The 60,948-nt window shown below is 51.3% G+C and overlaps 2 protein-coding genes across 18 annotated transcripts; one reads left to right on the top strand and one right to left on the bottom strand.

Moving 5' to 3' along the window:
* Positions 1-2,475: 2,475 nt before the first annotated feature.
* On the top strand, positions 2,476-13,585 carry LOC117979266 (fumarylacetoacetate hydrolase domain-containing protein 2A). 3 transcript variants are annotated; one of them, XR_008624316.2, is made up of 7 exons: positions 2,476-4,145; positions 5,279-5,495; positions 9,410-9,469; positions 9,747-9,909; positions 11,330-11,572; positions 12,872-12,951; positions 13,096-13,585. XR_008624316.2 is itself a non-coding variant. In XM_055107682.2 (7 exons), exons 1-7 carry the CDS (start codon positions 3,793-3,795, stop codon positions 11,832-11,834), a joined length of 1,032 nt encoding a protein of 343 aa, XP_054963657.1. In that variant the 5' UTR covers positions 2,481-3,792; the 3' UTR covers positions 11,835-12,032. The 3 variants fall into 3 exon arrangements, 2 of the variants coding, with proteins under 2 accessions (XP_054963657.1, XP_054963658.1); XM_055107682.2 differs by lacking the exons at positions 12,872-12,951; positions 13,096-13,585 and adding exons at positions 11,573-11,665; positions 11,798-12,032 and having other exon boundaries at positions 2,481-4,145; positions 11,330-11,438; XM_055107683.2 differs by lacking the exons at positions 12,872-12,951; positions 13,096-13,585 and adding exons at positions 11,573-11,665; positions 11,798-12,032 and having other exon boundaries at positions 2,482-4,145; positions 9,837-9,909; positions 11,330-11,438.
* Positions 12,143-25,766, bottom strand: GPAT2 (glycerol-3-phosphate acyltransferase 2, mitochondrial). Of its 15 annotated transcripts, none has more exons than XM_055107668.2 (22): positions 25,014-25,140; positions 22,467-22,589; positions 22,203-22,316; positions 21,468-21,541; positions 20,951-21,055; positions 20,613-20,741; positions 18,199-18,298; positions 17,627-17,760; positions 17,215-17,314; positions 16,905-17,117; positions 16,391-16,513; positions 16,138-16,220; positions 15,693-15,811; positions 14,977-15,047; positions 14,631-14,889; positions 14,393-14,541; positions 14,127-14,204; positions 13,511-13,642; positions 13,308-13,428; positions 13,160-13,225; positions 12,866-12,921; positions 12,143-12,473 (listed from the first exon to the last, which is right to left on the bottom strand). In XM_055107668.2, the coding sequence occupies exons 2-22, from the start codon at positions 22,527-22,529 to the stop codon at positions 12,357-12,359; spliced, it is 2,406 nt and encodes an 801-aa protein (XP_054963643.1). In that variant the 5' UTR covers positions 22,530-22,589; positions 25,014-25,140; the 3' UTR covers positions 12,143-12,356. The 15 variants fall into 15 exon arrangements, with proteins under 15 accessions (XP_054963643.1, XP_034809660.2, XP_054963642.1 ...); XM_034953769.3 differs by having other exon boundaries at positions 24,978-25,100; XM_055107667.1 differs by having other exon boundaries at positions 12,145-12,473; positions 15,603-15,811.
* Between the last annotated feature and the right edge of the window lie 35,182 nt (positions 25,767-60,948).

The raw sequence follows: 60,948 nt of genomic DNA, 5'->3' as shown, positions 1-60,948 counted from the left end.
ACTCCTTCGTGGGACAAGTAAAGCTCCTGATGATCTATCTGGTCCTTGAGTAATGTGGGGGCCTCTTGCCCAGAGCCCCTCATACTCTTCAAAGCCCGCAGCCGAAGAGCTGAGCAGCAGCTGTCTGTGGAGTTCAGCCTCCGCTCCCTGCACGCCTGCCCTCTGCAGGGGATGGAGCCCCATTTCCCCACTTCCCCACCTGCGCCCAGCAGTGCAGGTGAAGGCCTGGCTGCGGAGAGTGGCTTGGAAACGCTGAGCTTTGGGGTCAGGAATGCCAGCTCCACTACTCACCGCCTGTGTCACCCTGGGAAAACAGCTCTGGCCCCAGGTTCTCCATAAGTAAAACAGGGGCAGTCATCCCTCCCCTCCTCAACGACATATGTCAGAATCAGAAGCCACAAATCATTCTCTCCCACCCAGCACGCTGCCTTGGTCTCCTAGACCACTTTCCCCAACAATGGGAAAGGCGCCAGGCCCAGAACAGGGTCGAGACCGGATGAGGCCAGCGAAGCGCCCAGGGACAAACTTTCAGGCAGCGCCCACTCTCGGTCTCCGGCAATTGCAGGGTCCCTCCGAGAGCGAGCGTCTCCAGAAAACGCGGCCGGCGCCTGCCTATGCCCTGAGCCTGAAGAGCCCCCGGCGCCGCCCGCCCCGCACTGGGCCCGCCCCTCCGGGATTGGTGCCCTGCTAGGGGTGGTTGCCTGTGACGTCACCGGACGCGCCCGCTTCTCGCTGGAGTGCGCACCGAGCGGCAGTGGCTTCGCCGCTGCTGTAGTTCCCCGGCTGGCTGCGGTCACTGGTGCCAGTGCTCAGGCGCCCGCTGCCCTTGACCTCCCGCCCCGCGAGCCCTAACTCAGCGCAGGAGGACCGGCTGCCGCCGCCGCCACGTAGACCAGGCCTGGCTGGGTTAGGCCAGAAGGGTGTCCCTGGCGCAGGTCTCCCGTGGAGGGCAGAACTAGAACCAGGTCCTCGGCCATTTCCGACCACACGGATGGGGCGGACCCATGTGAGCCCTCACTAATTGCAGGGGACGAAGCTGGGCATATGGGGAAACTGGGGGTTTCCAGGCGAGTGGACGGTGGGATGGGATCCGACGTGCACACCCACGTTTCAGGCTACTGTTTCCACCTCACGTCGCCGCCCCTTTGCTTATGGACTCTTGCAGAGTTGGATTGAGCTCGGACTGTGTGACATAGTGGTTGTTGCAGAAGCCCCAGGGCCACTTTCTGACTAGTACCTTGGGCACCTGACGTCATCCCTTTGAGTCTCAGTGTCCTCTTCTGTAAAGTGAGGGCGCTCTACCTGAGGGGATTGCTGTAAGGTTGGAATGAACCTGCATGTGTGTGTCCTGTGGGAAGGGAACAGTCAATGGGGCCTGGAGTTCTCTTGGAGAGCTGGTAACCAGCCTCGTCCCTGAGGCAACAGCCAGAGGGCGCCTGTAGTTTCCCCGCGCATGGCTGTTAGCAGTTACGGCCTCTGGAGGATCTCCTGTGGGAGGTCCCTACTTCTCACTACAATCTTTAGGGCCTCTGGAGGATTTCCTGTGGAAGGTCCCCACTTCTCACCACAACATTCTGGGTTAAAATGGCCTTGGTAGGAAGATGGGGCTGAAGCTGGATTTTCTTGCTTGCATTACAAGCTTCTGAACCAAGGACTTCAATGTCACCTGGACTTGGATTCACATCCCAGCTCCTTCCCCTCCTAGCTTTAGGACTGTGTAACCTTGGGCAAATCCCTTAACCGCTTTAAGCCTTAATTGTTTCATCTGTAAAATGGGACTAACAGTACCTACCTTCCACAAGCGTCAAGAATTAAATCAGGCCTGGCGCGGTGGCTCACGCCTGTAATACCAACAATTTGGGAGGCCGAGGCGGGCGGATCACAAGGTCAGGAGATCGAGACCGTCCTGGCTAACTCAGTGAAACACCGTCTCTACTAAAAATACAAAAATTAGCCGGGTGTGGCGGCGTGCGCCTGTAGTCTCAGCTGCTGGGGAGGCTGAGGCAGGAGAATGGCGTGAACCCGGGAAGCAGAGCTTGCAGTGAGCCAAGATCGTGCCACTGCACTCCAGCCTGGGCAACAGAGCGAGACTCCATCTCAAAAAAAAAAAAAAAAGAATTAAATCGGACATTGTAGGTAGAGCACTTAATAGTTGGCATTCAGCGGCAGCAGTTACTGTTATGTTAGCATGTGGGGTGTCTGAGTCTGTGCACTTTGGCTCGAACAGCCTTTTGACAGTGGCACAGTTGGTGCTTGTGTAAGATAGCAGGGCAGAGAAGTCAAAACCCTCGGTTTTCTAGTCAAACTGGCGGGCCACAACAGTGGTGACCTAAGTCTAATGAGTCTTTCACTGAACAAGGCAGATTGAATCTCCAGGTGAGGACCAAGAGTCTGGGGCTCAGCTGCCTCAACATTTTTGGGCATAGAAGGCTGTACAATACAAACTGCCTTTGTTGTAAGAGCAAGGAACCATTCAGGGAAGGCACCATGTGGTAAGGAATAGTGGCCAGAATTGGATTCAGAACAAAACAAGAGAATAGTGTTTGTCTTTAACTGGAGCCTTTGACTCAAAATAGGACCTGAGCTCTGTGGATAATTTCTTTTTTTTTTTTTTTTTTTTTTTTTTTTGGAGTTGCTCTGTTGCCCGGGCTGGAGTGTCGTGGCATGTTCTTGGCTCACTACAACCTCTGTCTCCTGTGTTCAAGTGATTCTCGTATCTCAGCTTCCCTAGTAGCTGGGATTACAGGCGCCTGCCACCAGTCCTGGCTAATTTTTTTGCATTTTTAGGGGAGACAGGGTTTCACCATGTTGGCCAGGCTGGTCTTGAACTCCTGACCTCAAGTGATCCACCCACCTCGAACTCCCAATGTGCTAGGGATTTCAGGTGTGAGCCACTGCACCTGGCCCTTGTGGATACTTTCTAGGTGATTTGAGGAGGAAAGGCACAGCCATGTCTCCTAAAGTTAACAAGCACTAAGCTTTCCCAAGTAGTGAAATGTCAAGCCCCTGCTTCTGTCACTTATTTGTTCATTCAGCAGAAAGTCACTGAGAGCCTTCTGTGCACCAGGCACAGTGCTGGGCAGTGAAAGAGACAGATATGTGCCCTGGATCCAGGGAGGAGATGACCAAGTGATGGCTGTCAGGCCCAGACCTTGCTGTTTGTCTGCAGCCTCTTCCCTCAGGCAACTTGTTCTCTATCAGGAGAAATGAAATAATTATTATCTGGAGAGGCAGGTGGGGGCGCTGCTCCTAGAAGACAAGGACAGCCTGGTAGAGGTTCTGGCTTGATCATGTGAGCAGTGGAAACCATTTTAAGTTGGAGGTTAACAGGACCAAAATAGCATTTAAAAAATTGCTTATGGCCACTGTGAAGCCAGTTTCACCAGCATCACTTGCCCATGCTGGGCTGCCACCCAGCTAATTCCTGGTCCTGCTCATTTAGCCCAGCTCAGCTCACATCACTTCCTCCAGAAACTAGACAAGGGTAGAGCCCCTGACCATCTTCACAGCATTAGTCCTGATAGCTGAATCTTACGTCAGTTGTTAACATCTGTGACCTGTGCAGGGAGAATGGCAGGGCTGAGTTTCACCTACATTGTTTCCCCAATACCTACAGCAGAGCCAAGCACAGTGGGAACTTTCAGAAAGCACTGGTTGAAGGAACGCTGGAATCCCTGGGACTTACTGCATAGCATGTAGTAGTTGCTCCTCTAGAAAAGTTTCACCTTATGAAGTATAGCAGGGAAAATACAAGCCTGGACCACTTCCCGTGTGGTATGCAGGGAACGGTTGATGGGGCAAAGGGCCTTGGGCTATATACCCCTAGGAATTTCAGGGATCCTGATGATGGCTCTGGGATCCTCCGTCTCCTGGATCCTGCATTTTTCTCTGCAGGCTCTGATGTTGGTGTCTGGTAGAAGAAGGTTACTCACAGCTCTGCTGCAGGCTCAGAAGTGGCCCTTTCAACCCTCCAGAGACATGAGACTAGTGCAGTTCTGGGCACCCCACCTGGTGGGGCCTCACTTGGGCCTGGAGACAGGGAATGGTGGAGGGATTATCAACCTCAATGCCTTTGACCCCACACTCCCAAAGACGATGACGCAGTTCCTAGAGCAGGGAGAGGCCACCCTCTCAGTGGCAAGAAGGTAAGTAAGTGGGCAGCATCGCCCTGACGCAGCTGCCCTGGTCCCCCCACATCCTCCCCTCTCTGGGAAACAGCACCAGCAGGTAGCTCTTTTGCAAGGGAGCAGAGTAACCCCACCTTTCCTTTTCTCCCATTCTCTTAAAAGATCCTTAGAAATCTTATATAATAACATCTTCAGTTTTCAGAGGAGGAAACTGAGAGCTAGGGGAGGTGATTAATTTCAAGGCCATACATGTGGTGCTGGAATCAGGACTCTATACTTCATCACGCTGCCTCCTCTGGGAATGAAGTCCTGGACTGACTGACGGGTCTGGGCCCGGGGGTCCTAAAAGGCATCTTATGCAGCTGGGGGAGTGATATAGACTCCCAGCTCCTACAAGGAGAGAGGACTGCAAGGAGGTTTTCTATAAGACACTTGGTTCCTGGGTTTGGACTAGATTAGGTGAGAGTGTCCCTGAAGCCTGGACTCCTATAGAATCTGGTCTAAGGAGCTGATGAACAATAAATTAAAAATACTTTAAGATGTCATTTTCATCTATTAAAATGGAAAAAAATACAAATGTTTCACAGCTCACAGTATTAACAGTATGTTCCCATATTGCCATATTCTGCAAAGACTGGAAACCTCCATGTCCCTCATTAGGGACTTGGGTATATCTCTATAGAGCAGTAATATGCAGCCACAAGAAATAAAGAGGACACTCTCTATGTATTGTTACATATTGTTAAGCAGAGATCTCCAAAGTCAGTTGTTTTTTTAAAAGATGTAAATAGTATGCTATCATTTGCATACAAAAGGGTGGGAGAAGAATATCCATAGAGTAGCTGTGAAGAGCCAGGGGAACGGGTAACCGGAAGGGGAAAGGGAGACCTTTCCATGTATTCCAGTTTGTATCTTTTACATGGACATGAGTTACCTAAGGGGGAGAGGAAATCAACACTGGATAAATAAAAGCCCTGCTCTGATAGCAAAGGACAATAGTCAGTGATTTTCACAATGACTCTGATGGTTGATAGAGCTAGGAAATAGATTTCAAAAAGCAAAACCTTTAGCTGCTGCAGGATCTGCCCAGCCTGCCCGGGATTGCCCACCTGTTCCCAGCCAGACCCTCTCACCTGCTCTGGTCTCTACAGAGCCTTGGCTGCCCAGTTGCCAGTCCTACCACGGTCGGAGGTAACCTTCCTGGCTCCAGTCACACGGCCAGATAAGGTGGTGTGTGTGGGCATGAATTATGTGGACCACTGCAAAGAACAGAACGTGCCTGTGCCCAAGGAGCCCATCATCTTCAGCAAGTTTGCCAGCTCCATCGTGGGGCCCTATGATGAGGTGGTCCTCCCACCACAGAGCCAGGTCAGTGTCTCCCCACTGCCCTCCCTAGTCACTGGGCCCATCACAAGGGCATTCTGAGCTCAGTAGTGAGCCTACTGGAGCCACCTCTCGCTCAATAGTGCATTCAACAGAAACTCTACAGGATTATACACACAGTAGTAACACTGGCCTTGGAAAAAAAAAGTTAATGTACGTGTTTTCCTGATTACAAAAGCAATACACCTTCACTGTAGATAAAACAGAGATAAACATTAAAAAATTATGTCACCCATAATCCCACTGCCCATGGCTCGGAATATTAATGTTTTTCTGTCTACCTTCCCAGTGTTTCTCCACTCCTGTATATGTTTATACTGTACATATACTTACCTTTTACTTAAGACTCCATCAGGAGCATTTTTTCATGCCATTAAATATTCTCCCTGACATATTTAGGTTACCTTGGAGTTTTGTGATGTACAAGGTAGTTTATATTCCTGAGTACCTTACTGCTGGATACTTGTCTCCAGTTTTTGGTTTCTATAAATAAATGTCGCAGTGAACATCCTTATGTAGAAAAGACTTTGCATGTCCGTTAATATATTATTATTTCCTTTTTTTTTTTTTTTTTTTTGAGACAGAGTCTTTCTCTGTTGCCAGGCTGGAGTGCAGTGGTACAATCTTGGTTCACTGCAACCTCCGCCTCCTGGGTTCAAGTGATTCTCCTGGCTCAGCCTCCCGAGTAGCTGGGACTACAGGCGCATGCCACCACGCCCACCTACTTTTTGTATTTTTAGTAGAGATGGGGTTTTACCATGTTGGCCAGGATGGTCTCAATCTCTTGGCCTTGTGATCTGCCTGCCTCAGCCTCCCAAAGTGCTGGGATTACAGGTGTGAGTCACCACACCCGGCCTTATTATTTCCTTTGAATAAACTCTTAGGATTTGAATATTATCAAACTACAGGCAGTATTTCAAAACTCTTGAGAAAATCTCCCAATTGTCCTTTAAGCAAATTGTAAAAGCAACTTACACATCCACCGTTAGTGTATATACCTTTACTAACACTGGTTACTTTTCCTCTCAAATTTTTATTTTAGAAATGTCTTGGGAATTATAGAAAAGCTGAAATAATACAGTGAACGCTCATATACTTTTCACCTGGTTTCACTGTAGACATCTGCTGTATTTGCTTTCTCTCCCTTGCCCTCTCCCTGCCCTTCACATGGCAAACACACATTTTTTTTTTTTTGGCAGGGGTTGGGGTGACACATTGCAAATATAGTCATAAAAACTGAAATAGACATTTTATAAGGACAACGGCTTGCATGACCATACCATTATCACAGCCAAGAAAATTAACTTGAATTATATTTAATATGAAATCCAATTGCCCCAAAGATGACTTTTAATTTGGTTACTTTGTTGCTCTGTGATCAACCAAGGGCACACACTGTATTCAGTTATATCTCTTTAGTAGTTTTAACCTAGAACAGGGTTCCACAGACTGTTTTAAAGGGCTGTCTTAGTCTGTTTTCATGCTGCTAATAAAGACATATCCGAGATTGGGCAATTTACAAAAGAAAGAGGTTTAATTGGACTTACAGTTCCACGTGGCTAGGGAAGCCTCACAATCATGGCAGAAGGCAAGGAGGAGCAAGTCACATCTTAGGTGGATAGCAGCAGGCAGAAAAGAGCTTGTGCAGAGAAACTCCCATTTTTAAAACTATCGGATCTCATGAGACCCATTCACTATCATGAGAACAGCACAGGAAAGACCTGCCCCCATGATTCAGTCATCTCCCACCGGGTCCCTCCCATAGCACGTTAGAATTATGGGTGCTACAAGTTGAGATTTGGGTGGGGACACAGAGCTAAACCATATCAAGGGCCAATTAGTAAATATTACGCTTTGAGTGTCATATGGTCTGTTTTGCAAAAATTCAACTCTGCTGTTATAGTGTGAAAACCACCAGGGACGATACAGAAATTAATGATGGGTTTCCAATCAAAGTTGATTATAGCAGACGGTAAGCTGGCCATAGTTTGCCAACTCCTGACCTCAAACAATCCCCCCTGCCCTTTCCTTGAAGAATCCAGTTGTCTCATAGCATGTTTCACATCCTGGGTTTGTCTGGTTGTTTCTTCATGATTAGTGTCAGGGTAAGCATTTTTATCAAGAGATCTACAAAGATGTTATACATTTCCCATTGCATCTGACTGGGAGGCTCATGTCAGTGGTCCCAGAATTTGACCACTTGGTTTAGCTGATGTTCACTAAGTCCCTCCATTGTGAAGATGCATTTCCATTTTTGTAATTAACAAGCAATCTATGTGGTAGTTTGAGATCACATAACCATCTTACTGCCCCGTAGACTCTCATCCAAGGATCCTGTAGTCATCCTTACTGAACCCATTATTGCATTGGGGGATGAAGAACAATGACTTTTCTTTTCTTTTGTGATGGAGTCTCTGTCACCCAGGCTGGAATGTAGTGGCACCATCTTAGCTCACTGCAACCACTGCCTCCCAGGTTCAAGCAATTCTCCTGCCTCAGCCTCCCTAGTAGCTGGAATAACAGGGATGCACCACCACACCCGGCTAATTTTTTGTATTTCTAGTAGAGACGGGGTTTCACCATGTTGGCCAGGCTGGTCTTGAACTCCTCACCTCAGGTGATCCACCTGCCTCAGCCTCCCAAAGTGCTGGGGTTATGGGCATGAGCCACCGCACCCAGCCAAGAACAATGATTTTTCTAAATCATGCAGTTTTTATTAACTGGCATTCTTCTATGAAAAAAGCCTGGCCGGGCACGTTGGCTCACGCCTGAAATCCCAGCACTTTGGGAGGCCGAGGCGGGCGGATCACGAGGTCAGGAGATCGAGACCATCCTGGCTAACATGGTGAAACCCCGTCTCTACTAAAAATACAAAAAATTAGCCAGGCGTGGTGGCAGGTGCCTGTAGTCCCAGCTACTCCGGAGGCTGAGGTGAGAGAATGGCGTGAACCTGGGAGGCAGAGCTTGCAGTGAGCCGAGATCGCGCCACTGCACTCCAGCCTGGGCAACAGAGTGAGACTCCCATCTCAAAAAAAAAAAGAAAAAAAGCTGCCTCGCTCTTTATTCCTGTGTCTTCAATATCACTGTGAATTCCTTTTTGTTTTTATTCAATTGGTTGTAATCCATCATTTACATTCTTCAGGTGACCTCAATTTGGCCAATGAGGGACCTTCAAGTTTGTTCCATCCCCAAGCTTTTAGCATATACTTGCTTTCTGGCCAAGACGTTCCAGGCTCATCATGTACTGTCTGTCTTGGACCAAGGAACCTGGTGCTCCTTACTGGGGAGTGGTATTAGAGACCAACATCTGGATGTCAGGTGTACTTATACGAACTCTGGTTATTATTAGAAAGAGCCACCAATTTTAAAGGCCAAATTATATCTATTTTATAGTGTATTTTATGGATTATGGGAGAGGCTGAGCATTTTTTCATGTTTTGTGGCCATGTCCGTTACCTTTTTGTGAATTGCTTACTCAAGTCCTTTGTGGGATGTCAATCTTTCTCTTACTAAAGTGAGTTAATAGATTAAAACACTTAAAATAGTGCCTGACACACAGTAAGGTTACATATTGCTAGGGGATATTACTTCGTATTTATCCTTTGTTAAAAGTATCCAGAGTGACTTTTAAACTCAGTGCCCTGGACACGTGTTGCTCTTCTGCAGTCAATGGTGTGGGGACCTGTGCCTGCATCCCATGATGCTGTCTGCCACTGCCCAAAATGTATGGGTCTACAAGTCACACCTCCCTTGTCGTTCACTGGGCTCTGGTTCGTGGTGATGGCAAACATGGGATGGCAGCCAAGCCATACTGACAGAGATCCACGGCGTACAGCCTCTGAGCATAGTTAATGGGCCCCAAAGCCACTGCGGCTCACTATTCCTCTCCCACCCTACAGGAGGTAGATTGGGAAGTGGAGCTGGCCGTGGTCATTGGAAAGAAAGGCAAGCACATCAAGGTGAAGTGGAAAGGGTGGGCTCCCAGGCCAGAGTGCAGCAGAGTCCCCAGCTCCTGCCTCTCCTAGTTCTGACCTCGCTCACCAACACATGGTGCCAGCTGTCCCTGACACTAGGAAGCAGTCAGCCTCCTTGCTCCCTGAAACTGCCTTTCCCTTCACCCACCTTTGGCTGGCTCTGGCTACTAACATGGGATAACAGCTTTGAGATCCCTTGCCACAGGTGTTGGTGTCACCCATGATCTATCCTCCTGTATGGCCAAATCCCCTGCCCCCATAGGCCACAGATGCCATGGCCCACATGGCCGGCTTCACTGTGGCTCATGATGTGAGTGCTCGTGACTGCCTAACAAGACGCAATGGGAAACAGTGGCTGCTGGGAAAAACCTTCGACACCTTCTGCCCTCTGGGCCCTGCCTTGGTGACCAAGGACAGTGTAGCAGGTAGGTCCCTGGTCCCTGCCCCCTTGTACCTACCATTGCACAGATGAACAGCCCTCCAGGGAGGAGCACGGGTTCAGGTACATGTGGCACCTGCCCTCCCTGGCTGCCCTTTCACTGCTGACTCCATACAGGGAAAGTCTTTTATCCTCAGCCACGAGTTCTCCCATGGGCTTCCTTCCCAAGCCCCCTAGAGGGAACACAACTGCAGAGGATGTGAAACTGCATGCGTGAAGTAAATTACAAAGAACACTGAGCTGATGGGTGGATCGGGCTTCCTGCGGCTGCCACCATCTGAAATAATCTAAGTTGAGCATCATGGAGCATAGCTATCGCAAGGCCCAGGCATTTTCCACACTACAGATGAAAGCCAGTGTGACTCACCCAGCCACTGTGGAAATAGAACAGCATTGACCACACACAGTGAGGGGATAGCGCCAGGTTGGAAGCAGTGTGCCAGAGGGCAGAGCGCAGCCTCTTAACACACAGCCACCCACAACTGTGGTGGAGGTGGGGGGTGTCCACATGGGCCAGCCATGCCAGGATACCGAAGACCCCAGTGCCTCACAGCACCCACACAGAGTCCTCAGCAAAGTTAAATTGTGTGTCAGCTGCTCTACTTAAGGGTGGTAGAACACTAAGACCAACACCAACAGTTAAAAGTGCTGGTTAGCCAGGATGTTCTTACAGTAATCCATCCCCTGCCAGCATCCGGTACACGAGGCTTCTCTGTCCTGGCTAGAACCATTGCCTCACTGCTTTATAGATGCTGTCTTTTTTTTTTTTTTTTTTTTGGCATGGTCTTACTGTGTCACCCAGGCTGGAGTGCAGTGGCCCAATCCCAGCTCACTGAAGCCTCAACCTCCTCGGTTCAAGCAGTTCTCCCGCCTCAGCCTCCTGAGTAGCTGGGACTACAGGCACGCACCACCATGCCTAATGTTTTTATTATTTTGCATAGAGACAAGCACTCACTACGTTACCCAGGCTGGTTTTGAACTCCTGAGCTTAATCAGATCTCACCTGCTTTGCCCTCCCAAAGTGCTATGATTACAGGTGTGAGCCACCACGTTTGACCCTGCCCGGGAGTCATTTTTGTATCTACAGGTATCTTCCTATGCTGTAGACAGATGCCCTTTTTCAAGGCAAAAACCCTAGCCATTTTTCTCTTCTCCTTCAGAGTCTGCAACATCCTCTCAACTCATCCAAGTGACTACTGCCTGGTGCTCTTGGTGGGGATGCGGGGAGGCCTGAGAAGGCCAATGTCTATACAGAAAGTTCTAACATAGTGCACTGAGTCAATGTGGGCACTTTAAAGCCCTTTCACCTGCCAAGTCACGAAGCACCCGTATAGTTGTGTTTGTAAAATACTGGGGGGTTTGAAGGGGAAAAGGGATAACTCCAAGGTACCATCTTTGCATTTCAGATCCACACAACTTAAAGATCTGCTGCCGAGTGAATGGGGAAGTGGTCCAGAGCAGCACCACCAACCAGATGGTATTCAAGACAGAGGACCTGATAGCCTGGGTGTCCCAGTGAATGACAGGGGCTATCCTGCCAGCCCCGCTCCACCTGCCACACATGTGGAGGCTGACCTGAGCCCTCCACCTTTGGCTGTGGCCACCTCAGCCAGCCCCTGGTCTCACCGGGTCCTTTTGCTTTGCTCCAGGTTTGTTACCTTTTACCCAGGGGATGTCAACCTGACTTGGACCCCCCCCACCCAGGTGTCGGTGTATTCAGGAAACCTCCTGTCTTTCTCAAGGTAGGTTAGTGAAAAGCAAAGAGAGCAAGGGCCCCAAAGGGCTGGCAGGCTTGGCTCAGACTTGAGAAGTACAGGCTTGTGTATGTGTATCTGACGGAAGGGCTGACACTCTCATGGCCTGCTCTGTTGCAGAAGGGGGATGAAGTCCAGTGTGAGATTGAAGAACTAGGTGTCATCATCAACAAGGTGGTGTGATGGCTCCTGCACAGGCCCGACATAGGATGAGGGCATCTGCTCCCACTCAGCCTAGCCCAGGGAAAGGCCCAGTGACAGGTGTGGACAGGTGCCAGCCCTGCAAGCCGCCTCTTCTCGGTAGAAGGGAGAAGGACAGAGCTCTCTTCAATAAATTCGTCGGGTCAAAGCAGCAGCTTGGCTTCTGCTGTTTGTCTTCGTTTGGGCTTTGTTTCATGGGACAAGTTGGGGCATTTTGTGGGACTGGGGAAGAAGAGAGCAAATACACACACATACACCAAAAAGATGCTGCTGGGCTGGGGAAAAGACAACTCGTGTCGTCCCCTTGTTTATCACATCAAAGAAGGGAAAAAGCAAGAGATGGCAAGGGACAATCAAGCCTCAATGATTATATTTATAGACCAGCTAAGGGTTTGCAGCCTCCTCTCCATCTTCTGGCTCTAGGACACAGCTGTGTTCTGGGGCTGAGAAGTCTCAGCACAGGCTCCTCCTCACAGTTCTAGCTACAAATGAACTGCCGGATGAACTGTTCTAGTTTTTCCTGATTGTCCTGGCTGGCAAAAGTAGGGGACAGGTGGAGCCTGGGGCCTGCAGGGCTCGGCGTCTGCTGCAGAACCTGGGCCATGGAAGATGAGCCGTGAGTGCGCTCACCACAGGGACTGTGTACACATGGCCCAGGGGCCAGGCCTGTCCCCCAGAAACCTGCCTTGAGACCTCTGGCCCCTTAGACCTCAATGTTTGCGTGCAAATGCTGCCGCAAAGCAGTCCCAATACCCCACCTAGAAAGATGAGCCAGTGATTTGGGAGACCAAGAGGCAGGAAACCATCCCACCTTCTCCAACCCATCACCACATCTATTGCTGGAAGACACCAAGTAAATCCCAGGGTCTTAATGAGGCACCATCAGGCCAGCCCTGTGGAGTGATGGGGACATAGCTGGGTTTCCCTGAGCTACTCTATTGGGGTGGGAGCAGGGGGACAGAAGATGGTGACAGTGGCTCCTCTCACCCCTAGGTCTCTGAAGGTCCAGACAGCACTGATGGCGAGCTTTGGGTCCGCACACTCTGGAAAGAAGAGAGAAGTGAAGGCTCTAGGTAGGGAGGACAGAGAGCCACTGGGCACAGGCTTCTCTCCTCTTGTTTAAAGAAGCCCAGGGAGGGATAGAGCTCTGACTGGACAGAAGACTGTCTGTACTCTGCAGCCTGCCTTCCTAGAGTTGGGTTGTCACTGTCCTGCAGGGGGCAGCAGCCACCAGCAAACACCACTGCCTGCAGGAGCCTGGGCTGACTGGTTGGGACTCACCGAAGATCCCTTCTTCCTGGGCGGTGGCCTGCAGGAACTGGAACAGCTGCTCTGTGTAGCCCAACTCTGCAGAAGAGAGAAGACCTAGACCTGGCACCCAGCACAGACACAGCCTGCCTCGAGGACTGCAAGGGAACAAGGGCCTCACCAGTATCGGGCAGCTGGCCCTGGCGGAGGAAGGCAGCAGCCTGTGCAAAGGCCTTGAGCAGCGGGCTGAGCAGGCGGCAGAGGAAAAGAAAGAAATCTGGGCAGTGTGACTGCTGGCTGAGCTGGAGGGGACAGGCCAGGGTGAGTGCAGCTCCCCACCGCCTCCCTACCACCTCCCTCCAGGGGCAGCTTTTTGAAACACACCCTGAAGTACCGGCCCTCAGCCTCTTCGAAGTCATCACTGTCACTATCAGTAAAGTCCCCACTCGGTTTCCACAGCAGCTTTCTGCTCAATCGCTGTCGCCCTGTGTCACAGGCTGGCCGGGAGCCTGGGGTCTAGGGGCCGTGGAGCCATTGTTCTCTGACAAGCTGGCCAGGGATCAACCCTACACCCCCAGACCAGGTACATGCAGGTGAAACCAGTAAAAGCAGACCTAGAGACCCAAGAGGATGGCCAGAGCCATGCCCCAGCACCTGCTGGGCCAACTTGCAGAGTGAGAGGAAGTGAATTCCCACCCTCAAGGGCAGTAGCCCTGTGGCCAAGAAATGTGGGGAGCAGGAGGTGTGCAGAGAACCTCAGAGGCACACATGTCCAGTGCTATCCAGAGAGACACACACAGAACCGGGGCATAGGTGGCCATATCCCAAGGCACAGGGAGCAGAGGTGCGAGCTAGGCTTCCCTGCTGCAAGGCCAGGGGCTGCCCACTCCCACAGCACACACAGGGCAGAGGAGGAGCCTGGGGCAGCTGGCACTCAGGGTGGGAGGCTGGAGGAGGCCAGGCTCCAGGCAAGGATCTTGTCTCCAACTGCCCTGCCTACCTCCTCAGCAACCAGGAGCCCGCATTGGATGAGCCGGTCCAGCACCTCCTGACAGTAGCAGTAGGAAGACTGGCAGGGCTGGGAGAAAAAGGCACCCATGTGGCCTCAGGAGAGCCAGGCACATGGGCAGGGGCCTAGCCAAAGACCGGGCAAGGCCACACCTACCACCCAGGAGGTTTCAGAGGTAGAGCATGGGCAGGGATGGGCCATTCCTACCACCAAGAGGGGAAGGCCTAGGACCAAGTGGGCCGTAGGGGAGGCCTGACCTTTAGCAGCAGCAGGTCTTGTGGCAGCAGGTGCATCAGCAGCAGGATCTGGCGGTACAGCTCATTCTGGCTCAGCAGCAATATGCCCTGCAGCTCCCAGGGCCCCTGGGGCGGCACTCTGCCTGCCAGCAGCCCCCGCACTGCACAGGCTGGGGGTGGAGGGTCCATTATGAAGAAGGAGCCGTTCCCTTCACCACTGCACACACATCCCACCTACCCCGTGCACCTCAAGACTCACCGCCCACAGCCTCGCTCAGGAAGACGGGCAGAAGCTCAGCACTCAGTTGTGCCAGGTGTGTGAGGCCTGGGCCAGGCCGCGGCACCACCAGCAAGTCGCCCTGGCAGATGCGCAGCAGGGCCACGTGCGCCCGCAGCAGGCTCAGTGAGTGCTGCAGCAGGCTCCGCAGCTGCCCAGAGAAGCCTACATCAAAGCCACGCAACAGTATCTCCTCCGTCAGCCAGGAGAACTCCCCCAGGAGCTGCGACAGGAACACACCCTGGGTGGGCAGAGCAGGGCTAAGCAGCAGGGCCACACATCGCCCCCCTCCTCCCCGCCCAGGTCCCCACCACATTGCACCCCCTACCTTCTGATGCTTGAAGAGCAGCAGCGTTGCCATGATGGCCGTGCTCATCACCGCAGAGCTCCCTACACTGGCTGGAGTGGGGCGGGGCGTGGAGATGCTGGTCAGGTTGAGGCCCAGCAGCCTGGTCCCTCCATGATCTAGCAAGTCTTCCTAGTCACACATCCTAACTCCACCCCAGGGATGAAGAACGTACACCCGGAGCAGTGGTGTTTATCATCACACAGGCTGAGAGCAGGCCAGGAGCTGGGGGCCTTTCCCTGGATCTCATCGTAGGGCCCACACATCAACCCACAGCCTCTACTAGAGGGGCACTGAAGAAGATACAGATGGATCTCCCTATAAGGGCCCTCTGCGGAGGCGCTGTGCTAAGCCCCTTACACGTATCATTCCATTCAGTTAACACCATCCCCACCCAAAGCTAAGGAGACTCCGCTCAGAAGGCAGGGCTGGGTGTGGCCTTGGGGAAGCAGCTGCAGCCTCCTGGCCTCAGGCCACCATCTTTGTGCATGCACTTAGCTGCTCCCTCATGATGGCCCTGGCTGCCTGCTCCTCCTGTAGGAGAAGGGTTCCATTCTTCTTCAGATGTCCCCGAGGTACCACAGAGCGCCTCAGGTGCAGACACTCACTTGGAATGGAGAACCCTGGTGACTGGCTGACCCCGAGAGGGGACGGTTCAGTGACCCACCCGCAAAGGCCCAGATCTGGTTCACCCTCACCACTCAGGACATGACAGCTCAGTCTCCTGACCAGAAGCTGGTCCTCTTCCTTGAGGGCCAGGAGAGGCCCAGTTATGGGGGTCCACTCCTGCTCCTTCTCAGTGTCTGGGACAGCAGTACTGAGATAGAGACACAGATTACAGGATGAAGGGTCCAAACACAAAAACAGCTGTGGGAATGCCTAGAGCTTTCTAAAAGGTGAGGGTGTTTCCCCCTCCCAGCCCCAGGACAGAGGATGGCTTCTATAACCCCCAGTCCCATCCAGGCCTCTGTGCCATACCCCACACTCAGACTGTTGGCAAGGCGAGTACCTGGAACTATTCTAGATGACCCCAGGATATTTGGTGAGGGAGGGCTGCTAGTGTGTGTATATGGGGGATACATAAGCTGGTGCTGAAGGGCTGCTTGCCTTGCCCCCTGAGACCCCACGCTCCCGTGCCCCTACCATTGGCCCAGCACGATGGGCTGCAGTAGTTGCTCCAGGGTCTGTCTGCCGCCCCAGCAGCTTCTGGCACTGACAATGTATTCCTGCCCAGGAGAAGGCTCTTAGGTGGCCTGCTCGGGCCCACCAGGAAACTTGCACACAGCCCACTGGAAGTAGGCAAAGCTATCCCTGCAGTGGCTTTGAGGGCCAGGCTGCCAGGATGCCTAGGACAGATACCCCAGGTACTCCCAGCCTTCCCCAGCTGGCTCCATACCTGCAGGGAAAAGGGCTGAGCTAGGTGCACCCGGGAGCAGATCCGGTGGCTGCAGCCCCACCAGCTCCACAAGCTACGTAGGACAGCCAGAGCTCCTGTCCACAGCCCCAGGGGGGCCGAGGCCTGCAAGGAGGGAGAGGATAACTATACTCACCAAGGACACTGCTCTCGGGCGGACATCAGGGCTGCCCACCCATCCTGGTCTCCAGAGGTATCCTCTGGTCCCACCCTGCTCAGTTTTATCTCAGGCCCAAACTGGTGTGTGACCTTGTCCCAAGCTCCTCTTTTCTTATCCATGACACAGGAAAAATCCCTCCCTATCAAGGTCTTCACAGGATGAAATGAGATGATGGTAATGGCCTTGGCAGGTGCTGCCAGATGATTGTAAGGACGATTCCTTTGTGCCCCCCACAGCCCTAAGTGGGGCTCAGCCACAGGACACAATATTGTGCCTCCTGTCGGGAGCTGGTGTCCACCTAGGGGCCCAAGGGGCTGGAGGGTCTCACATTCTCACATGGTCTATGTCACACGGTGCATCCGGAACCAGGTCATAGGTGACGGCCACTGGTACCAGCAGAGCATCTGGGACGATGCCCACCTGGACTGCCTGCACCACAAACCCCACCCAAGCCTGGCCCAGGGCTGACAGCCGTGGCCCCAGAGCCCCAGGAGGTTCCTCCAGGAAGATGAGCAGGGGCTGCCCACTAACCAGCAGCTGCTCTATGACCTGGAATAGGAGGGGTCAGAGGGGGTGTTAAGGCCAGAGCAGAAACAGACCCCTGTCCCCTTAGCCTGGCCCATATGTAACCACTGGGGGCACTCACCGCCTGGACCACAGCCCTTGCAAGGAGCCCCTCAGAGCTGTCCAGGGAGAGGCTGGCCTCTGGGGGCAGGAAAAGCCCCCCAAGCTTCCTCAGCAGAGCTCTATGGGACATAGGGCAGAGCCTGATAAGGAAAGGGGCTCTGAAGATGTGAATGAGTAAGGGGCTAGTGAGAGTCTCAGCTCCCCCACGGCCAGCCTGTGTCCTACTTGAATACCCTGAGGCGAAGCCATGGCCCTAGGCCCTGTGGCTGACACCTCCATCTAAGCCCCACAGGCTAGACTGCTGTATGGCTCGGAGCAGAGAGGCCACGAAGAGGGCCTTTAGCAGGGAGCTGCTGCCAACACACCCCGATACACACCCCGCCCCAGCCTGCGACTTCTCCCATGTATGTCTAGAGGCAAAAGGTTTTTACCTGAGGGCAGGGGAGCAGGCGCGGGAGTCCCAGGCCACACGGAGCACACCCAGGCCCTGGGAGAGCAGCATAAAGGGCAGCAGGATCCCATCCAGGAGGGTTTTGTGAGTAGAGAGGAGGACAAGCGGCAAGCCCTGCTCCGGGGAGAGCCAGAGGGAAGTGCCAACCTGCCCCACCCTGAGGACACAGGCAGCCAAAGACCCAGGGCAGCCCCAGAGGGAGGGACAGTTCAGCTGCAGAGTTCTTCCTCTGAGCACATTTCCCAAAAGCAAAGGAGCCTTTAGACAACTCTTAAGGTAACTGCACCGACGCACTGACGTAATGGTTGTTAAGACCATGATGGAAAGACGTTAGAGGAAGCCCCATGGGAGCAGGGCCGTGAGACATAAGGGAAGGTCGGCAAAGAGCAGGGGATTTTTCCCACCAGCTGATGGGGACTGGACTGCTGTATGGCTGGGAGCAGAGAGGCCAGGAAGCAGGACCAGATGGGGACTGCTCCTGACTTAAGGGCTTGGCCCAGCCTCTGCTCTTCTGCTCCCACCATCCCCAACCCAATGGAGGGCGGGCCTTACTGCCTGGGCGGCCTTCTGGACCATCTTCATCTGACCCTTGTGGAGCTGCACATTCAGGAACAGGCAGTTCAGGAACCTCAGCAGCGCCCAGCTGAACAGCCTGGGGAGGGACACCAGGCCTGAGGTGCGGCAAGGAGTGACGCTCGGCCCGTGGCACTTGGAGGGCTGCCCAGTGCTCCTTAGGGCAGGCCCCGCCACTATCCTCATTTTACAGAAGAGGAAAGTGAGACTCAGGGAAGCTACAGAACTGCTTCCTGGTAGTGAACGCCAAGAAGTAGCAGTGCTGGGACTGGAAGTTCTGACACCAGAGTTCATGCCCACCAGACGCTGCTACTCTCCCACGACCTCATGGTGGAGCTGCCTCACATCAGAATCAGAGCATCTGCCTCAATTTACCCTAAAGGAGACTAGAGGACCAAGCCTCTCTCCAGGCAGAACCCAGCCTGGTCTTCACAATCTACCAGAAAAGGTGAAATAAAAAGGAAGGATTAGTAATAGAAGAAGGAAAGGGGATAACTGCAGGGGCAAAATCCCTGGTGGGCAGGTGGGTGGGGTTGTCCCTGCAGCCCAACAGGAGGACCAGCTCTATTTATTTTTTAGGACAGGGTCTTGCTCTGTTGCCCAGGCTGAAGTGCAGTGGCACAAACTTGGCTCACTACAACCTCTGCCTCCTGGGCTCAAGCGATCCTCCCACCTCAGCCTCTCAAGCATCTAGGACCACAGGCACGCAACAGTGCACCCAGCTAATTTTTGGAGAGACAAGTTTGCCCTGGCTGGTCTATGTCGCCGAGGCTGGTCTTCAGCTCTTGGGTGATCCACCCCACTCAGCCTCCCAAAGTGCTGATATTACAGGTGTGAGCCACTGCACTGGCATAGGACCAGCTTTAATTTAGGACAGACACATAGCTGTAGTAGCAGGGAAATGTGCTGGATAAGCAGCAAGTCCCCCATGTGATGGCTTTTATCTTTTTGTGAAGCATGAGATGGGGAATCAGTTGACAGTGGATAAGTCTAAGAAGGAGCAGGCTGGGTGGGAGCCCTGGAGAGTGCCATGTGTCCCTGTGACATTTTCACTTAGCAAGGAAACCAGTCCACTGGTGTGTGTTTCTCTGGCAACGCTGGGCTGCTCAGGTGCAAAGAGAAGGTGGACAGCGGGGGGTCATGCCCATGACTCCCTCGAAAGAGCATTATTAGCACCCTGAGCCTGCAATCTCAGCTAGGCTTGGAGGGAAGGAAACACAGAAAGGGAGGCTGATGGCTGATGTCAAGGTAGGCAGATCAAGCGACTAGAACAGCAGAGGGCTGGTCAAGGTCACCAACAACCTCTACTTTCTGTCCTTGCTCAGTTGGCCACTCAACACATTCAAGACAGCTGAGCTTGACACATGCTGCCCCAAGCCCACCTGTACTCAGGGACTCATTCATCTCCTTGGCTTTAAACACCATCTGTATGCTAAAGCCTCGCAGTGTCTCTGGCCCCAACCTCTCTTCTGAGCTCCAGGCTCCTATATGCAGCTGCCTCCTCAGTGTCTCCACAAGCATGTCAGGTACCAAAACTCTCTCTCTCCAAACTACCTTTTTGGGCCAACTCACTTCTCCCAAAGCCTGTTCTCTGTCCATACCACCAGAAAGTAGGCTAGAAACGGGGCTGTCCTGTAACTTCTCCTACTTCCCTCACTGCCCCTGTTCCCACTGTCCAATCCCTCAGTGAGTCCTGTTAATATCACCTCGACCTCTCAATCCACTTTTCAACCTCTACTGTCCACCATGATCTCTCACCTGGATTAACAAAACAGCCTTCCAGATGCCCTTCTGGTCTCCACTCTTGACCCCAATTCATGATGTCACTTCCCACTTAAAACCTTGCAACTGGTTTTCACTGCACTTGGAGATCCAGTCCAAACTTGCACGGCCTTACATGATTTGATCCCTTCTGCCTCTCGATTTCACCTCCCATAGCTCTCGACCCCTCACTTGCTGGCTTCCAACCACGTCAGCTTCTGGAGCAAACCTAGTCCTTTCCTGCCCAGGGCCAAAGCTCAGGCTATTCCCTCTAGCAAGACTGTTCGCCTCATTCTTGTTCGCCTTTTCTTCCTCTTGGCTCTGGCTTACAGGCTCTTTGTCCCCTTCCTGGTATTCTGTCTCAGCCCTGTTCCTTCCTCCTTGCAGCCGCACATATCTCGTTTACCCTCCGTTTCCCTGGAACAGTGTGCTGCATCTAACATAGGCTCCGACCTGTGCTGGCAAAATGTGGGGATGGGAGGCGGTGGTGAAGGCAGGCTGCAGCCCACTCTGGTAAACACTATCCAGCAACCCAGGAGGAGAGTCCAGCACTTCCCCAAGCCCGGCCAACACCCGCTCTCCAGAAGGACAGAGTCCCCAGCCCAAGGGTGAGTGCCCTTCAGCCCAGTTACCTGACCAGGAAGGGACGGGGTGGGGCCTGGATGTGACCCAGGATGCGCTGTACCTCCTTCTTCACAAGGTCAGGCACCTGGCCTTCCCCAGTGCCTCCTGGGACCCTCCCTGAGAGGAGGTTCTGCACCCTGTGAGGGGGTTAGAAGGAGTGCTATGAGGCTGCAGCAGGGCACGGCCTCCAGTCTTCACCCTCCTCCTTAAGGAAGGGTCCCAGGCAAAGCTCATGCTCTAGAAGCCTTGCCCCAGCCACCCCTCTCAAACACCCCTACCTAGTGTCATTGTCATCCCATTCAGGATCCCAGAAATGCCAGCCAGACTTCACTCCCTGCCTCCTCACCCGGTGCTTTCCATGATCTTCTGTGGGACATCCTGGCAGGGGGGGATGTGCTGCTCCAGGGACCACAGGAAATAGCAGAGCCTCCGAACCAGCCAGCCCCGAAACCTGGGCACAGCTCCCAGAGCAGGAGGGAAGATCCTTCAGAGAGGGCCCACCTCCACTAGGACTCACAGAAGGCTATTCAATCAGAAAGGGACCACACCCCAGACCCATGTACTAGGAACACCTGAGCAGGAAGAACTGCCTGTCCATCTGTGCCCCATTCCCACCCCTCACCCTGTTGAGTCGGGTACAGGTTCACAGCCTGAAACACGGTGGGCAATCCATACATGCTCACAGAAGGAACTGCAAGAGAGCTCCAAGTCCGCCCCTCCCTGCAGGCTTGTGTATGGAACAGAGGACGGGGCCCTTCTTTCTCTATCAGAGGAAGAAAATGGCACCAAAAAGCAGGGCCCCAGCAGCCCTGCACCCAAGGGTCCCTGTCCCCAAGCCTGCTCCAGTCCATAGCTCTGACTACCTTGTGTTCTCCTCCTTCACCAGGATCACATTGCAGAAGCCTAGGTCCGTTATGCTTCTGTGGAAGAGGGACTCCTGCAAGACAGGGGGAGAGACAGCATGTCCTGGGGGGCCTTTGCAAACTGGTAAAGAAACGCCCCTGTACTGCCCCTCTGGCTCTGCCAGGTGGCCTGCTAAGTCTTCCAGGAGAAAAGATTACAGCACAGTATTTCGCAGAAGGTGTTTGACCCCAGATTCTAGGCTGGCTCAGGAAAAAGGGGCCCATGCTCAAAACTGAAGTGCTGTATCCTGTACAGAATCACCCTCTTTCAGAGTGGTATGTGAAAGTCTCCAGAAGTTATCTTCTCAACAGCAGAGAAAACGCAGCCTGGGTCTCCATGAGAAATCTGGGCTCCCTCACCACCATCACATGACACAAACCAAAAAAGAGGTCTTCAAGCATGTGCTGAGTGCTGGGGAAGTCTGAGTGGGTGATGTCCACAAAACTGAACAACAAAACTGACACAGGCATGATAAGAACCCAGCCCTCTGGGCACACCCTACCACCACTTAGGCCCCTCTGTACTTCTCCCACCCAACTCTCCCAGGCCTGGGAACAAGCCACCGCCCAACCATACAACCAATACCAGTGCATCCATTCCCCTGAAAGACAGAAGCAGAGGCATGGGGCAGGGAAGAGCCAAGCTTGCAGGGACATAAAGGAAGCAGCTTCCCAGAGCTCGCTACCATCACTCACCCAGCTCTTGGGGGTGCAGGTCTGGCAACAGCGACCCACAAAGGGGCGATACTTCCCCAGGAATGGAGTGACAGCCTCCAGCTTCATCCCAAAGCCTGACGACCACAGGCTAGTCTGGAAAGGGCGATGAGGAGAGATGAGAGGACTCAAAGTCCTTGGCAGGAGAGAGGGAAAGATGGAGCAATGGAGGCTCTAGGAGTGAGGGGCACAGCAGAAGGGGTGGCAGGGCAGAGAGGATTTGAGGAATGGGAGGAGCCACATTACCTCTCGGCCACTGGGGCTGCTCCTTGGCTGAGTTTGGCATCTGCCTTCCAACATGGTGGCCATGAGAGCCTAGAAGAACCACGAACCAGTCACCTCTGGCACTCTCCTTCTCCCCACAGAAACCTGAGCCAGGGAAAGGTGCAAGGATGGAGCCATAAGAATCTGAGCCATAATCCAGGGCCTCCTGCGGTAACTGCAACCCCCCATCACAGGACAGACAGACATCACTTAGGCCATCAGTGGTGAGGAGAACCTAGGCTGGAAACTAGGGGCTGGCTCAGATCAAGGCCCTGCCCCACACCCAACTGATCCCACAAAGGAGCCAGCTGTCCTCAAAAGGTCTCACAGTATCCAGGTCAGGGCCCTCCTCGGGCCAACATGAGGGGGATCGGTTGTCTTAGCATCCACACCCACCCGGCCATCTCCTAGCACAGATGGGGGCTGTACCGGAGATGCTGATCCTTTCTGTGCAGAGGGAAAGAATGAGGGCTGGATTGGAAGGAAGGAGGCACAAGACTGCCAAGGAGGGAGAAGACTATCGCCATGAGGCCACCAGGTCCTACTCAGCTGCCCTTCCCCTCCTCACCAGGAGGCAGCCCTGTAACCACCCAAACATTACGGGAATGTGGGCTGGCTAATAGAAGAGGGACAACTCAGGGTCAGAACACAGAGGCCTACTCACCAGGAATGAGCATCTAGTTGGGGACAAAGACAGACTTTTCCACAATCACTCCCCTCTCACATTAACGTTCTCCACAGAAGACGCCACTTGTATCTCCTCAGCCCCTCCTTCCCACCACAATATTTCCCTGAACTAATAAATACCTATGTTCCTTCAAACAGCACTGAACGACTCCTGGCTCAAAAATTTGGGCCTAAAAGCCCCTCTTCCCTATTTCTCAGCACGACCCTGATGAGTGGGCTGGTCTAATCATGTTTCCCCATCCCTACCACACTTTGATCAGGCCCATCTAGGAGCCTCTCCCTTCCCAGCCACCCACCCAATTCTGCCCAGGGTTCTAAGTCCACGATGCTTCTGGAACACCCTCTAAGCCCTCCCTCTCCTCCTTGGGTTCCCCAGCCCAAGCCTGCCCAGCAAAGAGCCATTCGGAGCCCTCCTCCAGGGCTATGGTTTCATCTCCCTACGTGGTCAGAGTGTCCTGAGGGCAGGGACTCATCTCTGTATGTCCAGCAGTCTGCCCGGTGTGCAAGAGGGAACCAGGAAGAGCCAGCTGACCCACAATAACTTCCTCCCAAGAATTCTCCAGGCGCGTTCCTCCTTTCCCCAGTCAGCTCGGTTTCCAGCCAGGAAGCCAAGCAGTAATGGGATCAGGATCCCTGCAGTGCCCAGGGTCTGGGGGGCCACGGGAGGCTCATCCCAAAGGCACTCTGTTATCTTGAAAATGTTGCATAGCCCTGTTCACAGACACATGGTACAGGAAGGCTACAAACCCACGCCCGCTTTGCAAGGAGGGTGTCTGTCCCCTAGCTGCAGACCACCCCCAACCCCCAAATCCAACCCCATTAGGTCTGTGCTAGCTCTACGGAAGCAGAGTCAAAGCCATGGCAAGGGGTTATTCCCATCCGCCAGTTAACAACACAGCTCAGGACTCCTACAGCAGAGGATGCAAACTGGCACCCCGAGGGCAAATTCAACTCATAGACACATATATATACACACACATATATACATATATAATACATATATACATATATACACACATATATACATATATAATACATATATACATATATACACACACATATATACATATAATACATATATACATATACACACACACACTTCTTTGACTACACAACGTGCTAAAACCTTATGATGTAAAACCAACGTTGAACAGCAGTGGGCTTGTTACATATACATTTTTTGAAAATCAAGGTTTCCAGTCGTGGCTGTAATGGAAAAAGCTGAGCTCTGGCATCTCTGAGCACACACCCCACAGGGCCCAGCTGGCCGCCACTGTCCCTTTAGCCCGACAGCAGGAGCCCTCCCGTTTGCCTCCACCTTGATTATCACTGACGCCTGAGCCTGTGCACATCTGAGCGTTCAGCCCTTGATCAAGGGTAAAACTCTAAACCTGCCCCCACGTTTGGAATGCTTGTGCCCTACAGAGAGCCGCAAGAGAACTTCACCTTCCCGGCTCTGCTCAAACATGGCCTCGGCGCCCCACAGCCCCCGCCCAGGGCCCCTCAGGCCTCAGCTCCCTCGTCAGACCCGTGACAGGCGCTCCCCGAGCTGCCCCAAGATGTGCGAAGGGCACCTGCCCGACATCAGGTCCTGGATGCCCTCTCTGGATGTAGGGGAACGGGATGCCGAGGAAGAGGCAAAGCGGGGCTCTCCACAACACCACGCCCCACAAGGACTCATTCCCGCCACAAGCCCCGCATGGCCGGCGCTCCCTCCCTTTCGACTTCCGCCCAGTCCCCAACAGGCCGCTCAGACCAGGCTCTTGAAGCAGGAAAGCCCCTGGATGATCCCGGTCCGCTTCTGACCTGGCCTCGCCGGGGAGCGACCACCGCGCCTCTCACCTCACACCAGCCGCCAACTCCCGCCAAAGCAGCAGCTCCGCAAAGCCGCCACAAGGCGTGGACTGCTCAAGGGAAGGAGCGGATTGCCCACCTCCGCGCGTCCGGCTAAAAGGCAGCCCCGAGAGCCAATTGGGATGCGCGCTGGTCCAGAAGCCCCGCCCTGCGTCCCGTGCTCTGCGACACTCAACGTGGCCACGGGACCCGTGCTCTGGGGATGGCCTGCTCCGTTTTCCAGTCGGCCCTGGCCCGCGGTGGGAGGGGAGTACTGCAGGCGGCCGCGAGGCCCCGGGTGCTTGAGCTTCGAGCAGGGACTCAGGCCAGATTCTGATTAAAGAGGTTATCCCAGGGCTTACGCTCCTCCAAGCTGGGGTTCGGCTCCAGCAAAATTCTGAGCTGAGGACGATTAGAAAGGAGAGAAGATCATCAAGAGACAGTTGCAGTCATGAAAAACAAGTCAGGCCTCCCAGTGTCATTTCCTTTGTTAATGTGAAGCCTAGACCACCGTCAGGGACCTCCAGCAGCCGCGCGGTGCTAAGGTTTCAGCTGGGCCTGTGGCCAGTGTGTTCATTCGTGTGGTTATTTGATTAAGACCTGACTCCTGTCTCGGCCCTAAGCTCCGCGTAAACAAAGACCTTATGGGTTCATTCATGTTGTAACTGTGTTCCCAGCACCCAGCAGGAGACCAGCCAGTGGGAGGCAAGCAGTATAGCACAGATGAACATGCGAATGACTGTGCTCTCTGTTCCTGCCCCCATGGAATGAGCCTGCCTGACATGCCAGAGGATTCCACAGTTCCAGAGCGTGTGACACACGTGTGCCGGAGCAAAGCCACACATGAGCCTGGCGGGGCCCAAGACAGCACAGAACGTGTTCACATCCTCCCTCGTCTCTGACTCACCAGCCCTGATGTGACTCCCACACCCTGCCCCTCCGGGATGTAGCCTTGCTCTCCCTTTGTGCCATTTCGTGTCTATCCAGGCTGTGTGTGCATCCACTCACCTTCACTGGGATTTGCAACGTCCTCCCGGTACCTGCAGAATCCATTTTGTACCCCATCTTACCGTTCTTTTGTATCAGGGTGCCTGTCCACATCGAGATCCTGAGACTCTGACGCTGAAAAACGAAAAATATAGACTTTCACTTCGAAGTTGTAAGTTGCCTCCTAAGAGTGCAGACTTGAATTTACCGAAGGCTGACGCCTCTTAGTTCTGGGAACACCATCTGTACAGGCAGCTGAGTTTTGCCGTTGTGAACACGTCCCCACCTCTTAAGGAGTTCTCATGCTGAGAAGTAGCCCCAAAGCGGAGACTTTAGACTAGAAGGTTGCATGGATTGACTGTAGAGACGAGGCGCAGCATCTCAGAGTTCAGCTGTCAGATGTGCTGCTTCTTTGGAAGAAACGTATTTTGTTATGGTGGTGATGGTTGTTTGCTGCAATTTGGACATTTGAAAAGAAGCATCCCTCTCAGACCCAGATTGGGTCTGGGACCGAGGACTCAGTGTGCTCTTTCTCCCTCAAGCAGTTTGCAGGAGAGGCAGAGCTGCAGTGCAGCAAGACCTGTAGGCCAGCTGCCATACACACTGATTGTGACTGACCCGACCCTGAGAGAAACATAAACTGATTTGAGCTGGGCCCTGCCCAACCTGGACTGGACTTGGTGAGCCCCATCCTGGACTCATGCCAGAATGCATTACCCAGAATATCCTGATGCACATAACTGACTGCCTGCGCCCAGAGGGACAAAGGCCCTCCCTGTGGCTGGGGGCAGGTGTTCCCTGAAGGCACTGACAGGCCTTTCTCCTGTATATCACCTGGAGAAAAGGACTTGAGCTGGCATTAGAATGGGCAGAGGGGCTCTTGCCCGTCTGTCTGGGGACCACCAGCGGGGCAGAGAAAAGGAGATGTGATGTTTAATTTTAGGTGTCAGCTTGACTGGGATACCCAGATACCCAGAGAGCTGGCAAGGCATTATTTCTGGGTATATCTGTGAGGGTGTTTCTGGAAGAGACTGGCATTTGAATCACTGGACAGAGTAAGGAATATTCACCTTCACCCAATGGGGGCAGACACCATCCAATCGGTTGAGGGCCTTGATAGAAAAAAGGCAGAGGAAAAGAGAATTTGCATGCAGGCTCTCTCTTTCTTCCCTTCTCTCTCTCTCTCTCTCTCTTCCCTTCTCTCTCTCTCTCTCTTCCCTTCTCTCTCTCTCTCTCTCTCTCCTGCAACTGGGACAGCCATCTTCTCCTACCCTTGGACATTAGATCCAGGCTTTGGGTTCTATAACTTGGACCAGCAGCACCCCCACCCACAGGTTCTCAGGCCTTCAAACTTGGACTGAGCTACGCCACCAGCTTCCCTGGTTCTCTAGCTTGCAGAAGGCATATGGTGGGGCTTTTCAACTTCCATAATCACGGGAGCCAATTCCCATAATAAAGCTCATCTGTCCATCCCCCTACCTATATTCTTGGTTCTGTTTCTCCATTCTATGCTGTGGTTTGCTGCAATGTTGAACAAGACTTTATGGAAGATTCCGGAGTAATAGGGATCTACAACATAGACACCACCAATGGTTACCTCTGAAGGTGGCTGTGCTCAGAACACCTGGGCCTGGGAGGGAAAGGGATGTCTCAGAGGGAGGCATGTCTCCTCCGTTAGTTAGGGTTATGAGGAAATTCACTTTTCCATTGCCTTTTGTTCTATCCAGGCCCTCGACTGATTGGATGGTGTCTGCCCCCGTGGGGTGAAGGTGAATATTCCTTACTCAGTCTGGAGATTTCAAATGCCAATCTCTGAGGAACCCTGATTAAAGGAGGAGACATGCCTCTTTCTGAGACACCCTTTCCCTCCCAGGCCCAGGTGCTCTGAGCACAGCCACCTCCAGAGGTAACCATTGGTGGTACTCTATGTTGTAGATCCCTTCCGTTATACCAGAACCTTCCATAATGTCTTGCTAAGCACTGCAGCAAACGGCAGCCTAGAATGGAGAAGTCAAATATGGGTGCTAGTGGCAGGAGAATGGGAACATTGATGCTGGGAAGCTGCCAACAGACACTCACCACACATGCCACTTTCCTCTGGCCAAGGCTGGCACCACTTCTATAGATGAAAACTTGAGCCAAGAGGCTGGGATAGAGTGAGTGGGGAACCCGAGATCCTTTCTAATACTGGGGATCTGGGATTCTGTGAAGACCAGGGACAGCGTGTGAGATTCAAGGGCTGACAACCTGAGGGAGGAGGGTGCTGCATGCTAGTGTTCTGTCCTCCACATCGGTATCTTCAACACCAACTTGGGGGATGACGCAGAAGGCAGGCTTGGCCTTCTAGCAGATGTCATAAACCAATAAGGAATAAAGGGTACTTACTGACAGAATCTGGATTCAAAGACAATTTGAGAACAGGGGAATTATGATCAAAATAAGCCCCAACCTGAAAGAGTGTGGTGGAACCTGAGGGGAAAGTTCCGTAGAGTGGGCAGAGAGTTGGATTTGTTGGTAGGGGCTCTGTCCAGTGGTACTCTTTGTTTCCACTTATTCCAACTCAAGTATGCATAAGCCAAAAGATCATGGGTTGGCTCACATAACGAGAAAGTATGAATGTGTTAACTCTAGGCATGGCTGGACCTAAGTGCTAAAGCAACATTGTCAGGCCTCCGGTTCTCTCTCATGTGTCCATACTGCTTGTCTCTGCTTGGTTTTGTTCTTCCTGAAGGTTCTTTTCTATAAAAACCTGACTGCCAGCCGCCCAAGACTTATATCCACCCTCCTCATCAACCTTAGTAGGAAGAAACTTCTGTCCCTCAACATACACATGAAACCCCAGGGAAGACTCTGGTCCTGCAAGGATCGTCCTCCTACCCTCTTGACCAATCCCTGTGGCTAGGGGGTGTGGCATGTCCTGATGTAGTGACTGGACCCACACCATTGCTCCCTTTCCTGTCTTTGGTGAGGGGGCACCATGATTGACCAGCCTAGGAGAAATGGAGTGCACGGGGTTGGTTTTCTCAGGGAATGGTGCTGGCTGACATGAACAACATGTCCACCATGGTGTCTAATGCTGACTGGATCCATTTGACCATTTGTCTGGTCTCTGCCACATCCCAGGGCCAAGCAGCTGCTGCACTGTGAGCTCTGGATAAATGTTTTTCAGGTAATGAGTGAACTTCCTTCTCCGTGGACCTTAGCAGGAGATGACTTCTCCTCTTCTCTTGAATGGGGATGATAATCTGTCTACTTACTTGACAATGTTGAGGTGTAGCTCAGTCAAGTCATGAGGTAGACAGGCTGAATGAAGCACAACAATCCTCCCAACCCCCGGGACAAGGGGCAAGCAGCCAGTGCCGCCTCATGATGCTGGCCGGGAGGGTTGGCCCATGCTAGGGAAAGCCAGAAGTTCTGTTGCTCTTTGTCCCCTTGCCCCTTGCCCCAACTTCCCACCATACCTGCTTCCTCCAGGACACCTGGTTTCGTCCACCCAGAAAACATAGGTTCTGTGACAGAATGTTTCTTCCCTCTTGCCAGGCGTGGCTGGGAATGGAAGCAGTGATGCTGAAGAATATTCCAGGCCCACTCTGTCTTCCTCCCTGGAGATCTGCTCCCTAGCATTGATTGAGCAACTCCATCCATTGCCAACTAATTGGTAGGTGGGAGTAGAATGGGGGTGTAGATACTCCCCAAGTAAAGTCATCTCCTGCTCCTGGGAGGGGTGGCCTGATATATGGAGATGTCAGTTCTCCCTCAATTCATCCATCACTTCACTGTAGTCCCAATAAAGATTCCAGTTTTAGAAACTCACTCTGAATCATGCGAGGAGGGATAAATGTCCACAGATGCCTAAGCCAAAGGAGGGTAGGCAGGAAGCTCTTCCAGATACTCAGGTACACTCTAAAGGTGCTGTTGTTGTCTTAAGCAGTAAGGTGACAGTGAACCAACAGACAACTCAGCATGGAGAGGGGAGATCCCTGGTTAGAGGGAAATTTCATCTATGATAAAAGGTGCATCACAAGTCAGTGGGAAAGAGTTGCTGTTCTTGTTGGAAAAACTCTTACTATATGGAGAAAAACAATGTGATCCCTAATAAGATGGATGCTCAGATGATGGATTAAAGAATCATACATTGATTCTTTTTTTATCCTTATACTTTAAGTTCTAGGGTACGTGTGCACAACATGCAGGCTTGTTACATACGTATACATGTGCCATGTTGGTTTGGTGCACCCATCAACTCATCATTTATATTAGATATTTCTCCTAATGCTATCCCTCCCCCAGCCCTCCACCCACTGACAGGCCCTGGTGTGTGGTGTTCCCTGCCCTGGGTCCATGTGTTCTCATTGTTCAATTCCCACCTATGGGTGAGAACATGGGGTGTTTGGTTTTCTGTGTTTGTGATAGTTTGCTGAGAATCATGGTTTCCGGCTTCATCCACGTCCCTGAAAAGGACATGAACTCATTCTTTATAATGGCTGCATAGTATTCCATGGTGTATATGTGCCACATTTTCTTAATCTAGTCTATCACTGATGGACGTTCAGGTTGGTTCCAAGTCTTTGCTATTGTGAAGACTGCCACAGTAAACATACGTGTGCACGTGTCTTTATAGTAGCATGATTTATTATAATCCTTTAGTTATATACCCAGTAACGGGATGGCTGCGTCAAATGGTATTTCTAGTTCTAGATCCTGAGAAATTGCCACACTGTCTTCCACAATGGGTGAACTAATTTACACTCCTACCAACAGTGTAAAAGTGTTCTTATTTATCCACATCCTCTCCAGCATCTGTTGTTTCCTGACTTTTGAATGATCGCCATTCTAACTGGCGTGATATGGTATCTCATTGCGGATTTGATTTGCATTTCTCTGATGACCAGTGATGATGAGCATTTTTTCATGTGTCTGTTGGCTGCATAAATGTCTTCTTTTGAGAAGTGTCTGTTCATATCCTTCACCCACTTTTTGGTGGGGTTGTTCGTTTCTTTCTTGTAAATTTGTTTAAGTTCTTTGTAGATTCTGGATATCAGCCCTTTGTCGATGGGTAGATTGTAAAAATTTTTTCTCATTTTGTAGGTTGCCTGTTCACTCTGATGATAGTTTATTTTGCTGTGCAGAAGCTCTTTAGTTTAATTAGATCCCATTTGTCAATTTTGGCTTTTGTTGCCATTGCTTTTGGTGTTTTAGTCATGAAGTCCTTGCCCATGCCTATGTCCTGAATGATATTGCCTAGGTATTCTTCTAGGGTTTTTATGGTTTTAGGTCTTACATTTAAGTCTTCACTCCATCTTGAGTTAATTTTTGTATAAGGTGTAAGGAAGGGATCCAGTTTCAGCTTTCTACATATGGCTAGCCAGTTTTCCCAGCACCATTTATTAAATAGGGAATCCTTTCCCCATTTCTTGTATTTGTCAAGTTTGTCAAAGATCAGATGGTTTTAGATGTGTGGTTATTTCTGAGGCCTCCATTCTGTTCCATTGGTCTATATGTCTGTTTTGGTACCACTACCATGCTGTTTTGGTTACTGTAGCCTTGTAGTATAGTTTGAAGTCAGGTAGTGTGATGCCTCCAGCTTTGTTCTTTTTGCTTAGGATTGTCTTGGCTGTGCGGGCTCTTTTTTGGTTCCATATGAACTTTAAAGTAGTTTTTTCCAATCCTGTGAAGAAAGTCATTGGTAGCTTGATGGGGAGGGCATTGAATCTATAAATTACCTTGGGCATTATGGCCATTTTCACGATATTGATTCTTCCTATCCATGAGCATGGAATGTTCTTCCATGTGTTTGTGTCCTCTTTTATTTCGTTGAGCAGAGGTTTGTAGTTCTCCTTGAAGAGGTCCTTCACATCCCTTGTAAATTGGATTCCCAGGTATTTTACTCTGTTTGTAGCAATTGTGAATGGGAGTTCACTCATGATTTGGCACTCTGTTTGTCTGTTATTGGTGTATAGGAATGCTTGTGATTTTTGCACATTGATTTTGTATCCTGAGATTTTGCTGAAGTTGCTTATCAGCTTAAGGAGATTTTGGGCTGAGACGATGGGGTTTTCTAGATATGCAATCATGTCATCTGCAAACAGGGACAATTTGACTTCCTCTTTTCCTTATTGAATACTCTTTATTTCTTTCTGTTGCCTGATTGCCTTGGCCAGAACTTCCAACACTATGTTGAATAGGAGTGGTGAGAGGGGGCATCCTTCTCTTGTTCCGGTTTTCAGAGGGAATGCTTCCAGTTTTTGCCCATTTAGTATGGTATTGGCTGTGGGTTTGTCATAAATAGCTCTTATTATTTTGAGATGTGTTCCATCAATACCTAGTTTATTGAGAGTTTTTAGCATGAAGGGCTGTTGAATTTTGTCAAAAGGCCTCTTCTGCATCTATTGAGATAATCATGTGGTTTTTGTTGTTGATTCTGTTTATGTGATGGATTACGTTTATTGATTTGTGTATGTTGAACCAGCCTGGCAACCCGGGGATGAAGCCAACTTGATCGTGCTGGATAAACTTTTTGATTCAGTTTGCCTGGATTCAGTTTGCCAGTATTTTATTGAGGATTTTTGCATCAATGTTCATCAGGGATATTGGTCTAAAATTCAATTTTTTTGTCATGTCTCTGCCAGGCTTTGGTATCAGGATGATGCTGGCCTCATAAAATGAGTTAGGGAGGATTCTCTCTTTTTCTATTGCTTGGAATAGTTTCAGAAGGAATGGTACCAGCTCCTCTTTGTACCTCTGGTAGAATTCGGCTGTGAATCCGTCTGCTCCTGGACTTTTTTTGGTTTGTAGGCTATTAATTATTGCCTCAATTTCACAACCTGTTATTGGTCTATTCAGAGATTCAACTTCTTCCTGGTTTAGTCTTGGGAAGGTGTATGTGTCCAGGAATTTATCCATTTCTTCTAGATTTTCTAGTTTATTTGCATAGAGGTGTTTATAATATTCTCTGATTGTAGTTTGTATTTCTGTGGGATTGGTGGTGATATCCCCTCTATCATTTTTTATTGTGTCTATTTGATTCTTCTCTCTTTTCTTCTTTATTAGTCTTGCTAGTGGTCTATTTTGTCGATCTTCTCAAAAAACCAGCTCCTAGTTTCATTGATTTCTGGAAGGGGTTTTTGTGTCTCTATCTCCTTCAGTTCTGCTCTGATCTTAGTTATTTATTGTCTTCTGCTAGCTTTTGAATGTGTTTGCTCTTGCTTCTCTAGTTATTTTAATTGTGATGTTAGGGTGTCAATTTTAGATCTTTCCTGCTTTCTTTTGTGGGCATTGAGTGCTATAAATTTCCCTCTACACAGTCCTTTAAATGTGTCCCAGAGATTCTGGTACATCGTGTCTTTGTTCTTATTGGTTTCAAAGAACATCTTTATTTCTGCCTTCATTTTATTATTTACCCAGTAGTCATTCAGGAGCAGGTTGTTCAGTTTCCATGTAGTTGTGTGGCTTTGAGTGAGTTTCTTAATCCTGAGTTCTAATTTGATTGCACTGTGGTCTGAGAGACAGTTTGTTGTGCTTTCTGTTCTTTTACATTTGCTGAGGTGTGTTTTACTTCCAATTATGTGGTCAATTTTAGAATAAGTGTGATGTGGTGCTGAGAAGAATGTATATTCTGTTGATTTGGGATGGAGAGTTCTGTAGATGGCTATTAGTTCCACTTGGTGCAGAGCTGAGTTCAAGTCCTGGATATCCTTGTTAACCTTCTCTCTCATTGATCTGCCTAATGTTGACAGTGGGGTGTTAAAGTCTCCAGTTATTATTGTGTGGGAGTCTAAGTCTCTTTGTAAGTCTCTAAGGACTTGCTTTATGAATCTGGGTGCTCCTGTATTGGGTGCCTGTGTATTTCGGATAGTTAGCTCTTCTTGTTGAATTGATCCCTTTACCATTATGTAATGGCCTTCTTTGTCTCTTTTGATTTTTGTTGGTTTAAAGTCTGTTTTATCAGAGATTAGGATTGCAACCCCTGCTTTTTTTCCCTTTCCATTTGCTTGGTAGATCTTCCTCCATCCCTTTATTTTGAGCCTATGTGTGTCTCTGCACGTGTGATGGGTCTCCTGAATACAGCACAATGATGGGTCTTGACTCTTTATCCAATTTGCCAGTCTGTGTCTTTTAATTGGAGCATTTAGCCCATTTACATTTAAGGTTAATATTGTTATGTGTGAATTTGATCCTGACATTATGATGTAAGCTGGCTATTTTGCCCATTAATTGATGCAGTTTCTTCATAGCATCAATGGTCTTTATAATTTGGCATGTTTTTGCAGTGGCTGGTACTGGTTGTTCCCTTCCATGTTTAGTGCTTCCTTCAGGAGCTCTTGTAAGGCAGGCTTGGTGGTGACAAAATCTCTCAGCATTTGCTTGTCTGTAAAGGATTTTATTTCTCCTTCACTTATGAAGGTTAGTTTGGCTGGATATGAAATTCTGGCTTGAAAATTCTTTTAAGAATGTTGAATATTGGCCCCTATTCTCTTCTGGCTTGTAGAGTTTCTGCTGAGAGATCCGCTGTTAGTCTGATGGGCTTCCCTTTGTGGGTAACCCGACCTTTCTCTCTGGCTGCCCTTAATATTTTTTCCTTCATTTCAACCTTGGTGAATCTGACAATTATGAGTCTTGGGGTTGTTCTTCCCAAGGAGTGTCTTTGTGGTGTTCTTTGTGTTTCCTGAATTTGAATGTTGGCCTGCCTTGCTAGGTTGGGGAAGTTCTCCTGGATGATATCCTGAAGAGTGTTTTCCAACTTGGTTCCATTCTCCCTGTCACTTTCAGGTACACCAATCAAATGTAGATTTGGTCTTTTCACATAGTCCCATATTTCTTGGAGGCTTTGTTCATTTCTTTTTAGTCTTTTTTCTCTAAACTCTTCTCACTTCATTTCATTCAACTCATCTTCAATCACTGATACCCTTTCTTCCACTTGATCGAATCGGCTACTGAAGCTTGTGCATGTGTCATGAAGTTCTCGTGCCCTGCTTTTCAGCTCCATCAAGTCATTTAAGATCTTCTCTACACTGTTTATTCTAGGTAGCCATTTGTCCAATCTTTTTTCAAGGTTTTTAGCTTCCTTGCAATGGGTTAGAATATTCTTTAGCTCAGAGAAGTTTGTTACTACCAACCTTCTGAAGCCTACTTCTGTCAACTCATTAAAGTCATTCTCTGTCCAGTTTTGTTCCGTTGCTGGTGAGCAGCTGCGATCCTTTGGAGAAGAGGCGCTCTGATTTTTGGAATTTTCAGCTTTCCTGCTCTGGTTTCTCTCCATGTTTGTTGTTTTATCTACCTTTGGTCTTTGATGTTGGTGACCTACAGATGGAGTTTTGGTGTGGATGTCCTTTTGGTTGATGTTGATGCTATTCTTTTCTGTTTGTTAGTTTTCCTTCTAACAGTCAGGACCCTCAGCTGCAGGTCTTTTGGAGTTTGCTGGAGGTCCACTCCAGACCTGTTTGCCTGGGTATCACAAGGGGAGGCTGCAGAACAGCAAATATTGCTGCCTGATCCTTCCTCTGGAAGCATCATCCCAGAGCAGCACCTGCCTGTGTGAGGTGTCTGTTGGCTCCTACTGGGAGGTGTCTCCCAGTCAGGCTACACAGGGGTCAGGAACCCACTTGAGGAGGTAGTCTGTCTGTTCTCAGAGCTCGAACGCCATGCTGGGAGAACCACTGCTCTCTTCAGAGCTGTCAGACAGGGACGTTTAAGTCTGCAGAAGTTGTCTGATGCCTTTTGTTCAGCTATGCCCTGCCCACAGAGGTTGAGTCTATAAAGCTAGTAGGCCTTGCTGAGCTGCAGTGGGCTCCACCCAGTTCAAGCTTCCTGGCAGCTTTGTTTACCTACTCAAGCCTCAGCAATGGCAGACACCCCTCCACCACCTCCCACCAGGCTGCCACCTCGCAGGTCGATCTCAGACTGCCGCGCTAGCAGAGAGGAAAGGACCATGGGCATGGGACCCACTGAGCCAGGCACGGGAGGGAATTTTCTGGTCTGCTGGTTGCTAAGACCATGGGAAAAGTGCAGTATTTGGGCAGAAGTGTACCATTTTTCCAGGTACAGTCTGTCACGGCTTCCCTTGGCTAGGAAAGGGAAATCCCCTGACCTCTTGCACTTCCCAGGTGAGGCAATGCCCCACCCTGCTTCGGCTCGCCCTCCATGGGCTGCACCCACTGTCCAACCAGTCCCAGTGAGATGAACCAGGAACCTCAGTTGGAAATGCAGAAATCACCCGTCTTCTGTGTCAATCTCACTGGAAGCTGCAGAATGGAGCTGTTCCTACTTGGCCATCTTGGAAGTGACTAATTGATTCTTTAATCCATAATCTGAGCATCCACCTTATATGGGATTGCTTTTCACGATGACCACCATGAATGGCCAGATTATAACATGTTAGAAAACAAAACACACAGGGGAACTTACCAAAAGGAGTAAAAGATTTCTTAGACAAAATTTCAAAGCAGAAACCATAAGGCAGAAAAAGTGGAGGGGATTTCATGATGTTACAATCAAATAGATCTGTTGCAAGTGACACATGGCAAAATGAGAGAAGTTATGTGCAGTCTAAAACTGACAAGAGATTAGTGGCCTCAATATACGAGGAACTCCTGAAAATTAACAAGAAAAATAAATAGACAAAGGACACGAGCAGGCAGTTTTTGGGAGAGGAAACCCAAAAAGCCAGGAAGCATATGAGGAAGTGGCCAAGATCATTAGTACAGAAATACACATTCTAACAATAAGATATATGAGGAAATAGTTCTCCAAAAAAGATACACAGATGGTCAATGAGCACAAAAAAAGGTGCTGAGAATCACCCAGAATAAGGGAAATGCAGATGAAAACTACAGTGAGATAGCACTTCATACCCACTAGAATAGCTACTGTCAAGAAAACCCGAAAATACCGAGTGTTGGTGAGGAGTGAGACATTAGACCCTTGTGCACTACCGGTGGGTATGTAAAATGGTGCCGCCACTGTGGACAACAACATGGCCATTCCTAAAAAAAAATTCAAATAGAATTACCACATGACCAAGAATTTCCACTTCTGGACGTATTCCCAAAAGGACTGAAAGCAGGATGTCAAAGAGATATTGTATATCCAAGTTCATAGCAGCAGCATTCATAGGAAGCAAAAGGTGGAAGCACGTGTCCATTGATAGATGAATGCATGAACAAAATGTGGTCTATACATGCAATAAAATATGATTCAGCCTTAGAAAGGGAGAGAATCCTGTGACAGGCTACATCGTGGATGAACCTTGAGGGCATTATGCTAAGTGGAATAGCCAGTCACAAAAAGACAGTATTCCACTTACATGTGATACCTAGAATAATCAAATTCATAGAACCAGAAAATAGAATGATTGCCAAGCGCTGGGGCAAAAACGGAATGGGAAGTTAGTATCTAATTGGACACAGTGTTTCAGTTTCACAAAAGTAGAGTTATTGAGATGGATGGTGGTAATGGTTGCACAACAATGTGAAAGTATTTGATACCACTAAAGTGTACAATTAACAGTGGTTAAGATGGGAAATTTTATGTTCTGTGTGCTTTACTACAATTTGAACCAGATACAACCTTATACATACATGGTAGGCAAAATTCTCAGCTGAACTCCAATAGGCAAGCACTTCTGTAATCCTCTCCTGGTAAATGTGCTTCTAATTAATAGATTCTAACAAAGGTGATGATGTGCCATATGGAAAAGGGGAAAAGAATTTGCCAATGTAATTAAAGTCCCTGATCAGTTGACTTTATGTTAATGAAAAAGGACATCATCCAGGGTGCATCTAATCAGGTGAGCCCTTTAAAAAAGGATGTAAAGGTATGAGACTATCTCTCCTGCTGACATTGAAGAAGCAAGTCTCCTTGAGTTCTACAACCACTCGGAGATGAATACTGCCAGCCACCTGAGGCAGCCTGGAATCAGATCTTTCTCCAGTGGAGCCTCTGATGAGAATGCAGCCTGGCCAACACCAGGTTACAGTCTGAGCAGAGGACCCAGCTAAGCCGAGCCCAGAATCCTGGCCCACAGAAAATGGGAGATGAAAAATAAATGGTGTTTTAAGCCACACGATTTGTGTTAACTTGTTCTGCAGCTGTAGAAAACTAATGCAATCTTTTAGGCAAAACTAATCTAGGAAGAGACAAGTATTGGAGCTGGGCACAGTGGCAGATGCCTGTCATCCCAGCTACTCAGGAGGCTGAGGTGAGAGGATCCCATGAGCCCAGGAGTTTGGGGCTGCAGTGAGCTATGATCGCACCTGTAAGTAGCCAGGGCAACAAGTGAGACCCTGCCTCAAAAAGAAAAAAAAAAAGAAGTCTTCATGTTGGGTGGGGAAGTGGGGAAGTTGATGAGGGCACTGCTTGTGGAGTGTAGACCAGAGCCACCATTGTGGAGGGATTTTGGTCAATAGTATGCATCCCTTACACCCCTGCTATTCCATTTCCAGGTAGAGATGTAAAAGAAATTGACACAGATTCGTCAAACATGCACACCAAGATGTTCACTGCAGAGTTCTTTGTGGTAGTGTGGGGATGGGGGCTGCGGGAGGCACCCTAGGGTTTCTATCCTGGGGAGAATGGAGAGACAAAATGGGAATGGTCCACACCATGGAGAATTATGCAGCCACAAGGAGAGATGAAAGGCACACATAGACACATGGATGGGCCTGAACACAGGGCTGAGTTTAAAAAGGAAGAAGCAACATGGGAACCCAAACATTACCATTTGCAGACATTAAAAAACACATAAAGACTGTATCTCTTTTGAAAGAGCATTTTTAAAGCAGCACAGGAGGTGGGGGAATCTATGGGGAGCATGTTGCCCATGCAGGGGAAGGGAATGGGAGTGAGTGTGGAGACAAAAGAATAAATAAAACAAAAGTGGTTTTATTGGACCAACAATAATTCACTGAGTAGTTTAGCGCAACTTGAGGGTAAAATTAATGGCACCTGGATCTGGGGCGGCTGCAGAGGCAGCGATGTCCAGGCCTTTGTGCAGGGGGGCTGAGGTCACCCGTGCAGGTGGGGAAACAGTAAATGCCAATGAAGCAGGTGTGTGTGGTATAGAGCGAGCACGAAAGGAGAGATTACTTTGGCCTAAGAGGGATATCTGCATTTATATTACTAATGAGTTTCCACTGTAAGTCACAGAAAGCCCGGCTCAAAGCGATTTTTTTTTCTTTACAAACAGAATTTATTGACTCAAGTGACTAAAATGTCCAGGCTGACTCCCTTGGGTGGGAAAGATGGTTGCCAGCAGGGCCAGGCGTATTCTCTCCAGCTAGGAAACCAGAATTTTGGACCTCCCTTTCTCAGAGGTTTCCACAAAAGCCCCAAGGCTGGTCCCCTTTGGCCAGAAAGAGTGACACGCCTGAACAAATCCCCAGGGCCAGGCCCGGGTCACATCGCCACCTGCAGACAGCAAGGGCTTCCAGCATAGGCATGGCACGAGCACAAGCTCGTGGAGGGACGTCTTTGGGAACAAAGCTGGAAAAGCAGGAGGTGAGGTTCCATGGCTGCCAGCTCAGGCGTGACCTTCGCTGCCACTCCTCAACTTGGAGGCTGTTGGTGGATGGAGGAGAGCCCTGGAGCATTTCCTCCCAGAAAGGAAATGCCTCCAGAAGTGCCTCCCTCTAGGTCCTTCTCACTGCCAAAAAGTCCCTTTCCCAGAGAGGAAGGAGGCTCAAGGGCTCAGAGCGTTCTCAACACAAATGACTGTGGGGAGAGCCCTCGTGGGGGCCTGGGTCATTGCAAGAGGGAGCTCATGTGGATGCAAATCTATATAATCGGTTGCCAAAAAAGTACTGAGCCGGCCTGTTTTCATCCTGTACCAGGCGGCCTGCAGAGGACAGAATGTCCACGCTGTCTCTACAGAAATCCTTTCCGGCCAAGCCCCAGGGCCTGGGGGTTCTCCAGCACTTAACCACCAGCTTTCCTGCCCTGCCCGCACAGGAGCAGCCAGTGGGTGGCTGCCATTATTGTCTCCAGGGGCACTGGGGGCGATGCTGGGCTGGGTAGGGCTGTGTGGGGCTGAGGGCAGTGTGGGTTCTGAGGGTCAGGAAATGACCTTCCTTTATGCACTACCACAACACCTCCCACAAACCACTCCTCCTGCTGCCTGGGGTTTTGAACACAGTCCTGGCCTCTTTATGGCAGTGGCAGGCAGTGTGGTTTTGGAATGGCCAGCCTGCCACAGGAGGCAGAGCTCCCACTGTGCCGGCAAACAATAAGCACTGTTGTTTTTCCCCAGAGTGGGGCTGCCCGGTACTGGTCTGTGCCTGTCTCTCTGGAGCAGGAAATCGAGCGGAGGGAAATGTGTGGATTGGTTAGAGTGCTATCAGCTGCAAGGAACAGAAAACCCAACTCAAAGGGGCTTAAACAATCAAGATGTGTCTCCTGTGCCAAGCAGTGCAGAGGTAGGACAGCTCAGGGCTGGTTAGATCAGGGCCGCAGGAAGCCAACAGGGACCCAGGTTTATTCCACATTCCATGCTGCCCTCCTCTTCAGTGGGCCAGTCTGTTTTCAGGCCAGCTCCCCTCATAATCACAAGACAGCTGCCACAGTTCCAGGCATCACCTCCAGATATGACAACACCCAGCAAAGGAGACTCTCTTCTCCTGGATCCATCTTTTAAAGAGTAAGGGAACTTTTCCCAGAATTTCACCCAGCAGCTCTTCCATCATGTCTCACTGGCCAGAATTGCATCACAGACCTATCCTTAGCCAGTATTTGACAGAGGAAACAGGAAAGCCGTGACTGGCTTGAAGGGCATGGACTACCCCAATAGCACAGGGTTTGGATGCTCCTGCAGATGCTCCAACAGCCTTCACCACACCAGGAGACAGAGGTTCTTCCCAGTTGGAGATCAGCTTTATTCACCATTGAGGATGTGATGTTTGGAGCTGTAGGGGCCATCTTGCAGCAATGGGGGGAAATTCAAGAACATCTCAGACTTGCTAACGCCATGCTTTGCCTTTACTGGGCCGTGAGACAATCCTGGGACCACATAGGTTTGTTACGTGAGTAAAATGAACTCCTGTTCAATGAGGCCTCCATTAGTTGAGTTTTCTTTACTTGCAGCCCAACTGACACAGAGTTCAGTTGTTCTGGGCAATGGAGGGACAGGAAAGGCTCCAATGGCGGCCATTCTCCTTTGGGTTCCCATCCTCTGTGATGAGAAATCCTCGTAAAAATCACCCACCAGGACACTGAGATGGCCAAGTTTCTGCTGACCTTCCATGTGTCCTTGCAAACTTCAGAGGAAACTGGACCCTGGGCAAAATGATGAAATTAGAGAGTCCCTGAGCCCTTCTTCTCACCAGAAAACTCCACCCATGACCCAAATTCCCAGAGGACATAGGAAATTATCAGTTATAATTGCAAATAATAAAGACTTAGAAACCTGACAAGAGGGTCTTAAGCAAACACGGTTTGGGGTTTTTCTATTCCTTGAGTAATGAGAAGCCCAAAGGTCAGGATCCATGATGGTCCCACTGCTGGGGCTGTGGTGAGGCTATAGGGGACCAGGGTCCTTCCAGCTCCCTATGTTGACATCCTCACCAGGTGCCTTCATCCTCAGGGTCACAAATACCTGCTGCTACACCTTCAGGCAGAACTTTGTGCCCCAAGGAGGAATATAGGGAAGGGGAAAGGTACAGTGAAGAGCCACCAGGCCCAACAGGAAAGCAGTAGCTGTCCTGGAAGCCCCACTCTGAAGATGCCTGTCATGGGCTGTACTGTGTTGTGTAACCACCTTTGGCTTTGAGGGAGAGGAAGGGGAGAATGGCTGTGGACTAGGTAGCTAGCTGCGTGGGCCACCAGGTGTGGAGTCCGGAAACCTGGGACTCAACCCAACGCTGCTTCCTGCTGCCTTCAGTAACCCCAGGCAGCCCAGGTCATTGCTGCAGCCTCAGCAGCCTCTCCTGCCTGGCAGAAAGTGGGGGAAGAGAACTGCCTCCATGAGGGTTCCTGAAGGCCGGGTGTTCACTTGGCCTTCTCCCCATCTGGGGCAATGGGTCCTAGGGCAAGCATGGGAATGGGAAGTGTGGCTTACTCAAGGCTCTTCTGATGTCAAGTGATAGAAATTGATTCAACTCATCTATAGGGAAAAAGGGCGGGTGGTAATTGATTTATTTCAGACCCAATGGGCAAGAGGAGCAGTCAGACCTCAGGAAGGACCTGACCTCAAGCTAGCAAGCCCTTGGAGACAGAGGCAGCCACTCCTTCTGGCTCCCCGGCCCCAGGATTGCCTGCCTCTGCTGTTCTCCCCTCACCCACTATACCTTCTTTCCCTCTGGATGGAAAGGGGTTTCTCAGCCTCACAGCTTCTGCATTCCCATGAACAATGGGCTGCCAGCCTCTCTGAATTCGTATTTCACATTCCTAGGAGAGACTGTCTGATGATCCAGCTCACTCTGGTGTCTGTCTCTTGGCCAGTCAATCCAGCCATAGAGTTAGAGCAGTTCCCAGAAAAGAGGGGCTGGATGAGGCTGACCAGCACACTGCAAAATTGACTTCAGGGGAGGAAGAGAAGCAGAGGCAGGAGGGTCCTCTTGGAGATCTGGGGGAAAGAGAGACAGGGCATTCCTTTAGGACCTGTGCCTCAAAGACCAGTGGGAAGAGACAGCTGGGTAAGGACAGGCTTCAGGTACTCTCATGTGTCCAGATCAAATACGGCTTTAACCCCTCTCTAAGTCATCGCAAATCTTTATTTTGCAAAGAGCAGAAAATCCCATTCAAATGGCTTGGCTGAAAAAGAGAATGTGTGGACCCACCTAACTGAAAAGTCAGAGCCAGGAGGGACTCAGGCATGGTTCAATCCAGAGGTTCAACATTTACTTGCAATATTTTCTCTGCAAGTTTCATTTTGTTTCTGTTTGCAGTTCTCTACAAGTCATTCATCTCTATTTCTTTGCGAGACAGTTTCATTTGAGGCTGGCTTTCCCCCTGTGGCACAAGTGGCTGCTTTATGTCAGCATTTCAGTGAAGTCCTTAGATGGGCTCTGAGTGGCCCAGCTTTTGTCACATGCCCCCTCCTGAACAAATCAACTTCTGTTGGGAGGGAAGGTAGTTTGCCGATTGGCTTGGTCAAGTCACAGTCTCCCTTCTTCTCACCCCCTTCAAAAAGGAAATCGGCTTCTTTGGGCTCACACCATCCCCCAGCAGATCTCTGGACTATAATCAAGAACAGGGAGAAAATGAAGCAAGTGTCCCCACACCAGTCATTTCCAAGAGCTGGCCAGTTTGCACAGAACAAGAAAACACACGCACGGGGCACTGGCATGTGGGCAGCTGAAGAAGGGCCCTGAAGATGTACAAGTCCTAATTTCTGGAGCCCATGAATATGTTAGGTTACATGGCAAGGAGAAGTTAAGGGCCCAAATGGGATTACGATCACTAATCAGCTGACCTCGATGTCAGGAAATTATCCTGAATTATTCAGGTGGGATGTGCAAGAGGGAGGTAGGCGAGTCCGCGTGAGGGTGCGCAGTGTGAGAAAGCCTCACAACAATTGCTGGCTTTGGAAATGGAAGGGGGCTGTGAGCCAGGGCATGTGGGCAGCTCAGAGAAGCCCAGAAAGAGATTCTTCTCCACAGTCTCCAGAAAGGAACGCAGCCCCGATGACGCCTTGGCTGTAGCCCAGTGACACCCAGGTCAGAGTCTGACCTCCAGAACTGCAAAATAATAGATGTGTGTTGTTCTGAGCCACTGAGCTGGTGGTAATTTGTTACAGCAGCAGTAAGAAACAAAAACACGGCATTCCAAGGGCAGGACTCCGCATGGCAGGAGTGACAGAGTGGTGCCCAGTGCAACGGTGTGTGACAGAAATACAACATGCACTGCAATGGGGATCTTAAGTTTTCTAGTGGCCACATTAAGAAAGAAAAAGAGGCCGGGTGTGGTGGCTCATGCCTGTAATACCAGCAGTTTGAGAGGCCGAGGTGGGTGGATGGCTTGAGTTTGGGAGTTCGAGACCAGCCTGGCCAACATGGTGAAACCCTGTCTCCACTAAAAATACAAAAATTAGCCAGGAGTTATGGTGGGTGCCTGTAATCCCAGCTGCTCAGGAGGCGAGGCAGGCGAACACTTGAATCCGGGAGGCAGAGTTTGCAGTGAGCCAAGATCGCACCACTGCACGCCAGCCTAGGCAACAGAGCGAGACTCCATGTAAAAAAAAAAAAAAAAAAAAAAAAGAAAGAAAAAAAACAGGTAAAATTAATTTCAATAATATATTTTAACCCAATATATTCAAAATACTATCATTGCAATGTGTCATCAATATACAAAATATTGAGAAGGTGTTTCCCATTCTTTTTAATCCCCAGTTTTAAAATTCAGTGTATATTTTACACACAGCACATCTCAACATTTCTGAGCTCCTTTTCAGTGCTCATCAGGCACACATGGTTAGTGGCTGCTGCCCTGGACAGCACAGGCCTAGTAACTGTACTTTTGGTTGTAAGGGTGGCAGTGGCTGGCATGAACCAGAACAGGGGTTTGTTTGTGACAGTGACAAGGAGACCGCTAACCCCTGCTGATCTGTGTGTCCAGTTTTATTTCTCTTTTTTCTAATTTTTTTATTTCCATACATACCCTGCTTGTATATCAAGCTCTTTTCTAATCAGGGATCCTCAAATGACAGGAGTTGACCTCTGATTGTGTTTGTGCATTTCAAAGCCCAGAGCTGTGACCTCAGCCACGGTGGGCAGGATGGGTGCTGGAGAAGGGCATTAAGGCTCCCAGCTTTGTGGGGGAAATGGCATCTTCTTGAGTGAGTGGGGAAGTGCAAATAGAATATGCACAAGCTAGGAAGGACATTTTTAAAGCCTGTGCTTCGAACATTCTTCCTCTAAAGGATCAGGTGAGCTGGCTCAGAGCAGGGAGCCAACCGCCGAGCCAGGGTGAGAGGGCTTTGTATTTGGAGAGTGAAAAGAATACGGTTGTTTAGGCTTTGGACTCAGAGCATCAGAAACTCCAGGAGAAATGAGATCAGCTGAAAAAGAAATGGGTTTCATGTTGTAGACCAAACATGAACAGTGGGGAACAGGCTGAAAAACGAGGGGAGAACAGTCAGCAGCTTCCACGGCTTCTCCCAAATGGAGGGAAGTGGGGCCAGCTCAGGGGACAGGCTGGAGGCTTATGACAGAAAGATGGTGGGGTCCAGGTGTGGCAGGACAGGAGGCAAAGCTGGGGGCTGCTATGGGACAGAGGGGGCAGAGGGAAAGTTGTGCTGCTAATGGGGTCACAAGAGTCACTTATGGCCTGGGGCCTTCAAGAACCAAGGGAAGCCCTCCCAGAGCCCAGCACCGCCACAAGCAATGCTCACGGCTCCAGCCAGCAAGACTTGGGGTAGCAGCCCCCAGCCTCTCTCCCCATATTGGGGACAAAAGAGAACTGGAGAAGCCAGAGAGAGGGAGCTGGCCAAGCCTTTCCGGAGGGCACAGCCCAGGCCTCCACCATCCTCTCCCCATGTGTGCTCAACCCTTAAACACTTTGCTAAGCATTACAGGTCAGGCCCCTCCCCTGTGTGTTCAACCCTTTAACACTTTGCTAAGCATTACAGGAGTTCTTCTGCTAGAAGTGCCAATCAAATGTCCCTGGGCTTGGCTCTTGGTCCATGGCAACATTCCTTGCTTTTGGAGAGGGTGTGGGGTCCAGGAGCTAAGTGTACCCTTCAGCCAAGTCATATATCCTCTCACTCAACCTCACAATAATCATTCCAGGTGGTATCATTCTTACCCATTTTACAAAGGTGAGGTTGACCCTGTGTAATAGTCAGGGTAGGCTTGGTTATGCTGCTGTAACACACAGCTCTAAACATCTCATAACTTAACACAGTAGTTTACCTCTCACTCCCACTCATGGGGGCTGGCGAGGGAATTTGCTCTATGCAGGTCGCTCAGGGATTCAGGCTGATTGAGGCTCTGCTGTCTGGAACAGTGGCCTCTGCCAACTCCCTGGCAGGGGAAGACACAGATGGAGGTGCATACTGGCTTCTTTAGAATTTGGCATGATCCTGCCTAACTAGAAAGGTGCTGAGTAGTCTGAGGAACATCTGGGCTGTCTGAGGATCCCCTAGTCCCCTAGATTGGGAAGTGGGAGCGAGGCTTAACTGAAGCGTGTCTAATGTCAAAGTCCTTGCTGTCAGCCCCGCCTTATGCAGCTTCCCCCCTAAACCACTGTGAAAACGTGTGAGCTGTGTGGTAATGTGCCAATTCCAGAGGTGTCAACACCATGACCCCCAGATATTCTCATACACTGCCTCCTTAGCCCATCCCAGGCAAAGAGGGCTCTGCAAACCAGGGACCCTGCGAGGCCAGGGGACAGTGGGATTATACTGCCCCATCCCCTCTGGCCTGCCTCCCGCCCTTCCAGCCTGCTCACTGTGTCCCTGCTGAGTCCCATGACTCTCAGCTGCCCTCAGGATCCTGCCTCCGAAGAGTCCTTTCCTTCCTGTGGAATCTGGAGCCTGGTCCTCCTTCTCCAAGGCAGCACCTGCCAGGTTCCTCACTGGCAGCAAGCAGCCTTGCTAACAGCCTTGCTAATCCGTTAATTACCTGCTTCTAGCAGAAGAGCTGTTAATTGAAAACTCCACCCCCTCCTTTAATTGCCTGCCTGCCTCTGGCTGTCTAGGCTTCCCTGGGTTCTCTCCAGGCCCGCAGCCCTTGGTTCTCTGCCTTTGGGCTCCTGACTTCTTCCTGGTCAATAAGGGTGTCTGTGGCTGTCTCTGCAGTGCTCATTACTGGGGTTGCCAGGTGAGAATCCGGGGCTACACTCCCTACCCTGCAGCTAACATCCTCTCTCCTGCCTGGCCCACTGTGGGAGGAAGGAAAGCATTTAATGCAATTTGCCCCAGAAATTAAGGGGGAGATAACAGGTCAGTGGGAGGATTCCACAGGGTAGCAGATTTTACTGAAACCAAAGGCTGAACTCCTCCAGGTCAGAGCTAGCCAGAAGGGCCGGCCACCCAGAGGGGCTGCACCACTTCCTGGAAGGCTCCACCCTGACTCTAAGTCTCAGCCCTGCCCGGAGGATTTTCTGACCTCAGTCCTTTGAGTCTGGACACACGAGGGCTCAAGGTGGCCCCGACCTTAATCACCACTTCCCTCCCAGATACATCACCAGATTCTCCAGGCACAGTTAGAATTTGGCAATATTGACAATCTGAAGAGTGAAAAAAAAAGTGAATTTCAGAAAAATGAGGTCAATATCCCATTTTCCAATATAACTGTATGAATATTGTATACATATATGTTGATAAACACCTTTTTTAAAAGGTCTGATACAAACCCCACCAAACTCTTACTAAGAGTGGCTACTTCTGGAGAGTGGGAGAGGAGAGGGAGAGGGAGGACTCACAATGGATCTTTACTGTTTGGATTATTTCACTAGAAAGGGAGCAGGCGAGCATTAGTCCTCAATGGCCCTATGATCTTGAACAAGGCGCCTGGCCACTCTGAGCCTCAGTGCCTCATCTGTAAGAAGGAGGCTTCTCCCATGTCCCCTTTTACTCTGTATTAGGATGCGTGGTTGAGTGCAACCTAAACCAACCCAAACTTGTCTAAGAAAAGGGGAAGAGTTTCCCGGGACACAAGGATTTTTATGCATCCAGACCTTAGGCAGCGGAGAGAATCCTAGGGAGGGCTCTGCACGTCTCCTTACTGTGTGCCTGCTTCCTGTAAGGTCCTCTGAATGGGCTGCACCATGGTCAAGCCATTGTGACCCCTGTGACCCACACGTATAGGCCTCCTGGAGTCACAAAGCCTGGAGCACTAGGAGAACCACTAAAGAAGAAGAAACAGCTAGTTTCTGCCTTAACTGATGAACTGACCTTGCAGCATTGCACCATTGTGATATGTTCCTGCCCCAACTAATCCAACCACCTTGTGATATTGTGCCTTGTGACCTCCCCCACCTCGTGACTATGCACCTTGTGACATTCTTCCCCTGCCCGAAAAAACTGCCCCTAACTGTAACTTTCCACTACCTACCCTAAGCCTATAAAACTAACTCCACTCCCACAACCCTCCACTGACTTTCTTTTCGGACTCAGCCCGCTCGCACCCGAGTGGATAAACAGCCTTTTTGCTCACACTTAGCCTGTTCAGGGCATCTCAAAACACAGCAGCCAGGTTTACACCTTATGGGCCCAGCCCTCTAGAGAGTTGCAGGTCCTATTTCTAAAGTCCTGGGCAGGGATCTTACTGGCTAGCTTGGTGACTGCATCGAGGCTGATAGGCTGGGTTATGTAGGTAACAAGTAGCCCACTGTTTCAATGGATGAAAATAGCGAAGTTTATTTCTGACATATGCAGTATGACCACTGAGTCAGCAGGAGGGCTCTGGGCATCACAGTCACTGGGTGACCCAGTCTGACAGAGTTTCATCTCAACAGGTGTGTCCAGGATCTCAGAGACAGGGAAAGAGAACATGCTGGCCCACACGTGGGCTCCCAAGGCTTCTGTCTGAAAGTGACATTTCACCCGCTTCCACCCACATTTTGTTGGTAAGAGCAACTCACATGGCCATGCTTGAATTGAAGTGGATGGAGAAGTCAACTCCTACCATGGGCCTGGCATAAAGGAGACTAGAACATCTGTGAACAGCCCGGATGACTACCATAATGACACCTCACCAAGAGCCCCTGCCCACTCCATTTCACCTGGCCCATCGCTGCAGGACTTCCCACTGTGCAGGTGAATGCTGCCAGGGAAGGAGGGAGAGAGTCCATGGAGGGTTCAGTTTCTAGCTGTTGCTATCTGGCTCCTTTTCTGTGGCAATAAATAGGTAAACATTGTCATGGCAGAGATGTAGAAGTCCCACAGGAGGCGCCCTGTGAATCCCAGAGAGTTGCCGAGCCCAGCCTCTGGGCCTCAGAGTCACAGGAGGGAAGATGTCTTCCCAGCTCAACCCTTCCCCTCCTCCAGCAGGAAAGATGCACTTTTGAGGGTGAAGGCTGGGTGGGGGTGAGGTGGGAGTGTGGCACCTTTGGCATTTTCTGCCTGAACAAAACTGTGGCCCCTGTCTGCCTTGGTGGCTGTCCCTGGCTTTGCTTTCAGAGACATCACCTCTCTGTGGTCATTTCGGAGGAAGATGTGCCTCGGGATCTGGGTTCGAGCTCTGGCTCTGTCGCTAATGGGCTGGCTCTGTGACCTAGGCAGGTCAATGAACCCCTCCAGAGCCTCCGTTTCCTCATCTGTAAACTGGGTTATCATAATGTCTGCCTCCCTAGCGAGCTCTCTGGATTCTCGTGAGGACCGGCTGTTATGGGGGGCATCACAGCTCTTTGTCCAGGTGACACGTGGGAAATATGAGGGCTTATCTTTGTGCTGCTGTGGCCTTCTTGGGATTCTCCCTGAGGACTGGCCCTGCCCTGCCTTGCTCTTGCCCCTGGGAACGGCCCACCCTGTCTCCTGCCTCCCCACCCAGATGGGAAGCAGTCACTCTGCCAGCTCTCAAGGACTCATCTCTGAGGTTTTAGACAGAATAATTTCCTCTCCCTCTCACGCCTGCCTGTCCAGGAAAATCACACAACCCACGCAGGACCCTCCTACGTGCACCCACATGCCCCACAGCCATTGTCTCCTGCACCAGCCAGCAGAAAAGCAGAGTGGGACATGGGAGGAGGATGCAGAGGCTGCAGGAAGGGGGGGTGACACCCCCAACCCTGAGGGTCTCCTGGTGTCAGGCCAAGAGCTGACATGGACATGGGGAGACAGGAGCCAGTCTCCTTCCAGATCCTCCCACAACCTGGGTTTCAGCCACCCTCAGCCACCCTGCCAAGGCCGCAGGTGCTGCACAAGGCCACAGGCAAATGTCCAGCTGAGGACTGAGGTAGGGGCTGGATCCCACAGCCCATTGGTAACAGAGACTGGATGAGAATGCCCAAGTCCAGTGCTCTTTCTGCACTGCTTCCCAGAACTTCCTGCCACTAGGGACCTGCAGCCAGAAAGGACAGGGCAGGAGGTACAGAGAGAGCAGAGAGAGCCTGCTCCAAGGGAGAGCCTCGGGACACAGGGAGTCTCATTCCTCCCTCCCAGCACGGGCTACGCCCATGCCACTCAGGCCTGAGCCACAGGGCACTGCCTAGCCCTGCTTGGGCCGGGGCTCACCAGCCCTTACAGACAGCAGGCCCCGCCTCCAAGACACTACCCCATGGCAGGGGAAAGCCTTGGGGTCCCCATAAAATGCAGGCATCGCCAGACAGAGAGTAGGTCTTCCCAGATGAGAAGATTTACTTAGGGAGGGGCCACCCTGGATACCCTGCCCTCCAGTAGCAGCCAGGTTCCGGAAGATCCCCTGAGGGGCCAGTGTGGAACCCTCCCCTTCAACCATCCAGGCCTGCAGGTCTGGGGCTAATGGTGGGGAAAGGGGGCTCCAGCAGCTGAGGAGGGGCAGAGCCAGTGGATGGAGGCAGAAGGCGGGCAAATCTCAGGCACATTTTCTGCAGTGATAAAGACCTTTTGCTCAGCAGCTAGCTTCCACGGCACTTCTCCCCCACATGACACCACGTCAGGGCCCACAGGAGAAAGTCCGGAGTAGGCTGAGGCACTGGGTCCCCTCCCTTCTCCCAAACACACCTGCCTACAGGGGGCACTGCCCCCTCTCAGAGACTGGGGGTGTAAGCTTAGCTGCAGGGGGTGGGATGGCTCCAGGAGAGGAGAGCCATCCAAGAGAAGGCCAGGGCTCTGGGAGAAGAGGGGGTCCTACTGCCCTCCCGGAACAGGGCTCCTGGCTCCGTGAAGCCATCTCCACAACTCCCACAGCTGCCTCCTCCTGCCCCTCCTCAAACTCCCACAGCCACCTCCAGCTCCCGCGCCACAAGGTCTGCTCCACGACCGCAGGAGCCAGACAGAGGCCGGGGTAGCCTCAGGCAGACAGACACTTTTGTGGGTGTTCACCCAGAGCTAGACCTCAGGGAAAACAGGGGTGGCCTGGGGGCTGAGAATTCGGCAGTCCCAGCACATCCAGGACCATAAATACACCATGCCCTTTGACCCGCTAACCCCACTGTTTGGAATTCCTCCCAAAAACATAATTGCAAAGGGAAAAATAGCTATATGTGCACAGCTGTTTATAACAACACTATTTATCATAGTAAACAAGTCAAGTCAGCCAAAATACTTTGCAAGTTGTGGGAGGGGGAACTGTGGGTCAATAAGGTGGGATATTTATTATACGTACAAGAAAAATGGTAAACTTGTAAAATTATTCATACAATAATGTTAACAGCAGTGAGAAGACAAACTTGCACATATCTGTTCAGGCAGCAGACGATGACTGAGCACCCCGTCTGGGCTATGCAGCTGCTCCAGGTGCCAGAGAGATCCCCATGAACAGGACCAAGTCCACACCCTCGTGGAGGGAACATTCCAGAAGTGCACCATAGGGTCAAAGGTAAATTAAAACCACAGGCAAGTACTTCCCCAAGGCAGGGAGATGGACAGAACCGAGTGTTGTCCACTGCGGGGTCCATCCTTCCTGGGCTGGGTGGGTCACCAGGGAGTGGCCCCACAGAGGTCTGCAGTCTGCTAAGGCAGGAGCCAGACCCAGGATCAAAACGAGGGGCACCTGGCCAAGGGCAGTGGGTCCTGCCAGACCACAGGGTCTTCTCCCCACAGGAGGGAAATTTGTCAGGCTGCTTTTAGGAATCCCATGAACCTTTGGGGTTTGTGCATGAACCAGGGGAGAAGCAGTCCCCGAGACTATGAGCTGAGTTTTCTACTAACCTAACAAGCTAGGAAGGGTCACAACTGAGGGGCTGGGGATCCATCCTGCCTCCAGCATGGCCAGATCTGCAAGCAGGAGACGTCGTATGGTGGCCTGGGAGGTGAAGGGGTCTGAGTCAGAGGTAAAGGTGTAATCTGGAGGTGGACTGGCACCCATCCTGCTGGCTCCCTGTGGTCCAGAGAGTTGGAGAAAGCCCCTTGGACCAGAGCCTTCCCACGCTTGGTCCTGTGTCGGGTAGGAGATTTGCAGGAGGCCATTTCTGCTGTTCCAGAGCCCAGATGTACTTCCCTGGGGTGCTGGGAGCCAAGGCATGGAACTGCAGTCACCTCCCAGATGCAGGGCCCTGGGTGGAGCTGCTGGCTGCAGCCAGGGCCAGGGAGCAGAGATGCCCCTCTGCCACCCTGCCCCACCCCAGGCAATGAAGAAACTCCAAGCTCTGGGTCTGTGGGAGGCACCAGGCAAACAGAGGAGTCGGCAAGCTAAACATGCTATTAGCAGCGATGGAGAAGTGATGATTGTCTGCACAGCTGTCAGAAGCAGCTCCCCGCCGCCTGGCACCAGCACCTGGGGAGGGGCCGCCACTCATCGGCCTTCACAGAGATGCCCCAGGCTGGGAAAGAAAGACCAGCAGCCCGGACGTTCTGTGCCACCACTCCCTCGTCCTTAGCTGCAGGGATCTTGCCCTTCATCTGAGACTGAGACCTGGAAGCGAGGCCCCATAGCTCTGCACCTGCCCCCATAGCTGGGCCTTCGTTCCTCAAACTGTAAGCTGGGCATGAAAGTAATACCACCTTTTGTGGCGGAATTGTTGGGAGGGACCAGTGAGATATTTTGTCTGAAGCACCTTGCAAATGGTAAAGGGCTATGGGGTCACTGCTGTTACAATTCTTCTATCAAAAATCTAATCTTCAGGGCTTTCACTGTTTCATTCACACAGAATGAAATTGAGGCTCAAGAGGTTACACGATTTGACCAAGTCACACAACTGCAAACAAGTAGGTGTGGGTTTCCAGGATCGAAGCCAGGAGGAAGCTCAAAGAGCATCCAGCCCCCATGCTGTAAAAGGGATTCAAGGCCCAGAACCAGAAGGTGATTAGCCTTGCAGCAGGACAGAGGGCAGACAGCACCGAAGCCCAGCTCTGCTCACTCTGCTGGGAGCACTTCCCAGGCCACTGTGGATCTGGGCCTTGTCCTCAGCTTGGGGTGGCTGCAGGAGCATCCTGAGGAATGAACCCATGCCAGAGCACTGAAGATGCCCCCACCACCCCCGCTGCAGACTCCTCACCCAGGTCTCTTCATCTCAAAGGGGCTGTCATAGAGGCCCAGGGCTGTGACCTGGAGGAACACACTCCACCTTCCTGACATCCAGCCCATCTATCATTCTAATAGTGGAAAGGTGGGTTCCAGAGCCTGCTCAAGACACAGTGTGCAGAGCAGGGAAGGAGCCTGCCCAGGCACAAGGCAGGGGCCCCTCTCAAAGCCTCATGCGCTGCCTGGGGCCCTTGACAACCTGAGGCCTTCCAGGATGCCTTGAATTCAGTCTTCTTGGCCCTGCTGCTGCCCCACTTGACAGAAGAGAGATGGATGGGGAGGTGAGAGGCACTGCCCGCCTAACCACCCACCACCCGTCACTTCTGCCTTTTGAAATCACTTTCGTGAGCAGAGGCAGGGATGCTGATCACACCATGTGGGAGGGACTTGGAGGGTGGGGCGGTGACTCACAGGACAGTGGGGGATAGGAAGCAGCTCCAGAGCCTCCCTGGTAGTGAAAGGGAAGGGTGCTAGTGACTCAGGGACAGCTGGGGAGGGGTGCATGGGGAGGGAGCTCATTCCCCCCAGCTCTGTGCCCTGCATGCCTGGGGGGTGACCTCCTGTGGTGGGCCCCGATCTTGCCTCTGTGGGGCAGTCTTTGCCCTCAGCTTGCTTCCCAGCAGTAGCCAGGCACCCAGTAGCTGCATGGTGAGTGAATTCCAATCTTGCCCGCTGCCGCCCAGCTGTGCAGACCTTCGGCAGGCTGAGTGCTCCTCTGCCCTCACATCTAGGCCTGTAGATGGAAGCAGAGCCCGACTCATAGAGCCAATTGCCCATCCTGCAGCTGTGAATGTTGCAGCTTCCAGCAGGTTCTTGCTGCAGACTTACTGAGAGGACTGAGCGCTGTGGCAGGCCACCCCAGCCTGCTGGGCACCCCCTTCAAGATGGCCCCAACAAATAGTAAATAAATGCCCCACTCCCAGGCCCACTTGCTTCCAGTGCTCCTTTCACCCCTGCCCTGCACTGAGCCCCCTGACTATGGCTCCCTGATTCGTTCTCAGCAACACCCGGTGTCCCCAGAACGCTACACACTGGGCCCTGGTGGGGCACAAGGGAAACAGCACATCTCAGACTGGGGTTTTCAAACCCAAAGAAAGTCTCCCACCTAGACAGAGGCAGAAGAGAGGCAGACTCACATGGTTGAACTGTGTCCCCTGTGCCCATAACACTCAGCCCATCCCCTACCACCTCCTCCCAGGCCACCTTCCCTGACATCGAGCCCATCCATCACCAAAGTCTCCCCAGAGCCCAACTACTGTCATCCCAAGCCCTGCCTCAGTCAGGCCACTGCCCCCTTCACTTTCTATCCAGAAGACCCAGCCAGCCAGTCAGCTCTGTCCTGAGATGGAAATGCGGCCACAGGGAGGAGAGCAGGAGGAGAGCAGGGGCCCAGGCTTCTTCCCCTCCTCATTACCTGTCCATCCATTGGTTCATCTGTCTGTCCATCTATCTACCTATCTACCCATCCATCCATCCATTCATCTGTCCATCCATCTATCCATCTACCATCCATCCATTCATCCATTCACTCACCTGTCTGTCCATCTATCCATCCATCCATCTATCCACCAATCCATCCATTCTTCTGTCTATCCATCCATGCATCCATCCACCCATTTACTCATTCCTCCATCCATTCATTCATCTGTCCATTCACCTGTCTATCCATCCATCCAATGATCCATTCATTCACTCATCTGCCTGTCCATTTGTCTATCCATTCATCCATCCTTCCATCTACCATCCATCCATTCATCCATCCATGTATTCATATGTCTATCCATCTATGCATCCACCCACCTATCTATCCATTCCTCCATCCATTCATTCATCTGTCCATCCATCTATCCATCTACCATCCATTCATTCATCCATCCATCCATCCATTCATCTGTCTACCCATCTATGCATCCACCCACCTATCTGTCCATTCCTCCATCCATTCATTCATCTATCCATCCATCTATCCATCTACCATCCATCCATCCATTCATTCATCTGTCTGTCCATCTATCCATCCATCCAAACATCTATCCATCCATCCATCCACCCATCTATCCATCCATTCATCCATCCATCCATCCATCCATCTATCCATTCATCTGTTCATCCATCCACACATCCATCCATCCATCTATTCATTCATCTCTTCATCCATCCACACATCCATCCATCTAATCTCAGAATGCTTAGTGATGTCACCTGTGCACATGGGTCTCCTGGAACATCAGCTTTAAAGGGGGAAGGATTACTGCTAGGTTTGTTCCCTGTGGTATCCTAGTGCCTAGAAGCTGGCACAAAGTCAGTGTTGAATACATATTTGTTGAATGTCAAATGACTGAATGAATGAATAGATTCTTCACCTGGAGAAGGGAAGTAGAGCCCACCAGCCATCATCTTCAAGTCTGGATGACCCAGGCCGAATCCCAGGCCATCCAGAGGTTAGGCCTCAGGTCCAGGGAATGGCATGACTTGCCCAAGGCCACCTGGCAGGGTAAGAGCAGGGCCAGGTGTCCGGCCTGGGTATTCTTCGCCCAGATTAGTGTTTTCTGCACTAACTACTAAGAGCTTTCTGTGCTGGCAGTCCCTGGGAGCAGCAGCAGAAGCCTAGAGCCCAGGGGTGGATCCAGTGGCCAGAGTCAGGAGCCGAGACTGGGAGCCTCTGAGGAGCAAGAACCTGCCTGAGTGGGGTCTGGATATTCCCAGCAGGAGGAAGAGTGTGTGCTGTGTGGCAAAGCTGTCCCAGCTGCCCAGAGGAGCAGCAAGTGCTCTGCTGGCCTTGCAATCCCTGCCCCAGGGCGGGATGAACAAGCTCTGGCCTGGAACACAGCAACCTGGCAGCCCTCCAAGCTCAGCCACTGCCCCTAGGCCTTTATGCCCCTCCACCTCTAGATCTGGGGGCCCCAGGAGTCAATGCCCACTTCAGCTCCAGCCAACATGGCCTGGGATCTGGTCTGATCTAGTCTCTGACCTCAGCTCTGCCCCTAGCTGGCTGCATGGCCTTGGAAAGCTCACTTCTCCTCTCTGCCTCAGGCAAGTTCTGCTCCTCAGCCTCACTCAGGACTGAGGAAAAATGCATGTTCTTGGGCCTGTCACTAGAGATTCTGCTTCAGCATGTCTGCAGAGAACTCAGAAATAAGCAGTTTACAAATGCTGCCACTCAAGCATTTAAGGAGACAGGCTGAATGAGGGCAGAGAGCCCCATGGCTGAACTACCCCATGGCATCTGGCTCTGGGCAGGCCACCTGAACACTGCCCAGCCTCGGTCCTCTTACCTGCTCAATGAGGATGCCCAGGGAATCCTGTGGGTGTTGGCAGGTCCTGTGGGAGATGGTGTGGTGACAGCACTTGGCCATACCTTACAGGACTCCAAAGGGTAAGGGGCTCAGGTCTATTGGGATCCATTTCGGCTGTGAGTAACAGCAGCTGAATACCATGGAAATTGATTTCTCTCTCCTATCTGTCTGTGGGAAGCTCAGAGCACTTACTGGCAAGGGAAGGGGTCTCAGAGGTGGAGGGAGCCCCCACTGCACAGCCCCAGCCTCCCAGGCAGCATAGGGTGGGGGCAGGCGCATGCAGAAGTCCTGCTTTCTTCCCTCTGCTTGCACTTTTCAGCCATGTGTGGAGCCTCACAGGGCCTCAGCTGCCTCGTCGGTGAGGTGGGTGTAGTGATAGTGTCCACTCTAGGAGGTGGTCACTTTGAGGATTCGATGAGGTCATCTGTGCAGCACACCTGCTCAGGGCCTGCGCGTGGCACTCCACAGAGCACAAGGCCAGCTCTACTCCTCCAGGCTGCTGCAAAGTGCTGCCAGTGCAGGGGCCTCTCCCTGGGGACTCAGGAAAGGCCAGAATCCATGAGGCTGTTGCTCTGGCCCTGCTGCCTGCATCGCTGATCCATCCTCAGCCTGAACCTCAGGGGCTGCAGCTCAGACACAGCTCTGCTGCTGCTTCCTAGGAACAGAGTGAGGACTCAAAGGGAGGTGCTTGGAGCAACCAAGGACATCAGTGCCTCCTTCTCAACCAGACACCCTGGGCTCTGAGCCCTAATGGTTCTCCTTCCCACTGTGGCCTAAGTGTCTTCACATTCAAGGCTCTGGCAGTCATGAGGATTACATCTCAACATGAGATTTGGAGGGACCATCCAAACTATATCACACGGTAAGACATGATGCATGTTTATACACTTTATTGGACAATTTGTTTACTGACAGCCAAAAGCACCCTCACAAATACAAAGGCTCAACACTGTCTGGGGAGTCTTTCCAGCCTCATTTTCCACCATTGCTCTTTGATGCCTCTCTGGGTGAACCGTGTGTTGCTTTCTCTTTGCTTTGGCTGCTAACTGCCAGGCCCCTCTAGTCTCCTCAAATTGGTGAACTCCTAGTCATCCTTCAAAGCCCAACTCAAATTCCCCCACCTCTGCAAAGGCTTCTGAGCTCCCCTAGGCAGAACTCAAAGCCCTGTCTTGCTGCCTTCAAATGTCTTCACTGTGGAATTTCTCACATCATTCTCCAGCCACTTGTCTGCTGGCCAGTCTGCTGCACTGTGAGCTCTTGGGTGCTGCAGCCCTTTCTCCATGATCTGTTATCCCCTAGCATTGCACCTGGTATGCTGCAGGTGCTGGTCAATGCTGCATATTGCATTACTGAAAACACTGCTTCCTCCAGGCCTCCTGTAACCCTTGGCTCTCCTGATGTTCTTGCTCAGCTGGGCAGGAAGGTGGTGCATCTCTCATGTCCCAGGGGAAACAAGCTCTCAGCGAGTGCACAGTATGGGAATAGGCTCCTGCTGCACCACACTGTCCCTGCTCTCTTCAACCCAGGTGGGATCCCTGGCCCAGACAGGAAAAAGGACATCCAAGGTCACCAGGCTGCTTGGAGCAGAGTGGGGCCTCCAGAATTGTGTAGGAAACACTGGGTGTGTTTCAGAGCTGGCATGACAGCTGTCCAAATTGACAAAACAGTGCAGGAGGCAGGAGCTGTGGGAGTGGGGGGAGCTGTCAGGTGCTGAACAATGCCACCTGCTAGCCACTGAGGAGCAGAGGGGATGGGGGAATGGGGGGAGACGGAGGGGAGCTTGGCACCGGGAATGGGCCTGGGACGCCTCCCTCAAGAACCCTCCCCTCACAAGCCCATGTCCCTCAGCCTCAGGAACCAGAGGGGCCATGGGTGAGGGGGAAGGAGCAAGAGAGCTGAGTCGGAGCTCACCCTGGGCAAAGGTGTGGACTGCTGGCTCAGGGTCGACCAGGGCTCCTTTGGAAAGCAAACAACGACCGGGGATTAGAGGACTTTGGAGACTAGGATGGTGCTTTGTCTGTCTCGGGGGCTGGGAGCGGTGCCAGGAGCATCATGGATTGCTGGAGTGCTGGGCCAGGCTCCTGGGCCCCCACCCTGCTCCTCTGAGAGCGGACAGCAGGATTGAGTAAGTGCTGTGCCCTCTGAGCCTTCCTGGAGCCCCATGGAGCTGGGATCCAGGTGCTGAGCTGCCCTGGCCACAGCACACAGATGCTGAGAAGTCAGTGAGGCCTTTTAGGAAGGCAAGCTGCAGGCAGGGGCTTGCCTTCCTAAGACCTGAGCTCCCAGGCAGGGTGTGCAGGGGAAAAAAGGCGACAGGCTGCAGCCAGGAGTTGCTTTGTTTTTCTTTATTATTGCAGTTTAAAGACTTTTTTTAATTGTACAAGAACATCTCTTTTTGTTAGAAAAAAAGCCCTGAAGTATTACAGGCAGTGTTAATATGTCTCTTAACCACCTAACCCACAAAACAAATTTCTGTTTCTAGAGGTAACCACTTCAGCTACTACCGTTTAATAAAAATAATACATGTCACCCTCCAAAAAAATACACTTCAAGCCATACCTAATGTCTAAGATAAAATGTTTCCCTTTCCCTAATAATCATGAACAATTTCTCGGGTACTCCTCTGGATCTTTTAAAACTCATATTCATATTCAGACACCAGATATTTGTTGTTTTCTCATAAAGAAGAATCGATACTTAATGATAGGAATAATAGGTCCTGCATCCCCCCCACCTCCTGGGTTCCTGTGACGCCTCGGCTTCTCCTTGCACACCCAGAGAGACCCAGCCAGGGCCCCGCACTTTCTTCACCCTTTTCCCTGGGGGTGGACGCCCGTGGTCTTTCCTGTTATTTCCCAGGCAGCACAGGAGAAGCGCGCATACCCTCAGTCCTGGGTGCATGTAGGGTGTCTGCCCCCGAGGTCGCCACTCAGCGGGTCCTGGGCAGCTTCCGCAGGGACTTGGCCTCTGCTTCCTCCACTGCAGCTGGGGGGTTGGACTGGATCTAGTCCATTCGAACCTCCCCAAGGATGGGCAGGGGGCACACCCCTCCCACTGTGCCTGTCCTCGCAGATGACCCGGACCCGGAATGTGGGAGCACCAGGGGTTTGCTCTGGGCCAAACACCCCTGGACACCCCCGCTCCTCTGCCCCCACCCCCTCTTTACTTCTTCTTTCCCTCCCAATACCACAAGTCCCCACGCCATGGCAGAGACAGGAGCCTGCGTGGCCAGCAAGCCCAGCGAAGGGGGCTCAGGTGTCATCTCCACCCCCAGCAGAGGAGGGAGAACACCCCCAGCCAGCTTTGCAGCTCCCCCATTTCTCCCTCTCCCGCTGCTGCTACTGGTTCAAAAGATAAAATAAAAACCCTCTGCATCAACAAATAAAATAAAATCACAATAAAAAATTTATATTCCTGGGATGTAGGTCTTTCCAAACAGGAGCAGCTGCTGCCAGAGCTGAGTCTGTCAGAAGCAGGGCGGGGCTTTTTTTCTTACTAGGAGTTTCTTTTTTGTTCTTTTTTTCCCAAGGAGGCACGTCCAGTTAAAATACATTCCTGGAATGGGAGCTCCATGCGCTTTCCTGGTCATCAAAGCTGCCGTTTGTTAGCATGTTCTTTGCCTGTTATCTTGTTTGTCTGTGAGGATTGCCGGAGTTTCTTTTTTGAGATAGAGTTTTAGGCTGTTGCCCAGGCCAGAGTGCAGTGGCGCGATCTCACCTCACAGCAACCTCCATCTCCAAGGTTCAGGCAATTCTGCTGACTCAGCCTCCCAAGCAGCTGGGATTACAGGCGCCTGCCACCACACCCAGCTAATTTTTTGTTTTTAGTAGAGATGGGGTTGGATTGTTGGAGTTCCTGAGTGACAGGATGTTGCAGCAGAGGTGGTGAGTGGGGGAGAGGGGGGTATCCACGAAGTCAGGGGAGCTGCCTAGCAACTGGAAGCCAAAGGGGTCAACCCACCAGCCCCTCTGGAGACAGCTGTCTGCAGCTCAGACGTCATTGAATACGGCAGCCACTCATTCGGCTAAATGTGGGGATGCATTAAAGACATTTGCAGACATCCTTTCTTCTATTTCACCTTTTCTCAGGAAACTTTTAGAAGCATTCTGTCAAAACTACAGACTAGAACATGAATCACCCCCTGCACGATGCCCAGTCCTGTCACTGGGCAGTTTCCTGAAAGCTGCTATCATCCCCCATCTGAGTTCCAGATGCAGTGCCAAGGCTGGGCTGGGGGCATAGGGAGGAGCTGGCCCAGTGAACGGAGCACAAACCAAGACAGCCCAGTGAGGGGTCCCCAGCGAGAGACAGAGCAAAGGGGTGCATTCAACATTCGGGTTCCCAAGACCCCTACAACACAGGCTGTATCCAGTGTTGGCATGTGGTAAGGGGCCTGTTGTGCAGGTTGGCCACTGCTCAACTGAAAAAAAGTGGCAGCTGCCAGAGGCTGGCCTTGAACCAGGGAAGCTACCCACTCTTTAGCCAGCACTCTGCACTCTATTATGTGGCCATTACGGAATGAGAGTGGAGCCCGAATATTGCCCCAGACCTCGACCCTGAGAGTTCAGTGCCACTGGCTGCCCAGAGCCCCTCTCTGTCTGTCTCTCCTTGGCCTGTAGGAGAGTGTGG

Source organism: Pan paniscus, chromosome 12, assembly GCF_029289425.2.
Source record: "Pan paniscus chromosome 12, NHGRI_mPanPan1-v2.0_pri, whole genome shotgun sequence".
NCBI lineage: Eukaryota > Metazoa > Chordata > Mammalia > Primates > Hominidae > Pan > Pan paniscus.
The sequence above is the reverse complement of the archived record's forward strand: the minus strand, read 5'-3'. Positions and strand labels throughout refer to the sequence as shown.

What these genes read in the sequence shown, in the direction of transcription:
- GPAT2 (XM_055107667.1), bottom strand. Translation starts at nt 22,529, where the DNA reads ATGGCCACCATGTTGGAAGGCAGATGCCAAACTCAGCCAAGGAGCAGC. An exon ending in CACCGTGTGACATAGACCAT is followed by an intron (nt 16,514 to 16,904) that starts GTGAGAATGTGA and finishes CCCTCCTTGCAG; the next exon opens with GCCTCGGCCCCCCTGGGGCT. An exon ending in CCTGAGCGAGGCTGTGGGCG is followed by an intron (nt 14,542 to 14,630) that starts GTGAGTCTTGAG and finishes CTCCACCCCCAG; the next exon opens with CCTGTGCAGTGCGGGGGCTG.
- LOC117979266 (XM_055107682.2), top strand. Translation starts at nt 3,793, where the DNA reads ATGGGGCAAAGGGCCTTGGGCTATATACCCCTAGGAATTTCAGGGATC. An exon ending in ACCCTCTCAGTGGCAAGAAG is followed by an intron (nt 4,146 to 5,278) that starts GTAAGTAAGTGG and finishes TGGTCTCTACAG; the next exon opens with AGCCTTGGCTGCCCAGTTGC. An exon ending in AGAAAGGCAAGCACATCAAG is followed by an intron (nt 9,470 to 9,746) that starts GTGAAGTGGAAA and finishes CTGCCCCCATAG; the next exon opens with GCCACAGATGCCATGGCCCA.